Here is a 52,745-nt window from a genome sequence, read left to right as displayed (position 1 = left end):
TGGGCTCGCATTCGAGAGCCTGCATGTTCGACTCCAGCCACCCGCACTTGCTGTTGTTTCTCTGGGCAAGAAACTTTACGATAATTGCCTCTACCCAGTGATCGATTTCGAGTAATGGGTAGTACCAAATTTAAGTCATAAGTAGAGTAGACAACCGGAAACAGACATTGCCGTCGGCTGCAGCGTGGGTCAGGTGTATGTCGGAAGGCGTACACCGATGCATAGCGCTCAAGTCCGCTTTCCCGCAATGCAGGATAAAGATAAACAAACTCTATTGTTGCCTCCCTGATGAGGTCCGATTGCCATCGTATATCAAATTATCGTCTTCATTATAATAATTCTATGTATGCTGATATCTAGTTTTGATGGCTGCCCTGTCATCTGATTGTTTTTATCGTTCTGAATACTTTCAGTTCTTCTAACTTGCAACACTACCGTACCATTGTCTGTAAACTTGTAACATTAGATAGCCTATTTAGTGAGATTTTGTGCATTTGCAGTTTGTGTATTATTTCGTTGTTGTTGTTCGTTATTTGTGCATTTGCAGTTTGTGTATTATTTCTTTGTTTTGTATATTGACAGCTTTGTCTGATGCAAATAAATATTATTATTTGTGTAGCCTATTGCCCAAATTTGAGCTACCCGAAAGATTCCACTGGATAGCTGAGCTGTACTCCTCAGACATGGCATATCCACTAGCAGTGTGAGTCGAATTTTCACCGTCGACAAGAACAATAGTTACACGCCTTGGGCACTGGCAGCAGTGACCGAGTGGTTAGCGCGTTGGGCTCGCAGTCGAGAGCCTGCATGTTCGACTCCAGCCACCCACACTTGCTGTTGTTTCTCTGGGCAAGAAACTTTACGATAATTGCCTCTACCCAGTGATCGATTTCGAGTAATTAGTCCAGTCGTTGAAGGGTTTTACCTTGACTTAATTGGTGTAAAGCTGAAATTTTGCACATTGGTTCTGTTCATTGTGTACAATGACCAAAAAAAAATCCCCGTGAAAAATTTTTGGTGAAAAAAAGTTATCCGCTATTTTCGAAATTTTGCCATTTTTTTCAAAATGGCGGATGTACAAATACTGAAATATTCAATTTTTATGAAATTATTGTTAGTGTTGGTGCTCATTTAAAAGTAAATTTCATACTGCAATTATTTCACATTGACAAAGTTTTGGTCCACCGTGATTGCCGGAGGAAGTTTACGGATACACGGAAAAGGGTTCAGGGAAAATGCCTGCAAAGAAATTATGATCTGTGACAAGGAAATTCAAGCTTCTGAAGCCTCCAGTATACTGCGTCAAAAGGGTGCTGATGGGATTAATGCTGCCAGTACTAATAGAGGGGACAACACTGTTGCGACAGCTGGTCGATATGTAGGCCTACACATAGACTGTCGTAGGCCTAAACGTTACACCAACCCAATCGATATACAGCTTAAGAAGAACAGAGAGGAAAGTGGATCCTGCGTCACGAGGAAACGAAGTGTTCGAATTCTTGATGGCAATTTCGGCAGTAAGACTCATTGTTTGTTTTGTGGGACTCGAGTTCTCACGGACAGACCTGGCTTTAGTTTTGTTAAAACAGATGTTTTTGCAAGGACTATATTAGAGTGTTGTGAGAGACGTTCTGACGATTGGTTATTCGCCACGAAAGGTCGTATTGAATATTACGGTGGCGATTTGCATGCTGCACTGTTTATACCATCATTCTTGTAGTGTTAATTTTATATATGGATTTAACGTAACCTTGTAATGCGGCAGAGTATTGAGGCAAAACGTCGAAAATCTGGGCGACCGAAGGATGAGGAACAGGACCAGGCATCTCTAAAGATGTATTCACATCTTGAACAGAATGATGAAGAACAGTTAACGATATCGGTGTCCGACGTTTTTTTCGTAAACAGTTTTTCGTAAAACAATTGTTCGTAAGCAATTGTTCGTAAAATCAATTCTTCGTAAAGCAATTCTTCGTAAAGCAATTCTTCGGGCATGCAATTGACCGTAATACTAATTGTTCGTAAACAAATGTTCATAAAAGGTAGGCTACAGCTTTAAAAAAAAGCAAAGAATTGCAAAACACAGACAATTGTTGTATTCCAATAAATAACAAAAAATGCGCTTTTTCGTTGTGCTTATTTCTTTGTGTCGTCGTAACTTGGTTATTCAGGAAAATTTGCATTACGCACCTTCATCGGAAATTGCAAGACAAACCTTGCTGTTGCGAAAAATTGTTCACGAACAATTCACCTATCACCTGTTTGCGAACAATACACCTATACGAAGAATTGATGTATACGAAGAATTGCTTTACGAAGAATTGATTTTACGAACAATTGCTTTACGAACAACTGTTTACGAACAATTCACCTATAACCACGATATCAGACCTCAGATCTAAAATGAAGGAGTTTTTAGCAAATGATGATTGCCTTCCTTATGAATCAAAATATCTGAAGACCCAATCGATGAATCTATTTATATAACTAAAGGTCAGGGCCTTCATGACATTGTCACTATGAGAGAGAAGACATCCGAATTTCTCCGATCTCATTACCTAAAAACAAGGCATGAGGATCTTCTTCTTCTTGCTTATGAGGCAGCAATTCATGCAACATATTCCAATTGTTGTAACCAGGGTAATGTCGTCATATCAGGGTCTATGAGATCCACATGTTCTGCAGATCGAAACACTAGACAGTGATTAATGATGTGCTGTGCTGTTTGACAGTCACCACAAACACAGGCTGGTGAGTCACACTATCCCCAGGTAAACATAGTGTGCTTGAAGCGACCAACACCAGTACGGAGGCGATTCAGAGTCACCCATTCTTTTCTTGGCAGGTCTGAGCCAGGTGGTACCGTAGTGTCTGGTGTGACTTGGAACTGGTTGGCCGTGAGATGGTTTCCCAGCGGTCTCTTCATGACTTCATCAGGTCAAAGTAACCTTCATGAAGCGCCACAATGTGCATGAGGATGATGAAGAGTCACAAAAGAGAGAAATAGTTATAACTGCGGCAAGGCTCATCAAAAATGATGTTCCATCTGTTAATGATCACTGTCCAAGCACAGACGCACTCAATAATAATAGTAGGCCTAATCGTGTTTTATGTGCGCCCATTGCGATACATAACATACAGTAACACTGCGATCGCAGATGCGATACAACAGACGACAGGAAGCAGCGAAGTGACATATAGTCTTCGAGTCAGCTGCTCCCCTTATTTTGGCTTGCCATTAAGTGTTTTTGCCGAGACACAGTCGCGTGCTCTGGAGCGGTGTCGAACCCACGTCCTTTCGAACGTCGTGCAGACGTTCTCACCACTCGGCTACGCAACCGACACTCAATCTCGGTCCTGCTCTAATGTACTTGCCTGAAACTTTGCGAACACTGTTGGGTTCTTTATTTGTAAGAAAAGACACAAAGCAAAAGGTTGCAAGTATTGGCCAAGCTGTCGTTCTCACCACTCGACCGACCAGATCGTCAGACCACGAGCGGTGATTGCACCATTGCAAATTGGTCTTGCTGTTCAAGGACATCATTTGTACAGGTCGAGATTTCTTGTTGATACTTTACAGTTTACACAATATGGGATATTGTTCTTCTTACGCAGAAGTCCTGAGGTTTGAAAAGAATGCAGCTGATTGTGTACAATGTGTAGCGTCAGAATCCATTGTTCTAGAGAACATAGACCTACTCGAAAGTACAATGTTATTTGCAGCTGACAATGTTGATCATAATATTATCACCCTGGATGGGAAGGGGACTTTCCACGAGATGGGAATGATTGCTGCCTTGACACCGGCTCAGAAAGCGAACCGTATGATTCTAAGGCACAACATATCACAACTCAACATCACAGAGAAGACTAGGATTGAAATCATGCAACTCCGCTTTGCCAATGAAGCGCAGAAGACATCACTGGCTGGTTATGTACCTTTTTCTCAAGATCAAACCCTGAGGAATATTGTGAATGGTGTTGTGGCCGAGGATAACGTTAATGTAGCCTACATGAACATGAACAAAAAAATGATCGACCTATTCGATCAGTAAAACACTTCGGGGTAACCTAAAGGCTGCGAAGTGATCAATGCCCGCAGGAAATGCTGATGCTCCGATTGTGAAGGCTACTGTTCTTAGTGCAGTGTCACACTCGACAACGTTGATTGGAGAAGACACAGATCTGTTGGTCCTGCTTCTTCATTATGCGCAACAAGTGAACAGAGATCTATATTTCCATTTCGACAAGGAAAATGCTGACAAAGTGTATCATATAAACGAACTGAAAATGGTGATGGGTGAAGAATTATGTTCCCAGTTACTTTTTCTACATGCCTACTCCTACACTGGATGTGACACAACATCAAGAATTTTTGGTGTGGGTAAGAAAATCTGTCTTTCACAAGCTGGTGAAGGTGATGCTATTATGAAAGACTGTGCCAATTACCTCCTTCTTCCAAAGCAGACAGCAGCATCCATTGTGAACAAAGATTGTCAAGCGATGGCTGTGATTTTTGGGGGCACGCGGACGGATTCCCTCTCGTCATTGCACTACAGAGTAGGCCACTAAGAAAAAAAGTAGTCTCCTCCCAATCATTTGTGACACCAGAACGCCTACCACCTACTGAGTCATCAACAAAATTTCACTGTCTAAGAGTTTACTACCAAATAATGGTCTGGCTAGGACAGGAGAGTGACATGGAAACTTGCGGGTGGGGTTGGAAACTGGAAGGCAGTCAGTTTGTGACAACAGAGTCGGACATGAATGCGGACCCAGATTCCCTCTTATAGATTATCCACTGCAACTGCACAACTGCCTATAGCACTGCCAGGTGTAGGCAGAACAATCTATCCTGTACCTCAGCATGTGGACAGTGCAACTTGATGCCTGTGACAATACGTACAATCAGTCACTAGTGGATGAAGATGATGACCAGGACTTATTAAACAACTGAATGTAAATAACTTAATAAGTGGTCTGCGATTCTTGTACTGTCAGTCTTTCACTATTGGTTTTGTTTCATATAAGTCTTTCCATTAAACTAATTAGTTAATTTCATTTTGAATTGTTTTAATGAATTCCTTACCACCTTAAATCTAGGGATAGACGCCAGAATTAGAGCTCTAGCATGAATATTAAGTAAATTATTGTCATTATACTGTTTTGGCGGCCATATTGAAAATGACAACTTTCCGGTGCTCTGATTCTCCTAGATTTTTAATATATTATTCTTGATGATAAATACTAGAAAAAAACGTTGGAAAACCCTTTGTAGGAATTTTTTGGGGTCAAACCATATCGCTCACCTAGAACCGAACTATGTTATGTCCAATTTTTGCAAAAATCACTTTTTCAACTTTTCTTGGGTTTTGGACATAGCTCTATCTGATGGCATGCTCAGATTTCTCTTATGTCAATTATTTTAGCTTTTAGCCTATGTTAAGTCCGGCAGAAATTTCAAAATTTTCAAACAGAACTATGCTATGTCCTTCCCTGGACTTAACATAATGTCAACCTATTAACTGTGTCTGGACATAACATAGTATGTTGGACTTAAACTAGTTGCTACTTTTGACTGATTGAAAATGCTGGACATAATACATGTTGTGAAAAGGTGATCTTCTGGTTGATGTATTGATGATAAATTCTCAGCACATTTTTGACATTGTGTCACTCAGGGATGACACAGGCTGTGTAAGGCTGGTTGCTATGGGTCATTTAAAACCAATCCTACCACAGTGACAATCACTGATTTTAGCCAAGTTGTTGACTTCAAAAAATTTGTGAATGATTCACCACAATACTCACATATCATTCGAGGCTCAACTTTTGATTCTGGGGTCCACGTCTTTTAGGCGCAGACAGTTAAGCGCCGGTCAAATAGGTGCGCACACTGTGGCATCAGGATATTTAGGTGCACAGCACTGTGGCGTCCACTCATTTAGGTGCTATTCCTAGTAAAGTCTGCAGATTGTATCAGCTCAGGTTTGGCAAAACCTAGTCGGAGTTTTGACGAAAAACTAAGTTATTCTTCACTCAAGCCTACCACCCGCTTGAATATAGCCTATGGTATATTTTTTACTAAAGCATTGCCAGATACAGCAGCTTCACTCACTCAAGCCATGACTAACCACAAATAAATGCACGCGCATTAACAAAACAACATTTTTTTTTTTTCAATATAACATTTTGTGTGAAAAGCATTGCCCTACCTGCCAAGCTGATACAATCTGCAGACTTTTCTAAGAATAGCATGTAAATGAACGGGTGCCACAGTGCTTCGCACCTAAATATCCTGACGCCAGTGTTGCCGCCCATTTGACCAACGGTCCAACGCCTAACTGTCTGCGCCTAAAAGACTTGCTCACTGATTCTGACGGTGAAAAAATACTGTGGACCAAGATTATGCAATTAAAGTTTTGCTAGGTAAATCCAGTCAAGCTATACTTCAAGTGCAAATATTCAGAGTCGTCTTTCAGTGAGATAGACTTCATAAAATCAAGTCGACAGAGCAGCAGACGACTTGCAACTGAATTTTCATTGCCGTTAGTTATGGAACTACCCAAATGTTACAAATCACAGCTGGCAGTAAAAAAGGACAAAAAAGCCGATTGGATGAAATTATGCAAAAAAATCTCATTCCTCCACACCACCACCACTTTTATGCAGACATTCCAGAAGTAGCTGAACAGTGAACACCAATGCTAGTTTTGCTTTTGTTTCAGCTGGACTCATCTTGACTACAGTACTCAAAAGAACTGTTGAAAATTCTGAGATACTAAGTATCAATTTTGCTGATATTTAGGTTGCAGAGTTATTATCTTTCCTTGTAATTTCATTATGTTGTTTGTTCGTTCTGTAGATACTGTTAGAAATTAGCATAGAGATTTTATTTAACCATTCCTTGAATTCTAGTTTCATGAATGCATCACTGGTTTGTGACAATGATTAAGGTTGTCAGATCAACTAATTTAGTAAACACAGTATTGTTTAATAACTTACAGTGTTATGATTGGGATGTTTTTTAATGTCCAGATGTTAATTTAGTTGAGCTGTTGGAGATTATTTCAAAGTCTGATGAAAGTTGGTGATTAGGCAGCTAAATTTGATATTCAGAAATCTCAGTTATGGTTCTATCTAACAAACGTGATTGCGGCATTGAGCAATAAATCTTTCAGCTATTTACTAGCTAGGTTTTTTGTGGAGGCCTTGTACCAAAAGTCCAAATAAGACCTGGCACATTTTATAGCACTATTACAGAAGATGTGTAAGAGTATGGCAAAGAAACAATTGAACATAATATCACACAAGTGAAAAGATTGTGTAGTACCAAAACAGGAAATCATGGTTCTACACTGTAAAAAAGTTTACAACTGCTACCTGGATGCTTCCATCTCAATTTATAGCTCCATCTAAAATTGTTTCAATGTAAAAACAGTGGTTATAATACTTCATTCGATTTTATAAATATGCTATGTCCATTATTTTATGAAATTACCAGTTAGAATTTTCAAAACCAAACAATGTTAAGTCCGTCCGATACTTAAATAAAACACTATATTGCTCACCCTAGTGGTTAAAAAGTATCATAAATGATGCCCAACAACCAGCAAGATATTACTAGTCACACTGGTATAAAATATTGCATATATATCGGGAGATAATTTACAAAAACCCAATTCAAAATCTATTTTCCTGTTTTTCTCAAAACTTGAAAAACGGACATAACATAGTTCGGTTCTAGGTGAGCGATATATTGACCTGATTATAAGTGAACAAATTTATCGTTTTTGAAACTATTATACATTAGCGTAGGCTATTATATAATATTTTGTTAATATCACTTCGTTTAAAGTCAAATATAGTTGTTATTGCGTACCTACTTGCTAATTAATTGTGACAATGATAATATCATATTTTAAACAAGCCGTAGTATGACGAATTGACGATACTTTGGAAAAATATTCAAATTTTGTTTATCCGCCAATTTAAGAAAAAAAATGGCGGATTTTCAAAAAAGGCGGATAACATTTTTTTACCAAAAGATTTTCACGGGGATTTTTTTTTGGTCAATGTACATAATCAACAGAAACAATGTGCAAAGTTTCAGCTTTACACCAATTAAGTCAAGGTTCGGCCCTTTTTTTCGCTTCAACGACTGGACTAAATGGGTAGTACCAAATTTAAGTAGAGTAGACAACTGGAAACAGACCTTGCAGCGTGGGTCAGGTGTACGTCGGAAGGCGTACACCGATGCATAGCGCTCAAGTCCGCTTTCCCGCAATGCAGGATAATAATAATAAAACACTCCACGGCATAATTATTGAAGTAAAGTTTTAAAAATTTTCGCATTTTTTGTATAATGCCCATAATATACTCTAGCCACTTGTAGCGTTTAGTTTCGTCATTAAGCCGGACCTGGGGTCAAAATGCCCCCTTGAATCATTATATGAAGCTCCGTTATGTATAAAAACGATTTTTTAGAACAAATGTATTGGATCTGCAATTATCAATGGGCTGAGAGTAATAGGTAAGCAATTTTAATTTGATGACGTCAGAGTGACGTCATTTAAATATAAATAATATTTTATCAAATGTGAGTTGTCTCTTTCTTATACACATAGAGAAAAAAGTTAAAAATGAGCCTAAAAACTTCTGCAAAAGGAAAAATACAGTTTCGCCACTAGCGGCGCAAGGTGTGGCTTCAAAAACGGCCATAACTTTTTTTGCCAAGGGTCTCTGGTTGGAGGAGAGTGAAAATCTTAATCTAGAGGAGTTAAGCTTTCCAACGATACCTAATTTGTTAAGGTCGCAATTTATTCCAGGTCAATACGTTTTACGCTTAGACTAGTAGCCAAATGGCGGTCAGTGATGAGTGCGAGCGAACTGCAAATCCACATGTGAGGGAATTGCTTCATTTGAGGAGATCTGATTAACAAATTTATGAAAAAGAAAAATTGGGACAAACTAAAAAAAAATTGAAAAAATCAAAAAAATGAGTAAATCACAAAGAAATAAAAAATTAAAAAACCCAAAAACTTGCAAAAGAGTTTGACATGTTTACATTTTAAGGTTCTCATACTTTTACAATAAATTATTGTTTTATCCAGATCTATTTTATATTGATTCAGCGCTTGTAGACGTTGCTGATTACCAACTTAATAGTTTGGCTAATTTGTCAAGTGAAGCAAATCGAAAAAATAATCCAATCTGCACTATGCATAACATATAACCTATTTCAAAATAAATCGTGGCATGGATAGTTGGATACTTAGGCTACAACTTATGTGGGTGCAAATGTAGAATAAATTTTATTTGTGATGCAGCCACAATGGTGCAAGGAATGAACTAGCCTTTTAGTTGAAGCTGTTCTTAGCATCTCATTAACAGCTGTATACAACTTCAATTATTATATTTAGTGCAAGTAATTTTATGATTTCGTTAAAACTGACCCTTTTTTTCTGAAAAAAGTTAAGGCATGGCTACCTATAGATAGCCTACTGCCTGCCTCACATTTTTATTACTTTGTCACATCACATTTTTATTTTGTTACACAAATCTAACAAATCGGCTTACGAAAAACAAATTTGTCTGTTTTTTTGCTGTAGCTTAACTTTTGCTGCATATGTCTATATAATTATCGAAAAAAATGTAAAAAGTTCTTCCCGGGACTGGAGTTCTTCATACGTAACATTCTACTTGTATTTTACTCGCTGGCGAAACGTGTCCTCTTTTTAGGCAATGAAAATATGGTAGGCCTAAACTTAGATGTTTCAAGTAGCTGTTGGGTGATGTCGGATTGTGGGCCTAGCCGACTAGGCCCAGGCTACCTACAAAAGTTTGCGTTGATGTTGATACCAAGCTGTTTCAGAATACGTAGCCGACATTCAGGGGCGCCGAAACGATTTTTGACTGGGGGCAAAATTACAAAAAACGGGCACTTTTGTTTACTAAAGGGCCAATTTTTTTCAAGTTTTAAGTTAAGATATAGCGATAATGCTAATCCTTCAGCTCACTATGTAGGCTATTGAGTAATGATAGCCTACAAGTGTCCGGCACACAAAGAAGGGCATCATGCTATGTTATAATGATGTAACCTACTGTTAAGTCTTAATGCAGCCGGCGGCCATGGCCGCTAAATAGTGCTTGAATGACCGCCGGTGCTACTTCCTCAGTCGGCCAAGTTTTGCCGCCGGTCTAGCCAATTATTTAATTTCGCAATAGAATGATCGTGGATTAAATGTCGAAAATATGTAGCCTAGTATCAAAAAGTGACGCAAAATTAGGTCAGCGCGTCATAATCGCCACTGTTGCATTGTGCGGGAATATTTGTTATTGATGGAATATATCCATCTGCGATCACCAGCGCTGTAGCCTAAGTCTTGTTTGTAATTCCCGACGCTTATTTTAACAAAATCTTAATCCGAAGTGCTAATTTATATCGGCTGGCAATATTGTCGTTTTTATGTCGATTCGATGTTGTCGGACATTGAATCTATGTTAAAAAGGAGAACTAGGTTAGTTGACATTCGAGGGGAAAACATTTTTTGATCATAAGTTATTTTGCAAAAATTATGCTTCTTTTAGTAATGTCCTTCACATCATTGAAATACTTATTTTATTACCTTGCCGTCATCGTCAACACAATATGTCGAAAGTTGTTTTTCGTTGCTAAAAAGAATTCTAGGGGAGTGGCGAACTTCTTTAAAATAAGCCACATTGGAGACACTCGTGCGAGTGTCGTTAGATGGTCCTGCAGTAGGCCTACTGGATTACAATCCCGATAAAGGAGTTACTGCGTGGTGCAACGATTCTATTGTAGGACGTCGCCCAGGCCCAGACTTCAACAACGCTAAGTGATCATTTTAGCATTGTTGCAAGTTTAATTTTAATTACTTGTGCTATCGTTATTTTTATTTTGTATTTTGGCCTCCAAGCACGCAGATTTGGCCGCCGAGAAGGAGCTCCCGATAGGCCACAATGGCTGCCGAAAAAAACGAGTTTTAAGGCCTGTAGGCTACTGTGTTGCAGTTGCAACATTTTGTGCTGTAAATATTATTTTGAGGCAAAAATGAAAGATTATAAATAGGCTAAAAGCGAATAGCAGAAATTGTTATATTGCAAAATGTGCAGTAGCTTACATAACTTTAAAAAGGCACCATTGCCCCCCCTGCCCCTCCATCTGCAGAAAAATTGAGGGCAGGGGGGCATCCACCCCCCTGCCCCCCCCCCGCTTCCGGCGCCCCTGCCTACATTACAAAATATGAACGCTCGTTCAGTTTCGCGTTAAAATAATTTCTGCGTTGACAGGTAGCCTAGGCTATAGGCCTACCGATTGATTGAATTTTTATCCTCGGACTGAGAAAGCTTCTTTGAGAGCTTAATCATGGAAGTTTCGCGTACCGTACCGTAGCCTACTTGTAGCCTAATGTAGAGGCTTTGAACAATTACGCTGGCCCAATCACCGAGTTGAATAGGCTAGAGTTGAAGTGAATGGTTGTGTGTGAATTGATTCATCCACTAAATGCCGCTGAAAGAAAAGCAGTCTTTAAAAGGGATTGCTTTAGAGCACATCCCGAGAGTCGAACCACCAGAGCAATTTGATTTTGCAGTTTCTTCATTCGTAAAGTCGGGCGCTTAACCAACTGAGCTTACGTAGCCTTCCCTATTATGCCATCTTACCAGCTGTAAACAGTTTGTAAGTAGGGCCTATAGGCTATTGCTCATCTCAAGACGCACAGCTTATAGCCTACATTTAGGCCCTATAATCACATTAGTTTCAGCAGTCTTGTCTTTGATGCAAGTAGGCTATGATCAGTGTTGGGCGCGATAACTCATTTTTCAGTTAAGCGATAACGATAATCGATAAACGAAAAATGCCTAAAGCGATAACGATAAACGATTAAATCAAAAAAAAGTTAAGCGATAACGATAAGCGATACAATTATCGCCGATAATGTCCGATAACAATAATATTTTTTTCTTAATTAGAGCTGTCCCACTCCCATCCCATGCAGCACGAACTGTTTTCATCAACATGACAAAAAATCGAACATAATATACTGTAAAAGGACAAAACTTTTTGTAAGTTATGCATGAATAGAATCGCAACAGCGGCAGTGGGTATCGAATCTTCAACCTCTTGATCCAGAATCAAACCACTGAGGTAACCGCCATGCTTATAATTATACCTTCTTACATTTTAACTGTAGTATTCACTCGCGAGTGCCGATTGCAGCAAAACAACAAGAGAACTGTTGCATGTAATTTGCAACTCTAAAAATTATTGTGTTGTCAAGGCCGTCGCTGCGGGGAGTGGGGCGTCCCCCCTCCTCTGACAACGACCTGTGCACACACACTTCAGGCACTGAAGAAGAACTGGTTTTAACTTTAGTTTCAGAAACTAGGTGGCTAGTAAAAATATTACTTTTCATGGTCTTTCCACTTGTGTGTTGATCCGAAATAAAATTTATCGGCGATAATCAAATATTGCCTTTGGCGATAACGATAAACGATAACTGAAAAAATAATTGAGCGATATAACGATAAGCGATAAAAATTTACCGTCGATAATTATCGCGGTAAATTATCGCCGATAATGCCCATCACTGGCTATGATGATACCGGTATAGGCTACTACTTATAAATAAAAATATGGCAATGCACATCATTTTTGTCCACTTTCACTCGCAGCATCCCATGTGGCTGAATAAACCGAATATGCTTGACAACACCGAATAGGTGGAATAGACGTTGAGCAACTCATTTCAAGGACAACTCTCCATTCCGCGGCAACGCTTCTATGGAACAATTTGCAGACAGCAATAATTTAAAAATCGGAAACTTTACTTTGTCAATCTTGGTGACCCAGCCTAGGTCAGTGGTTCAAAGCCTCTACAAGTGTGCAAAACTGCCAGGTTTAGTCTCTCATAAAAGCTTCCCCAGTACGGTACGAAGATAAATCCTGTTGTGTATCCTGTTGAGAAGGAGCGATCTTCCTGGCGTCAGCACTACCTGACTACTTACTATAAAATAACAAGCATTGTGTTTTGCTAACCATACTGGTGTAGCCTCTACACTAGCCATCAAGGCTTGTCAAAAAACATGTGTTTTTGTAAAAGTCGAGAAACATATGTTTTGGGATTAAGATCATCTTATTCAATTAAGAAAAATTTGATTGGCAACACTAATCGGTACTATTGTCGCCTTCCGCTTATGGATGGGTTGGGGTCACCAGCTTAGCCTTTTGCTAAGCGTCACACGGTCTACGAAACAACTGTGATGGAAGTCGCTTCGGCGACGCGACCGTGTAACTGTATAACAATAACTGCGTAGCCTACTTATTACCGTATTCACTGTTCACTGCGTCCAGTAGTTTATTCCACGTTACTGTACATCCAAAGGTTGAGGGTTGTATCTCCAATATATAATCATTACTTTGATACAAGATCCGAAATAAATCGATTAGGCATTTAAACATATATCCAGTGCTTGACTGTAATAAGCGACCGTTAAGCAGACGTCCAAAACGAACTAACTTTCTTTTTCAAGTATCAGAAATAAAAATGGCTTCTTACAAGAGAGGAGCGCATCTCTCATAACGAAGAAACAAACACTGCGCTCTCACTAAATCTAACGTCACATTCCAGAACTGTGGAAGAGCGGACCAATCACGTGCTACTACGAGCTTGTCTCCCAGTGATGCACAAAACACATTATTATTTGGGTTCCATGGAGGGGAGTACCGCGACATAGCTCCCCCTCTAAGTGGGTACGAAGTTATGCGAACACACGACAAGAATACAAAACGAAATGACAAAATTATTGGTAGTTCTGGGTGAATCGGCTGATGGTTGTTGTTACGGCATGAAGCAGGCGGAGAAGAATGATCGTTGTTCTTCTAGCATGACGGTCATTCCGAGTAGCAATCCGGATGTGATAAAAATCCCGCGGAACGGCCGCAGTATCGCGTGAGCGATCGACATGCAGAGTATCCCTGCTCGCGATGACATAATGTCCGTAATTGTCCAATCAGTCCTTAGATTTCTTCTGATCTTTCAAAGTTGTGTCACCCAGTCTACAGCAGTGTTGGAGGTGAATATCTACAAAGTATATACAAGGCAGTAAGAGTCCTTCATAAGGAAGGTGTCTAAAGTAAGTCAAAAATTTTGAATCACACTCATACTCAAAGATGTTCAAGACTCACCAGAGAAACGAAGGGACACGAACACAGAATCCCTAGACTCAAGGTAAGGTAAAAAAAAAAGAAGGAACTGTGTACAGCAGAAAGGTACGGTAAAGGCAAGGGTTCATCACTTCCGGAAACGAGTAGGTAACCTGACTTCTCTGCCGGTACGTGTCACGTAGTGTGAAGCGGTCGATGAGACTGGGAGCTCATCGGAAACCCTAGGATCATCCTGGGAACGAACGTACTGCATAGAAGAAGTCGAAGAAGTTAAGAACGTATCGTCTCGAAACGGCAGTGACGTTTCGGCATGACTTGAAAAATCCTCATCAGGGGAAGTGTCCATATAAGCAGGTTTTAATCTGTCAATGGTAACTGTATCAGTGCGACCAGCGATGTCAACGGTAAAGTACTTCTCACAACGATCGATTACACGGTAAGGCCCGTCGTAAGGTGGACGTAAGGGTCCCTTCACTGCATCATGTCGTATAAAAACGTGTGAGCATGTGTCAAGGTCAGCGTCCATATAAACAGAGCGTTTGCCATGACGCGGGCGTATGTAAGGAAAATTGTTGACAAAATCACGTAACTGACGCACGTAGTGGGAATTGACAGGACCTACAACGGGGTCTGCAAAAAAATCACCTGGTAAACGAAGGGTGGTGCCAAGTGTGGCTTCAGCAGAAGAAAAACCAAGATCTTCCTTTATCACTGCACGAGTGCCCAGGAGTGCCAATCCGAGGTGGGAGAACCAGTTGTTTGGGTTGGATTGAGCTCTGATGGCAGTTTTGAGTGTGCGATGCACCCTTTCAACTAATCCGTTGCAAGCAGGGTGGTAAGCAGTAGTTGTACGATGATCACACCCAAGGTATTGGCATAGCTCTTTCCACAGGAGAGAGGTGAATTGTCGACCACGGTCAGTGACCATGGTGACAGGGGCGCCAAAGCGTGATACCCAACCCCAGAGAAAGGCATCAGCACATGCACGTGCAGTAATGCTGGTCAATAACGGTGAGGAGATACGAATATCCGCTGGACTCAGGTAGTTCTCCAACGATATCAACATGGACATTCGCAAAACGTTTGTCAGGAGTAGGAAAATGAGTTAGAGGCGCCGAGACGTGCCGTTGAATTTTGGCGCGTTGACAAGAGACACATGTCTTAACCCAAGCTTTAATGTCAGCCTTCATGTCAGGCCAAACGTAGCGTTGAGCAATAAGGCGTTGTGTTGATTTGATTCCTCCGTGGTTGAGGTTGTGCAGTTTGTCAAAAACTGTTTGGCGATACGTCGTCGGCAACAGGACTCTAAAGCGTCCAGTTGAGGTATCCCCCTCGATGGAGATGCCGTGTTCAGGTAGGAGTCGTTTTTCCAACGTAAGAGAGGTAGGACTCATACGAAAGTCAGCTAAGGAGGTGTCATCGTGTTGAGCAATGGCCAGGTCACAAAAGTCGAAGTTGATACCATCTTCATAAATGGCATTGATTGCAGCGCGACTGAGACAATCTGCGACCAAGTTTTCACTACCCTTTAAGTAGCGAACATCAGTGGAGAACTCACTGACGTAGGCCAAGTAACGTAACTGTCGTGCTGTGGCTTTCGCCATCGTTGCGCTGAAAGCTGCAGCTAGCGGACGGTGATCTGTAAAGATTGTGAAATCACGTGACTCAAGGAAGTAGGAGAAATGTCGGACGGCGAGGTACATGGCTGTAAGCTCCTTGTCAAAGACGCTATACTTCTGTTGAGCTGTATTAAAGAAACGAGAAAAAAACATGAGCGGCTTGGCTTCGCCATCGATGAGTTGTTGAACAACAGCGCCAGCGGCAGTATCTGACGCGTCTGTGACTAGTTGGATGGGAGCACCATGAACGGGGTGAGAGAGTAACGTGACTTTCGCGAGGCTCTGTTTCGCAGTCTCAAAAGCATGCTTCATGATGTCAGTCCATATCAGAGGTTTCTTTGACGACTTACCAGGCGGTAAGGAAGTGTACAGAGGTTGAAGGATTTCCGCACAGTGTGGTATGAACATGCGGTAGAAGTTGAGCATACCCAGGAAACATCGTAATTGTCTTACGGTGGTGGGTAGAGGAAAGTTCAGGATAGCTGAGACTTTGCCAGGAAGCGGCCGTATGCCGCTCGAGTCGAGCTGGTGTCCTAGGAACTTCAGTTCGGGTACCGCAAAGGAACATTTTTCCTTGTTGAGGATGAGACCGTAGTGGTCAAGACGTTTGAACACCTGAGATAGGTGGCGTTTGTGCTCCTCTAAGTCTCGAGAATGGACGAGGACGTCGTCAATGTAACAATAGACATAGGGAAGACCCCGCAGCACTTCATCCATGAAGCGCTGAAACGTCTGTGCGGCACCCGAGAGACCCATAGCTGTACGTTTGAAGTTGTAACTCCCCATTGGAGTCACAAGGGTCGTCTTGTGACGTTCCTGTTTTGCTATGGGTATCTGGTGGTAGCTCTTCACGAGATCCAGGCTGGAGAAGATAGTGGATCCAGAGAGGTGGTCTACAAAGTCGTGAAGATAGGGTATGCGGTAGGAGTCTTTCGTGGTTTGTTTGTTGAGCAAGCGAAAATCACCCGTGATTCTGTACCGCCCATTTGGCTTGGGTACAAGGTGTACTGGTGTACCGTATGGAGAGTTCGCCGGTTCTATAATGTCCAAGTCAAGGAGCGTCTGCAGTTCCTTGCGGAGACCCTCCAGCTTTTCTGGAGATAGTCGTCGTGCCCGTTGGCACACAGGTGGACCATTGGTAGGAATATAGTGTTCCGTTGTGTGGCGAACTGGACGGTTGAAGTTCTCCAGCTCAAAAACAGAAGGAAACTCTTCCTCTAGGAAAGCTAGTTCGGCAGGAATCTGTGCCGTGCTCGCAGAAGGTGAACAGGCATCAGAATAGAGTTGAACTTCAGAAGCATCAGTAGGTGAAGTAGACAAATCCGTATCAGGAGCAAAGTCAGTACTCGATACACAGGGATCGGCTGGGGTCGTCTGTAGGAGACGGCCGTTAACAACGTCAGGTGTTAAACAAAAATGGCGTAAGAAATCCAGTCCAAGAATGAGAAAATCTACGTCTGCAACGCGAAACGTCCACTCAAATGTGCGGTCAAAACCAAGCGACAAAGTCAATGGTCTTTCGCCAAAAATGTTAACCGCAGTGTGATTAGCTGCGCGTAGACTGGATTGCGGTTCGGAAACGTCGGTATAACAACGCGGCAACAACGAAAAGGTCGATCCTGTATCAACACAAAAGTTAATGTCAGTAAGAGTGTCAAGAATCATGAAAAGAGCGGAATGTGTCGTAGGTCCTGCGGAGCCGAGGCTGCCCACTCGTCCATCCCTCGGCGTTATTCGTTTTTTGGCTTGCCTCTTGGGACCCAAGAGCAAGGTTTTTCACAGCGATGTGCCTTATTACCATATGTGAGGTGGTAATAGCATAAAACACGCCTTGAGTCATCGGACCTCGGTTTGGGTTTGAAGTCGGTGGAGTCCGTAATTTTCGGAGTAGAGGTACTCGGCTCCGAGCGCCTAAAATTCGCAGGCGAGCTCAGTGTAGACATCGAGGTTGTACATGAACGAGAGTCAGAAGAAGCAGTAATGGAGGTTTGGAGCTCCTCCAGGCGGTCCGCGAGTGAAGAAATGCGGTTTTCCAAGTGGAAGTTAATTTCTGGCTGTTTATTGGTATCTTGCGTGGGAGCAGAATTAGATGGCTCTCCCGCAGCAATGATGTCATCTGCTCGTTCGGCGAGCGTTTGAAGATCGTCACCCTTACAGATGGTTAAAAGTTGTCGCACTCCAGGAGGGAGACGGTCAAGAAAAACTATGCGAAGGAGAGGAAAAAAATTCTCAGGAACACGACCGTTTATAGCAACTAACTGACGTAAACGCTTTAAGAGCTCGGTCGGCTTAAGGCCTCGATCTTTGTTACCATGTAAGAACTCGTGAAGTCTCTCCGTAGAGGACTTCATATTCTCGGCAGTGATCAAAGTTTTAAAATTTTCATACGGTAAATCACAATGTACACAATTATCCAAAATTTCTGTCATATCAGCCAATTGCTTAGGATCAAATTTTTGTACGATGCAATCGAACTTATCACGTGAGCTCATCTCAGGGTGCTGCATGAACGCAGATTCACACAATGATAACCATAATTGCACATTGCTATGAGTAAACACAGGTAATTTAAGTTTTTTTGATACTGGTACGTTTGCCGACAAGTTCATAATATTTTGTGCAGCAGTGTGAAAAGCCTCTGTGGCGTTATTATTTGCCTTAGTATTAATGCTACGCACTACGAAATACAGTAAGGTAGTTAAAAATGACGTCACAATAGCCAAAAGTGACACTACAATAACAATAAACTCCATGTTGGTTGAATTAGGCCAAGTTAAGTTACATAAAAAATTGTTGCAACGTTCCAAATCCAATCACGTCGGGGTCACCAACTTAGCCTTTTGCTAAGCGTCACACGGTCTACGAAACAACTGTGATGGAAGTCGCTTCGGCGACGCGACCGTGTAACTGTATAACAATAACTGCGTAGCCTACTTATTACCGTATTCACTGTTCACTGCGTCCAGTAGTTTATTCCACGTTACTGTACATCCAAAGGTTGAGGGTTGTATCTCCAATATATAATCATTACTTTGATACAAGATCCGAAATAAATCGATTAGGCATTTAAACATATATCCAGTGCTTGACTGTAATAAGCGACCGTTAAGCAGACGTCCAAAACGAACTAACTTTCTTTTTCAAGTATCAGAAATAAAAATGGCTTCTTACAAGAGAGGAGCGCATCTCTCATAACGAAGAAACAAACACTGCGCTCTCACTAAATCTAACGTCACATTCCAGAACTGTGGAAGAGCGGACCAATCACGTGCTACTACGAGCTTGTCTCCCAGTGATGCACAAAACACATTATTATTTGGGTTCCATGGAGGGGAGTACCGCGACACTATCATAGAATCTGATAACTGGCAAATAAAGTTATTTCTCTTGAAGTTGAATCAGTTCAGTAGTTTTGATTTCTGACTATCACCGCTAAAACAATACATGTCAACATAGCAAAGGTCTAGAAAAAGGTAGAAGCGACAAAACGCGAACGTAAAAACGTGCTTGTGACCGAAATAAGTTATTAAGTTGAGAAAAATTTGGCATGAATGCAACCCTTCAGAAAAATTTAAGATAAAAAAGAAAAATGGATAATGCCAACAATCTTTGAGAACAAAAATGCAGTCATATTAGACACGAGAAAAACTTATTGCCATTACTCATTGATTAGCCTTACTTATAATTATTAAGTAGTGTGCATTACGTATATATAAACTGTAGTTGTCCAAGTTGCGCTTGAATGTACCATTGTACCAGTATTTATTGTTTCACAACATCAATTTCTGAAATGATTGTAGAATGACTGTAATTGAAGATTTATTTGATAAAGTTTTTTAGATATAAATTTGTTGTTGCCTCTTGATGTTAAATTATTTTGAGGTAAAATATTGATAGTTTGCGCTTACCTAATACATAGTTTGTGCTTACCTACACAGTCTTCGAAATTAGCCTCGGCAATCGGCAAATGCCGAGGTGATTGCCGACGCGGATGCATGAATGGCGCATTGACGTCGGCAATAAAAATGCCGAGGCCATACAAGCGCTTGCAAGGTTAGAGTTAGACATTCCTCCCAGGGATATCTAAAGAAGGGGATACGAAGGCTTTTATTGCGTCTGAAAATAGAAGGGCTTTTGTTTATCGTAAATAATCTGTGTTTATCGCAAAATGACAATTGGCACCGATAGTAGTTTAATAAATCTTGTTATGATAACTTGCATTGCGCTATTAGCATCAGGCCTGGATAATTACAGCATGCTCATGGTTACTTGTTAATTCAACTACCCATATACTTGCTTTACATCTAGCATACCGTACCGCATCAGGCTTTGTTAAAAAAACAGCTTACTGGTAACTTTTCAACTGTCTTTGTAAACAAGTATATATTCTTTAAATATACTTGACGTAACATTTGCTAACTGTCGTATGTAGCTCATTGTACCAGCTGCACTACAAAACTTTCTATGATTTTAAAAAGAAACACATGTTTAAAGCACTACAAACTACCGCCCTGGTAGTGTCATGAGAATAAGGCAATCACTTCGAGCCTTCATATCCCCTTCTCTAGATATCCCTGATTCCTCCCAGTCGTTATGTCAAAGCCATAGATTTGTTCTGTAGTCAACACGCTGAAGGAGGGATGCAACCTAGTTCGTACCCTGAACAGTTCGGACCCTCAGTTTGTACCCTAAAAAGATCGAGAAAAAAAATTAAAAAAAGCGGAAGTCACTGATCGCAGTTTCCGCAAACATTTTAAAATTTTCCCCCTGAAAAGATCGAGAGAAAGGTAGCACTAAGCCGAAGTCGCTGATCGCAGTTTCCGCTAACCCTAACCATAGACTAATCTATGCTCTAACCCTAACCCTCGCTGATCGCAGTTTCCGCAAACATTTTCCCGTAGTTTCCGCTAACCTTTACCCTAATTCTAACCATAGATTAATCCATGCTCTAACCGTAACCCTCGCTGGTCGCAATTTCCGCAAACATTTTCCAGCAGTTTCCGCTAACCTTTACCCTAGCCCTAACTATAGAGCAATCTATGCTCTAACTAAGCCTCGTTGATCGCAGTTTCCGCAAACATTTTCCGCAGTTTCCGCTAACCGCAGTTTCGGCTTATCCTAACCATCGAGTAATCTATGCTCTCTAACCTTAACCCTCGCTGATCGCAGTTTCTGCAAATATTTTTCCTCAGTTTCCGCTAACCGCGGTTTCCGCTAACCTAACCTTTGAGTTTGTTTGCGGAAACTCCGATCAGCGACTTTGGCTTTGTGCTATTAAACTGCGATCAGCGACTTAGGCTTCTTTAATTTTTTCTCTCGATCTTTTCAGGGTACGAACTGAGGGTCCGAACTGTTCAGGGTACGAACTAGGTTGCACCCCTGAAGGAGCTCTGCGAAAGAGGGGTGTGGATGGGTATCAAAGCACGAAAGCCGCAAAACGTGGACGCTTCATTGCGTACGGTGTAGACAGTGTAGATTTACAGTCTAGCGAGGAGTTTCTTGATGTGTCTGATTCCAGTGATGATGCGACAACCTCATCCTCCGATATCGTATCTGATGATTCCGATTCTGACAGCTAGTTCTTTAACAGACTTTGTGTTCGCAGTATCCCAATTGTGCCGAAATTATGTTAGTGTAAACAAAAATCGAGGCAATTTTCTCTCAGGGAGCTATCAATTTGTTACCGATACCTGGTTGAGCAATTAACGTTATTTTATGATAATTCAACTGCAGTAGATGTCAAATTAATGTAAAACAAACGTTAATTTCTTAATGGGCATTGTTGTTACGGATTGTATTCCGCCGGGAAAATTAAATATCGATTTGTGCTGACTCCAACGTTGAATCAACCCAAAATTAACTTACCTCTTCTCCCTGTGAGTTATTTAACGTGAATTGCCGTAAACAGCGTGCGTACTGCGGTGCTTGCTTTAATGCTACTTTTGTTATTATTACATCACAACAAATCAAACAGTGCGGTTGTGATAGACTACTCTAGTATAGTTTTCACTTCTCGTTTTATATGTTTTGGTACAAAGTTTTCGTAATAAACGCTCACAGCAATTGCTAAGGCAATTTCAATTTTTGCCGTTTGGCCTCAGCAACGTTTTTGCCCAAGTAAAAATATGCTAATTTCGAAGACTGCCTACATCATTTTCACAAGTCCAGATCAATACAAAGCTTCATGCATATCATTGGGGCACAATGAATCCAAAAATGAATAGATTTGCGTTTAAGTTTATAAAGATTTTACCCCCAGGAAATGCATGAAGTCTTTGAATGTAGAAAATTGCAAAAAAGTTATTTTTTGGAAAAATGGCGGATATTACCACAATCACAGCCGAGCTCCAGTTGCTTTTTGCTATCTCTTACTTTTTTAGGGGTGCAACCTAAATCGTACCATGAACAATTCGTACCGTCAGTTCGTACCTTCAAAATATCAAGAGAAAAAATTAAAAAAAGCCGAAGTTGCTGATCGCAGTTTTCGCAAACATTTCAAAAGGGTTAGGGTATCGGAGTATTGGTTAGGTACGATCAAGAGAAAAAAATAGAACATTGCTGATCACAGTTTCCGTTTTTCCGCAGTTTCCGCAAACATTTTAAAAGAGTTAGAGTGTTTCCGCAAACAAACTAAAAAGATCAAGAAAAAAAATAGAACAAAGCCGAAGTCGCTGATCGCAGTTTCCGCAAACATTTTAAAAGGGTTTGTTTGTTTGCGGAAAATTTTAAAATGTTTGCGAAAACTCCTATAAGCGACTTCGGCTTTTTTTAAATTTTTTCTCTCGATCTTTTTAAGGTACGAATGGACGGTACGAATTGTTCATGGTACGAATTAGGTTGCATCCCTTTTTTAGACCAGTAAAGATTAATGTTCTACATTTAGTGTTCATACTTTTTATCAGATTAAAAATTTTTTCAGCCAACCTGCTTATCAGATGTGGCCTATTTTTATTGTGCTTGACTTGAATGAAACGTCACCATGTCTGGTGGATTGGAAGACTTTGACTTGGCTGGATTAAGAGTAAGTATAAATAGCCCATAATATGTTACATCGATGGGTAGGAATTCTGTTTTCTATATCTTAAATTTTAATGAACATATATCACATTTTACTGTGTTGTGTATGATAAGTGTCTACGGTAACTGTTTATTTCAATTGTAGGACCCTGCTGGAATATTTGAGTTAGTAGAAGTTGTAGGTAATGGAACATATGGCCAAGTTTACAAAGGCAGACATGTCAGGACAGGACAACTTGCTGCCATCAAAGTTATGGACGTTACTGAGGTATATATGTATTTAAAAAAAAATTAAATTAAAGTCGAAAATAGAGATGTACCGATATATTGGTATCGATGATAATGGCCATTTTTTTAGTATCGGTATCGGCAAAATTTGGCCGATACTGTGGCCGATACTAAACATGTAAAAAAAGGGCATTTGCTGCGGATTTTCTGCAGAAGCAAAGATATAGATATTTTGAAGTAGTAACTAACGTCACATTGATGTAGAAAAATAATAACCTGTTCAAATTTTGGGGCTGGTATACAAGTCCCCCCCCTCGTTGGTAACTCATGACAAAGACAGGACTCGACCAAACATATAGGGTGAAACTACTTTACCTTTGCTTTACTGTTCACACACTTCAATCCACATGTTTTGGTCAATTCCTCTTTGTCATGAGTTACCAAGAGGGGGGGGGGGACTTGTATACCAGCTCCCAAATTTTTGATACCTCACACTCCCATAACTTCATGCACGCACCTTTTGGCATTGTTTGCTTGCAGTGATTCTTTCACTCAAACAAAACGTTTTGTTTCAGCAGTTTTGAGTTGTTCGATTCTTAAGTTGTGAAGGAGACTCAATTTGTCCAATATTTATCATTTGTGTTTCTTTTTTACTCTCAGCAGAGGATAAAACCAGGCCAAGACTACCCAGGCAGCAAAAATGTATAATTTTGCATTGTTTTTACGTCGCTAAACATTAAAAAAAAACCTGTAACTTGGTTGTTTTTAGTAAGCTGGTTCTATTAGTTTGTGATTTAATTTCCACCTTTTGTTGTAATAAACTCACCAAGCTTAAACAATGTCATGGCAGAGTAAGTAGGCTCAAAATGAAAGCAATGGGACTACGAATCCTCAATAAACTAATCAATAAATGGTCTTGTTGCGCCTAAGATGACAACCTCATTGCGAAGAAAGAAGCGTTCTTCCCGGCTATCAGCACAAGGCTGAGCACTCACTGGTACAGCGAGCTGTTGCGATTCGCTAACCATAATGGTGTAGCTTCCACACTAGCCATTTAGACTATCCAATCAACTATAATATATGTTTCTCGGCAGCCGTTTTGTAACAAGAATTGACATCGACAAGAATTAAAATGGCTAGTGTGGAAGCTACACCGTTGTGGTTAGCGAATCGCAACTGCTCGCTGTACTAGTGACTGCTCAACCTTGTGCTGATAGCCGGGAAGAATGCTCCTTTCTTCACAATGAGGTTGTCATCTTAGGCGCAACAAGACTATTTTGATTAGATTAGTGAGGATTCGTAGTCCCATTGCTTTCATTTTGAGCCTACTTATTCTGCCATGACATTGTTTAAGCTTGATGAGTTTATTACAACGAAAGGTGGAAATTAAATCACAAACTGATAGAACCAGCTTACTAAGAACAACCAAGTTACACGGGTTTTTTAACCGTTTAGCAACGTAAAAACGATGCAAAATTATACATTTTTGCTACCTGGGTAGTGGCCTGGCAAAAGCTTTTCAACCAAACGTCAAGCGCCCTTAGGTTGCACAATGCACATTACTTGTCGAATAGTATTTGTACTACTACACAAATGACTTGGTTTACATTTTATTTTCCATTATGATAGCTTATTTGGAGAGTTTGCGCAAACACTTTATTAATTTTTCAGAAACCCCAATTATGATGTAATGTTTCTTCCCTTATACCCCAGTCCTCAATCACGGTGGCCTTTCATTACTAAAACCTACTATGATACAACACAACAATGCGGTAGAGATTGGATTCTTGAATCTTTAATAAATTATGCCAATTGAAAGCTTTTTTAATAGTTTTATGCAAACGAGGTAAAAACTTAGCATTTGATATAATTCCTTGCAAATACCAAAATTGCTTTATTTTGTAACACCAAAGTATCAGCCAAAATATCGGTATCAGTATCGGTATCGGCCTAAAAAAGTGATATTGGTATCGGCCAAAATATTGGTATCAGTACATCTCTAGTCGAAAAGATTATTTTAGGTTACACATGTCCTAAAAGTCTTATCAGGCAATGTTTTTGTTTGAATAAAAGTGGTTTTAGTTGTTTCATTTCTACAAATGTTGATTTACTTCACTTTTGCTCTTTTCAATATTAAATAAATTCTACACATTTAAAGCTCTAGTTGATTCTACTTTGTACTAGAAGTCATAGGCGCCGGGTTTTGAAAATTGCCGGGGGGGGGCAAACTTTTTAGCCAACCGCTTGCTTACATTCAAAATGCTGATGTTTGTCAGCATTGATGTTTGTTTGCGTCTATCTGCCATTGTATATCGCCAAGCTTTATAATGTAGGCTCACGCCTCGAAATTCACGGCGGACATGTTCGCCGTCACAGCATGTGATGTCTGCGGGAAGTATCATCTAGATCGGTCATATTTGTCCTCCGAGAAATAACACAGGAACTAGCGATACAAATCGTCATTGCATAGCATGAACAATTGTTGCGATAATATATTTTCCCGCGCATACTAGCGCGTATCTACAAAATGTGAATACTGTATCCCTTAGCTTCCATTCAGGGAGGAAAACTTTCGATTTTTATGTTGCTTCAACGATTGATGACGTTGAATCAGCGTAACAAAGGTGAATTCTTCGCTAAGAATCGATAGGAGTACAGGTACTTCTGCACTAATCACGCGCAATTTAGTTCAAGTTTTACCTCACAATGTCTGGCTTTGATCTCCGAGTAATATTGATACGGCAAGGTTGGTTACTAAATTAGATTATACGAGTAGGCTATTATTTACAGCAAGATGCAACAAAATTTGTTAAGTTTTGGTATTAAAATAAGAAAGAAAAGTACCAAGGAAAATTCACTTTCACTCGCATGACACGCAAAAATAAACAAAAAAAAACTGTGAAACTTTGCACAGCAAAAAATAGTAGCATTGGTGTAGAAATTTTCCGACTCCTGCCCAGAGCATTGTGACGCAAGAAGCCACACGAGCTCGTTTGGTGGAAGTTAATCAGTTATGTGACGTATTGACCAGCTACACGGCGCTTTGACTCTTCAAGCGCAAGTCGTTGGTCTGATGAAAGCCTTTCAAAGTGACTTTACTGATTTTTTAAAAAGCCTTCTAAAACCGTAGTTATAGTTCTGAAATGGCGAAGAATTATTATCAAGATAAAGTGATTAAGCATGACGATCGACGGCTAAAACTGGTGTGTCCGCCGAGATAGCTGCTCAGACCGGACACGTTTGTGCGCCGTCAACAAAAAGGAATTTTGAGGCCTGTAGGCTACTTCGAATTATATGCTGGTCACTTTGAACTTTAGCTCTTAATTTGCGTAGATACTAAACTGAGCAAACAACACCTCGTTATTGACACTCCCAAGAAAAAACAAAGCGAAAGAAATCAAGAAAAACGTTTTTCAATCATTGTTACTATGCTTCAACGCGGAATGGCCCGTTTCGGTGAGTCCGATTCGGTGAGTTCCCTATGCGGTGAGAGCCTTTTTTGGTGAGAGACCTTTTCGGTGATTTTTTTTAAAATTATCGGGTACCGTAGCCTAATTATCATTGACGTTTTCGGGTTAGGGGTTGGGGTTAGGTTCTTATTTCAACGTTTAGCGACGTTAAAATGATGTAAAAGCGGCAATCATAATTAGGCTACGGTACCGGATAATTTTCAAAAAAAAATTCAAAAAATCACCGAATAGGGAACTCTCCGAAAAAGTCTCTCACCGAATCGGACTCACCGAATAATAGCAGACCCGCTTCAACGGCACCATGCTGGCGTTTATCAGCTACCGTACTTCTGTTTCTTTTGTTATCTTAGGAGCAGCGCTCTTGTTGCATTAAGTAGATCTTTTAATTGAGATCGATCCGCAATGAAGGTCAAACTAACGCAAATCTGAACTTAGAAACATTTGATTTAGGATTTTTTTAAATAATTTACGGGGGGCGCCGCCCCCCCGGAGTCGGCACCTATGCTAGAAGTAGTTTGATAGCTCTATGTGCAATGTGCATCATATTGATGGCAGACAATTCCCTGCCTATAACCCAAGATTATTTATCTTCAACTTTCGGTGAATCATTTATCATCAAATTTACTTTAGGGACCCTTGAAGATTTAGTTTTGGTTTATAGATAGACACTTCAGGATGTAGTTTCACAGCAACATGAAGATTGTAATATGTACATGTATTCTGGGTCCACGTCTTTTAGGTGCAGACAGTTAGGTGTCTGCCAAATAGTGCACACACTGTAGCGTCAAAATATTTAGGTGCAGCACACAGTGGCAACTGGTCATTTAGGTGCTATTCAGTGTGTCAAATTTCACTCATAATCATTTATCAGATATGCGGCAGAAATGGTCATTTAGGTGCTATTCAGTGTGTCAAATTACACTCATAATCATTTATCAGAAGTGCGGCATGTCCACTGGTGGATTTCAGGGGGTGGAGATGGTGCTCACATGACCCTTTGGGATAGGCCTTCTTTTTCATTGTATACACTAGTATACAGACACTATGCAGTATGTTCAAAGTGTGATAGGTAATTTTTGTTTAATGTATTAGTTTGCAAATTGCATTCCATATTTAAACTTTGGTAGAGAGTTTGCTGTACTTTTGTTGTACTACAGACATACGAGATGTGGTACTTTAACTTTCGCAGGTATTTAAGCTTTAACAGAGATATCCAATTTATAGTTTAATTAAACTAATGACATTGCCATATCATCACCTAGACTTGATTATAATCCAATATTAAATTTTTCAATGTCATTTTTTTTTCTTACTGAAGTAGCATTGTGGCACATATTATTAAAAGATGATCTAAAATGAGGATTTCAATTTTGTTAACAATCACACATGACACACAGGAAGAAGAGGAAGAAATCAAATTAGAAATTAACATGTTAAAGAAATACTCTGATCATCGCAACATAGCAACTTATTATGGGGCATTCATCAAAAAAACCCTTCCTGGCCATGATGACCAACTTTGGGTAAGGTTTAATTTCATTGCTTTTGTTTCTTTAATTTCATTGCCTGTCTACATTTTTGAACAGATATATTTTATGTTTCACATGTTGAATGCTTCATTAGTTGAATGACAACCTTTATTTTTGAAGTTTAAGTGTTTTGTCCTATTTATTTTGAAAGTACTGTTAGTAATTATTAGTATCCCACATTAAAATGTCTTAAGGTTTGTAGGTGGCTAGGGTTTCTGTGCACATAAATCTGTTCTATGAGATTCTTCCATCGTGCATGTAGCAATATAGCCTGTTCAGTTGTGATTGCTTCAGTGTGAAGAGCGGGTACAGATGAGATGCTTTCTACATTACAGCTTGTCATGGAGTTTTGTGGAGCTGGATCAGTTACCGATCTCGTCAAAGCTACAAAAGGAAACACATTAAAAGAAGATTGGATTGCTTATATTTGTCGTGAAATATTGAAGGTATGTTTTTTCATTACATGATTTTTGTTGCGATTCCTAAATTCCTTTTGTTTTTCTTGTTGAGAATTCCATTTGAAATCTTACACATAACTATAGAATGTAAATGGCTTGTAGAAAGAATACTTTGGTAATCATGAGAATCAAATGATTTTTTTTTTATAAAAATATTGCCAAGAGTAATGAAAATCTTTCTGTTCAAATTACCTCTTCAATGAAGCCACTTTTATCACAGCCACCAACCCAACACACCACTGCAATACATTGCAAAGCAATACAGCTGCACACTGCAACAATGAATTGGTACCATCTTCTCAGCTCAATCGCTATTCGTGCTTTAAATGTCATTTCAGGGCTTACAACATTTGCACAAACACAAAGTGATCCATCGCGATATCAAAGGCCAGAACGTCTTGCTCACTGAGAATGCTGATGTGAAGTTGGTCGATTTCGGCGTCAGCGCCCAGCTTGACAAAACTATAGGAAGACGCAACACCTTTATCGGGACCCCGTATTGGATGGCACCAGAAGTGATCGCATGTGAACAAAATACAGCTGCTACCTATGATTTTCGGGTAAATTTATGTCTCATAAATTTTGTTTTAAGCAACAGTTTACTGTTGTGTGTTTTACGACGACTTTATAGCGTACACCATTGTAACTATCACGCTATACGCAAATGACTAATCATTATGAGAAGATTCTACTTCACGTCGTCGGCTGAAAATTTTCTGTGGAGGTTTAGGTGCATTCATATCACTTGACGCATATTAGGTAGGCGCCAATATTGTGTTGATTTTATGGCTATTACAAGAAAAGTTTGCTTTATTGGATGCATGTTGGTTGCGAACGAGAGCGCGTTATAAGCCGCTTGCTAAATGTTCATCAATCGTAATGAAAACGGAAGAATGAGTTTATTTGAATACAACATAGGCCTTTCCGTTAGAGCCGTTGGGCATTAACAGTGAAGGACACAGGATTTTCTTCGTACACAAGATTAAGAATGTCAGTGTCATAAAAGGGATAACGCTTTTTTTCGAAGAAATAAAACCACATTAAAGTGGATTTCCTGTTAGCTTTTTTTATTTATGTGATGAAACTCAAACCACTTTTATACGAACTGCTTGAAGTTGAACGTTTGTATATACCGTTTTTATTTTGTTTATGATTTGTGGAATGCGCCTAAATGTTGTGCTAGAGTAGCGACGCGACAATTTAGGAATACAACATTAGTTAGTGTAGTCACCGACACCCCTTTACTGAGGTGGATTGGGTCTTGTTGAACTAAATAATGTTGGTTTGAAGCACAATTCTGGAAGCGTCACAAAAGTTGTTAGTTCCCAAGAAGAAATTTTTTTCCACCTACCTGGTTTAGTAGAAACTCATCTTTTTTTAATGTGGCATTAAATAATAAACATTTGAAAACAACCTGGTTCCTAGTGACATTTCTCGTGACTTGAACGATTTACTTTCATTACGTTGTTCATAATGTTCAACACATTTTCATGTTTCTTTCAAATTAGAGCGACATTTGGTCACTTGGGATCACAGCAATCGAGATGGGTGAAGGAACACCACGTAAGTCATTGTTTGTTATTCACTTTAGCTAGGCCTGCATGGAATTTCTATCATACTCGCTAATTACTTTTGTAATTTTGTTTCAACTTTAGCGTTGTGTGATATGCACCCCATGAGAGCGCTGTTTCTCATCCCACGGAATCCTCCTCCAAGGTTGAGAGAAAAGAAGTGGACCTCAAGGTTTGTGAAAGTCTGCAAGGCCATACTCTGATATTATAATAATTATTGCCTTCACTTAAGGTTACGTTTCATGCAAGTAATTCATTGAAGATTTGTTTGTATATATATATACGGAATATGAAAGTTTTTTTGTACTTTATTCTGACAGCTCGGCAAACTTCTAGACGCTTTAAATGACTCTCGCAGGCCCGGGCACTGAGATTGGAAGTTAGTTTGAAACCCATTGGTTAGCCCCGCTGAATAAATGCTGTCTTTAAAACTGTGACCTTAACTGAGAACAACTACATCTATCAGGGAAAAAAGTATCATGTACGGTCCGGCTTTTACCAGTTGTTGTAGATGTGTCACTACGTTGATAACGAAGATAATGAACGCGCCTTTATGGACTGAAAAGAATGTATAAAGAATGAATGCAAATATATACATTGTATATCCTTTTCCAGGCTGGAAATGGGAAGGAGTGACAGAAGGGTTGTATGTCGCTTGTGGCTGTGGCCTGGCAATCATTTAGATACAAAACTAGCAATTTTAATTTTTAGATTTCAAAGCTTTGTGGATCAAACACTTGTCAAGAACTACCACCAACGATCGAACACAGACGCTCTCTTGAAGCACCCCTTCATCATTGACCAGCCCACTGAACGCCAGGTCAAGATTCAGCTAAAAGACCACATTGACAGAACTAAAAGAAAAAAGAGTGAGTAAACTGTCCAGTTTCATCTTAAATATCCATCTCCTACAAAACTTTAGCTAATGACTGACCTACATCGCTAGTGCAATTTGTCTAGATTTTCGACATATTTTCTATTTGAGAATATCAGTGGACTGCTGCACTAAGTTTGATTTTTATGTAACAGAATAGACGATTTTTCTTCACTGCCAGGACCACAGGCAGTGAGTCATATGTATGTATGTCCACTTTTAATCTGATGATGTCCTCGTTACCGAGGATGAGCGGATCCACCTTGACTTGCTGCAATCACCTCTGATCCACCTTGACACTCTGCCTCCATATCGATTTGTCCAAAGCGTCTTCTCTTGTCAAGGCGACCTTGCTGCTTTCCTCCTCAACTTGCCTTTTCGACGTTCTGTTGGGTCTTTCTTGCTTCCTTTGACCATTCATTAGCAACTCCAGCGCTCTTCTCAAAACATCACCAATCATCATCTTTCCTCAAAATACGCCCATACCACTTAACTCCATTCGCTTTCACAAACTTATCAAAATTCTCATTCAACCCACGCAAGTTCATAAGTTCTTTTGTATTCTCCTTGTCCATCAGCTTCACACCACACATAGCCCTCACTATTGCTCTCTCAGTCCTTCTTAAAATCGCTAACTCATTTTTCCGTAAGCACCATGTCTCTCTTCCGTACAGCATTGCAGATCTCACGCAACTGGTATAGATTTTTCCTATATTATTCTCAACGAATATCTTCTACCACATTACAACTCTCGACAGTCGACACTCACTGAATTTTACCCACCCAAACCTTACTCTTGCAGTCACTGCCGCTTTACAACCACCACTGGCATTCAACATATCTTCTAGGTAACAAAAGACGTCCACCGATTCCAGTTCATCATTCAGCTTTTCAACATGACCAACCATTCTTCCTTCAATCTTCTTGCATCTTTCACATTCAAAACAATTTTTGGATCTGCATGTTATCTTCTTCATTTTTGCACATTTTTCATACGTACCTACTTCCTACATTCATACACATTAGGGTGTGTCGTGTGCCCCCAAAAATTTAAAAAATGGTTGAAAACAAAATTATTTTTTTTTGTGGGTGAGGCTTGACTAAAAAAGCAAAATTACAAAATTTCAAAAAATTTGGTCAAGGTTTAGGTGCTCCACATCCCAATTGCCTGTATCCCCTTGTTGGCTTGACAACAGGGTAGATTAAAAAAAATTTTTTTTTAATTAAAAAAAAGGGGGGTCTAGACCACTGACAAATTGGCTAAAAACAATAACAAAACTGGTTTCAGGGAGTTGTACCACATATTGGCCGTTCTACCCCCCATTTTATGGGGGAATACCCCCAAAATTCTCAAATTGGATGTAACTTTGGAACTGCTGGTGCTAGGAACATGAGTTTGGTATCAAATGATGCAGAATCATAATGTTTCTATCTGCTCTATGAGGATTTTTTGCCTTAATTTCATTAGAAAAAAAGTTATGACAAAAAGCGTATATTTGACAATGTTTTGGACAAAACGGTAGCGCAGGCACAAGGTAATGGGTAAATGCACATGCTGTACTGCATATGTTGATGCAGGTCACAGATGACTTGGATACTTTTGCTTATTGCATTTGCAATAAATATACAGCATGGTATGCATAATATACGGTACACACTACACATGATGTAGAGAATACAAGGGTTAATCGAGAGCATGTAGGCAGTGGTCTAACGGTACAGTAGTGTGACTGGAAATACAATATAGTGCTCGTGTCATGTACACACACAGTTGCAAGTAACAACTTTACTGCACGACCTGGGGGTTACTAACTGGACTGTTCAAAGTGTAGGTGCATAAAACAAATACTGTAATTAGTAGACATAATTGGTGATGGGTAGACTGTGATCTGCCATGAAATCATTGTCAAGGAAATACCAGCACACAGATTGATATACTCCATACTGCTGCATGTGCTAGACTACCTGTACTACATTGAGACTTTAGCAACCAGCACAAAAAGGTGAACATGTCAATCTAGTGGGAATTCCTTCTTGCTGTTGAATTCTTTCATAAGTTGACGAGATCGCACCTTCTGACGAATCAGTCCATCCCTTCTTTCAAAACCTACAGCATATAAGCTTGCTTTAACAGTCACTAGCTTAACGTGACACTCCACTGCTTGGTTGTGGCAAGGATAATCCAGCCGCAGAGGTTCGTCGATGACATTGTCAAGCTGTTGATCTGCTAGCGATCTCATGATAGGTGGCTCAGACTTATGAACTGTGCCAAGCTTCACAAGTTGGTGGTATGATTTTGCTTTATAGTATTAAGCTGTGGCACAAGAAATCTGCATATTGCAGGTGGCACGGCTGGTGAAATTTCCTTTCTCAGCTTTCGATTTTCATCTTCTGCTTTTTGTGAGGAGCCAACATGATTCTTGCTTTGCTTTTCCTGTGCTTGTGCACCTAAGGAATAGATTTGTTGGCCTGCTGCTTTTCTAACTTGGCAGTCTTCATCACATAGCATTCCAACAATGACATTTTCAGAGTGAGCGAATAATGCATTGCATTCCAAAACCTTCTTGGAAATCTTTTACTTCTTGGTTTGGGAAAATTTCTTTGCAACATGGTGAAGAAGTTCTTTGACCCATCAGATAATGAATTGTGGTGTTTTATTTCAAACCAAGATGGGAAGCAAACCTTGATGCAGTACTCAGACAAGTTCATGAAACTTTTGGAAGGGTTGATTGCATGAGTGTATTTACGAAGTAGCCTACAAGCAAGTGTTAGCCACCTTGAATTGACATAATTTCCCGACTGACAAAAACTGCAAATCTTCATCAACATTCAACATGCCCAAGCACAATGCAGGCATAATCCATATATTACACTGGTAAACAAAAAAAGAATTATTTTTTGCTCCATGAACTTTGAAGACTGATTTAGAGGTATTTTGCGGTGCTGAATCCGAATCTAACCTCAGATCACGTCAGTTTTGTGAGATATGATAACAACAAATGGTTACTTTTGTCAAAAGTGGAAGATTTGGCATTGCGTTCACCACCAACATATGCAGTGCTATAACGAATGGTTAGTAGTGTTAGACAGACCAAAACAGCCTAAGTAAGGTTACTGTACAAGCATTGCCACAGGCCTACTTAATCCTTTGTGGTTTCATGCAAACCTTTGACGGGGGGGGGGGGGGGTCAGTTATACTTTTAGCCTCCCTTTTAGATTGTTATTACTGCATGGTTAATAATGTTGCTTAGAAAACAAATTGGTATCAAAATTATATTTGATGTATTTCAGCTACTTATGCACGACATGGCCTGGATTTCTGCATATAGCAAAATATGTATGTGCAATAAACGCAACGTCAAATCTTCCACTTTTGACAAAAGTAACAATTTGCTGTCATCATATCTCACATACCTGACGTGATAGGATAAATCTGAGGGCAGATTTGGATTCAGCACCCCAAAATTACTCTAAATCAGTTTTCAAAGTTCATAGAGCAAAAATCGTGTAGACCAGTGTTATGTTAAAACAAGGTATTTATGGAGTATGGGGGTCGAAATTCCTGTATTTTTAACTGCAATGTGGAGCACCTAAACATTAATATTTTTTGCTGAAACTTCATATTATTGTTATTTCAGTGAAACCTCACCATTGAAAAAAAATAATACAAAAAATATGAACATTGGGGCACACGACGCACCCTAATACACATATTAGAATTTGACATCACTCTTCCTCCACATACACCACAAAGATCGATTTTCCTCTAGAATGGCCCGTTTCGGGGAATTCAATTCGGAGACAGTCTTTTTCGGAGAAAACCGATTCGGTGATTTTTTTAAATCCAGCGACGGCTTCTGTTTATTTAGAGAATTTGTTGGGATCATTTGGATTTTCTTTCCGGATTTTTCTGATTTCTTGGATTTTTCTTGCGGTTTTTGTGTTTCCTTCCCGTGCTCATGCAAACGAGAAAGTTATTGTTTCAGTGAGATTGATGTAAATTATCTGATACTTGTTGTGTTGGTATAGGGCTAGGCTATAGCGATATCTGGTAACGATAGCATATTTAGTAACTTTAGTTGAGACATTTTTACTGAGACTTCATTTGATTAACCACTATTGTTAATCACGAAACCCCGTTTGACTTTTTGCTGAGACTTTAGTTGATTAACCTCTATAATAAGCTAATTTCTTTGAGTAAATAGATGCCGTTGTAAGGTTTAGGAAATCTCCGAATGAAGCTTTCGCTTATCGTGGTTTCCTCCTTCTGTTCCTCTTGTTATCATCTTTGTCTTTTTGTCATAAATGCGCATTCTTTTGTATTGAGATGGCTCCTTCCACTTAAATTTGTGTCTCAGATTTTCCATTGCGATACTCAACAAAACCAAATCATCGTCATATAATATCACCCAAGAATTCTTCTCTTGCGCGTTCAGTGATCACACCAACCATGATGGAAAAAATCAGATCATATGTTATGATTAGAGCAACCAATTTTTTGACCTAAAAACTTGAAATTTTGACTTTATAATTTACAAATTTTGACCTAATTTTGACCAATAACTTTCTGTGTTTGCAATCAAAATATAAAATACAAAGCATATTAGAAATCAAACCGTTAGGTAAGGATATCTTCTTTTTCTAATAAAATATAAGAAAAATGTGGAAGACTCAATGACACCACAGCTAACAAACAGGTAATGATAGTCACTCGAAAAACTGCAAAAGATAAATATAAAGTGTCTTTAAATATCCCCAAATTACAAAGAGGGTTCTGCAGTATTATACTTCAACATCAAGTAATGTTTCACATTATCGCCTCCGAAGTTCCTGTTTCTCGCCAAATTTTTTCTTAAAATACAAAAGCTTCTCTCTACTGATACAGAAGTTGCTTGGGAGTTCCTCAGCAGGCTATATGAATGTGGTAAAATATCATCTCGTTCCATTTTCACAATGCTTTTGATGTCATACCTTGAGATTCTTGCTTGAATATATTTTCCAATTTGGCAGCCATCAACACCAAAGTTAAGGGACCTCATTTTCTGGTAAGCTTCTTGAATGGTGTAACGGCTGTCTTCCATCTTCTGAATTATATCAAACAGTGCATTGTATTGCTCCTCTATTTCTACAAGGTGAGTAGCTGAATTGGGAGCTTTTACAGCATCTTGAGCACGCCGCAGCAAGACACCACCATCATGGAAGCCTTCCACAATATCTCTTACTTCTGGTAGACTTCTTGAATAATAGAAAGCAGCTTTCAACCAAGTGTCCCATGTAATTACAATTGGCTGTGGAGGTTGGCCAATGGAAGTAAAACTAGCTCTTGACCTGTTTTTAATGGTCACTACTTTAACCCTGGCAACCAACTCATCAACAGCAGGGAAGTTGGCTAATATTCAATCGTCAGTAGTGCGCGAAACAAGATTATTACCTCAGAAGTTGTAACAAATGGATTATTACATTAGAAAAACAACAGAATTTGCAACAAAAAATCAGTATCTGTGTAACTTTAATAAAATATCAATAGAGAGAAGAAAAACTACGTTAAAAGAAAATTTTGACCTAACCGTGAAATTTGACTTTTTTTTTACTTAATAACTTTGAAACCTCTCTTCGTGTCAGCCTGAAATTTAGTTTATGGACGTTTTATAAACTTTGAACAAGGCAGAAAAATTTTGACTTTATTGACTTTTGGTTGCCCTAGTTATGATGCTATAATTTGATCTTATCCAATTGATCATATGATATTTACATCTTCTTCAATTTGTTGTCGTTCTTTTCTCAGTTGGTGAAACTGAGTACGAATACAGCGGTTCGGAAGATGAAAAGGAAGAAGTCCATGAAGAAGGAGAGCCAAGTTCGATTGCTCTTGCTCCAGGAGAATCTACTTTACGTAGAAATTTTCTTCGACTGCAGCAAGAAAACAAAGAGCGGTTAGTGTGTTCTCTTCCAGATTTATTACTGTATTTTAATCATCAATGTTCTTGTGCAAATGTTCTATTTTAAGCTGCATTTTTAGAAAGACTGGTCTTTACCGATTCAGCAAACCCATTTTCACCCTATATATATCATGTCAGATGTATTTTGGACCGCTGTGAATAATTTTGTGTGATAAATGTTGAATAAGAATGGAATCTATGTGATCTTACTATTTTTTCAAACAAGTAAAACGTGTAGCAACGACCTGGGCTGCAAAACAAAATAATATATTTAAATATTCTGTCTTGCCTGTGCTTGTTATGTTCATTGCAGGGGTCTTTGCTTCAGTCGCTTGTCCTTTGAAGAGAAAATGATGACCTTGGTCGATGAGCGGTGGTCTTAATCTTGGAGTGATCATGATTGGAAAACGAATCAAAAAGTCAAATCTTTTAAAATAAATTTCAGGTCTGCTAAGAAAGAGCGACAAGAGGAAGAGAAGGAGCGGAGGAGAGAAGAGGCTCAGAAGAAGAAGAACGATCCAAAGCAGGTGAGCAATGCAACTCCGCAATCTATCCAATAATTTTGACAAACAGCAACCAACAGCCAAAAACACGAAGCTTGAATTTGCTTTGGAGTCACCTGAACTTGTCTATTTGTAATCTAGTAATTTGTTGATGCTTTTATTTGTATTGGGTGATTCGTCTGTTGGAGCCAGTTAGGCATCTAGTCTTTAGTTTTTTATTATTTCCCCTCCACCTGAAACGAAAAAACGAAGCATGACTTTACATAAGTCTTAGTGAAGCATCACTGGTTTGTGTGGTAGTGGAGAATCCATACAGTTGTTAATGTAAAATCTTGTTACTACGGTAATGCCATTGAATAAAAGTATCGTTTGTCACTCAAGAATTGTAGTTGCTCACAAGTTAGCTCAGCTTTTAATGTCTGCTCAATAAACAGTGTCTTTGTAGGATAAATAAATGAATTATATGATACTGAAAGTGTGCAAAATTTATTGACAACGTGTGAGCTTGTGTTTGCTTAATCATACTGTTTGTTGCAGAGGGAGCAACTGAGAGTGGAACAAGCTAGAAAGGAAGAGAGGGCCAAGGAGCAACGCAGGAGACTCGAACTGGATCGAAAGAAACAGGTTCAATTATATATATCTTAGAAAATCACCATCACCGCTCAGCTCACATATTACCACTCTTTCTTGATAGCACTGCGTTGTAATCCACGAGAAATTTAACCAACATTACTAAAACATCTTATTGTATTAAAATAAATTGCACTATCACTTTCAGGGTGTGATTTTCCAAACTTTTGCAACTAAATCTAAGATTGGGAAATTACAACCCTATGGTTGCTTTTGTCCCTTTTTTAATCAAGCTTGTATTTTCGTTTCAAGCAGTATCCTTCATATATGTTTGTTTGGACTGTGTTGTTTATTCATCCTAGTTTCTGACGTAGTACGTCGTTCCCAAATAAAGATGTTTGCATGATTTTCGTTTAAATTTTCCACGAACAAACCAACAATAGGGTGGCCAAAAAAATTGAAATTTTTTATTTTTGTTTGCACACCCTCTCATTTGAGGAGGATTCATGAAAAAAGGACACTGTGAAAATTTGAAGTGAATCCGACAAGAGGAAGTGCTCTCCCACCGACCTCTAAATTTGCTTTCTTTGGCATAATTCGTCAAAATTTCTTGAATATGTGACGTAATTCTTTTTTGACTTATCTACATTGCAGTTGCAGCATTTTTGTGTTAACCATTGTTTTACTCGGAATTTATGATACAATAAGTGTTTCCACATGCAGAAAAACATAAATAATATACAAAATAGATCACATTAACATGCGTTTGGTATGAAATTAAATGCACTGACCTTTAGCTAAAACCGCATAAAAGTACGTTCACCAGTCACGATCACAACGCTTCAGGTGCAAACACATTGCCCAGAAAAAGCAAGAGAAATGTTTGTAAAGAGTCAAGCCATTGATTTTATTTAATGGAGCTGTTGGCATGTTGGCTTTTACTTGCACTTGTTGGAAGCAGCTTTCTGTGGTGCTCGACCACCTGATAGAGAAGCTGGCGCTGTTGTTCATTTTTCGTAAGGACTTCATTGAAGTCAGTAGCTAATTTGACTGCCCAGTGCCCGCTCTACACAATCATTGACGACTTTGAGATCATGGCATGCAAGAAATAGCAGCCTTCGATTAAATGCCTGCTGCACGACAGTGATAGCTCCAGTGTGGATTCCAGTATTGCGTGATGTCGTATCAAAACAAAGTGCAGCTAAATGCTCTGCTACAACTCGTGTATGAATTCCACTACTTTTTGGCCCATTAGTGATCCCGTTCCAACAGGCAGCTTCGGAATGCCAAGCAGTATCTCAACATGCATACCAGAAACTACAATGGCCAAAGAGTCGCACTTTGTGCCATTGGCATTAGTCAAATGTTTACCATGAAAATGAGCTACAAGTGGAACTGTTGGTTTAAATTTTTGCCGCACTGCAGCTGCCAGGCTTTCACGTGAGGTGTTTCGAGCATTCATAACAGAGGAATGTGACATTGTCAATTCATTTATATCAATTCCAGCTGCAGCAAGAGCAGGAGTGACGATCATCATTGCTTGACGACATCTTGACTTGACAACGCTATAGTTCTGTTCAGTGCTGCATTAAACAGTGGATTATCGATAATGCAGTGTTTTGGTAATGGCTGCTCATACTGGGTTTTCTTTTGTTTTGGTGTTATTTGGATTTACGGTGCAAACAGCGGGTCACTGGAAGAATCTTCATCATCTGCTGATCATTTTCAGATGAGAAAGCAGTAGCACTTGATGGTACTGGATCAATGCGACTTCTGTTGGGTCTCTGTTCATCATCTTTGCGCTTTGTATACTTTGCAGCAGCTTGCCGATGCACTGGGTCCTCTGTTTTCATCAGTATCTGTCATGCACCACATTGGTCTATCAAAAACTGGCAGTCTTCTGGTATTGTTGTGCGGCACTCCTAGTTAGCAATTGCAATATCAAATAATGCACTTAAGCTCTGGGTGAAGTCAGCTTCTGAGGTCATCTGGGAAGCTGGATTTCGCCTCCCTTTGTGCTTTGATTCTCCTATATGCTCTTGATGGATGCGTTTTAGTTTGGTAACAACGTGAGTCTTTGCAGTGGTAGCGATATTAGCTTTCACTCACAAGAACTGTGCTGTAAGCAAGTGGCAGTGTAACCTTATTGATCTTTATCTCGTAGAACCACACCCCATACAGGCAGCTGACATAGCCCCTCAAGGGAGTCAACACTAGAGAGTGGGTGTCCATTTGTTGACTCTCTTGAGGGCCACGTCAGCTGCCTGTATGGGGTGTGGTTCTTCACCGTCTCTACTACGAGATGAAGGTCAATATGATTACACTGCCACTTGCGTGCAGTGCAGTTGCAGATAAAGTAATAACTACTACCATCTATGCCACTTTTTAGTTTGCAGCACCTTCATCAATATCTGCCCCTACAAATGACCTAGCAATGTTACAGCTCACAGAGGATTATAAAGAGGTGGACAATGCAATTTCTCAAGTGGCAGAAAAAAGTTGAGGTTGCGCTTGTGGTACATCAGTGAGGATCTTGCTGCACTGCCTTTATTCAGTGATAATAACACAGATGATGAAAAGAAGGCAATCGTTAATGCGCTTAAGACCCATTTCCCGAAGATGTTCGTCGTGTTGCCCCAAACAAAATTGTCAAGTTTTAACGTCTCTCTTTGGCACAGTTTGTAACACAGCGTTCACTTAACCTTTTCGAGTCACTGCTTCTGTCGACACATGGCATGATCGTGATGATTATAAAGAAGCATGCAAAGTTTGGCGTCATCTCATAGCCGTCAATGATTGTGCAGAGCGGGCACTGGGCAGTCAAATTAGCTACTGACTTCAATAAAGTCCTTACAAAAATAAAAAATGAACAACAGCCCCACTGCGCCAGCTCCTCTATCAAGTGGTCAAGCACCACAGAAAGCTGCTTCCAACAAGTGCAATAAAGTCAACCAATGGCTTGACTCTTTACAGTGTCATTTTTTCATGAATCCTCCTCAAATGAGAGGGTGTGCAAACAAAAATAAAAAATTTCAATTTTTTTTGGCCACCCTAACCAACAAGTTTCGAAAAGCTGCAGCATCCCAGGTTAAAGGATGTTGTGTTTCGTTCATTGCGTCGTTGTTACGAGATCCCGAAATTTTGAATTAGAACAGCGGATTGAATGTCTATTCAAAGACTAAAACATATAATACAGCATTAAGAGTTAAGACACACCCATTCTCCTCACTAATCTACCATCTCGTGTCGTTGTAGGAAGCGCTTGTTGCCCAGAAGAGACATGCTGAAGAAGAGGCGAGAAGGAAACAGAACGAGCAGGTGAAGTTAAGACATTTTGTATGTACATTGTAAGGCAAACCGGGGCGTGTTGTCACAAGGGGCGTGTTGTCACAGCAATTTTTTTTGTACTTGCACTTACTGCTTCGAGTCTATATTTGTAGCACGTGCTTTGTTAAGAGTCATCTTCATTTTGAGGTTAGCAAAGTCAAGAAAAGACAGCAGGTTTAGCTTAAATTAAATTATTATCAAAAACTTGGTCATCGATGTAAATTTCACTAACTTTTCAAAATTGTGTGACGCTTTCGTAAGAGCAGTTTGACCGCAAGTATGAAATCAATTTTATAGCTTATTATGTTAGGTGTTTAGCTGACACTTTAGAAGTTAAGAGCGTGCCTTTTCTAGCCGCCATTAAAACTTTTGTCTAACTGCGTACGTCGGGGCGAGTTATCACAGCTGTGATGATGGTCACAGCTTATGAGAAGCAGAAGCAAAATTTGGCATAAACTACCGAACCCTTGGTCGATATGTGAAAGCAAGGAAACAAGACCCAAAGCAGTTGTTGAATTAATTTCAACTTGTTTACTGTATAAATGTGTAAATTCCACGTAGTAAAATTTGATTTTGTAAGGCCAACCGGGGCGTGTTGTCACAGATTTGGGGTTTTTCGATTTGTGCTTTTGCTATATACAATGTAAATGATTTGGTTATATCATTCGTACACTGTCCACTTACACTTCCTTTTGCCACTAGTTATACTTTTTAATCGCAAAAGAATTTCAAGAAAATCAAATTTAAAAAAAAAAAAATTGTGACAACACGCCCCATGCTTTGTGACAACACGCCCCGTGCTGGGGCGTGTTGTCACAATTTTTTTTTTTACAAAAATTTGATTTTCTTAAAATCCTTTTGCTGTTAAAAAGTTTAACTAGTGGCAAAAGGAAGTGTCAGTGGACAGTGTACGAATGATATAACTAAATCACTTGCATTGTATATAGCAAAAGCACAAATCGAAAAACCCCAAACCTGTGACAACACGCCCCGGTTTGCCTTACAGTCTAAATTTTTAGTCTGGCATTTTCTACGCTATCATCGGCACATTTTATTTTTCATCATCCATCTGTCCCTCATTTCAAAGATGAGATATTTCACGTTTGACACATTTTTCATATTTACTTATTCCTCCCACGTTTAAGGTTTTGTAAGTTTTTGGCATGATACATTAGTGGAATGAAGCATTGCATCAAATTGGTGGACTACGTCTGTTTCACACTTGGCACATCTTGTAGCTAAATTAACACCGCTGCACATGAACTAACTATGGACTTGTCACCATAGCAACTGAACCAGCTGCGCGCCAACGCCCAGCAGCAGCAACAGCGAGAGAAGCCTCAATGGGCGAAGAAGATCGAAGAAAGAAGCATGAAGAATCGTCCGGGGTCGCCACAACACGGCAAGCAAGTGGGTTCGGTGAGAAGTGGTTTTCAGTCTCATCACGCAATTTTAACTCCTAGTAACGTCAAACAAACAGCTGTGTACAAGGAAGTCAGCCGTAGCAACACCTTCAGTTACTAAGTTATTTTTATCGTTTGCTAAACCCAAGATTTTTATAGTTTGTCATATGACAACGAATCGAATAGGTGGCGTTTTCTTTTTAGTACATCACAACACAGCACGTTGTTTGTAATTAAATAGAGCGAGATTTGCGTTCGATTTAACAATCATCTTTAACACGCGCGTCTCACCTCGTACGAAGGAAGAGACATTTGATGCGCGTTGGCAATCATTGCCCAAGTCATTATTGTTCAACGTGGACACGCATAGTTTTCAGTTCAAACTGTTTTTGTCGTATCCAAGTCCAGGCTTACGCTCAAGATTTAGATGAAGTGGACGGAAAGGCAAAGAAGCCAATCTTTGTGTCCACCTTTAGGCTTGCCTTTAAGTATGTTGCTAAAGACCCAACCCCATGCTCTTGAGCGGTGTTGAACCATGGTTTACCACTCGGCAATACAGCTGGCTCCAAACTGGTAAAATCTATGAACTGTTTCAACAACGCTGCTTGCTGTACTTTCGCTATTTAATGCAAGTCTTCTTTGCACCCCATGCAATGTCAACATCTGCAGACGTTGAATGAATGTAAAATGACGGATTTTGCTCTCTGGGACGTTCATCCTTGATGTTGTTAAGTAACCACACCTTGTATACTTTGCCTGTAACAGAATGCCTCACCAAGCCACAGTCCGAGTGAGAGTCGTCGCCGTTATGACCCCCCAATCCATCCTTCGTCCTCTGCGCATGTCATGCCTGCAGGTTGGTTTCTTTTCAATGATAATTCCCAACGAGTGTGTTCTTAAAGCGGAATTAAAAGTTTGTTGTTTATAAGCTTTCTACTAACATTTTGGATTGAAAACTTTCATTCACGGGAAATGGTTCACTTTCAATGGAGCGGAAAGTGACATCTTCCACCGTGAAGGTGAAACGTTTGACATGAGCCTGGTCTCATACAGCCATGTTGCTCTTCAGGAGGCGTCTCTAAAGGCAACGAAGTCCGTTCCCGTCAATCTGACGTCGACTCGGTATCCGCACAACTTCAAGCTATGGCTACATCTTCCGGGTGAGCAATTTCTAGGCAATGTTCACGAATAAATCAATTTATCGTGGGCCTCTGTATGGGACATTTTAAACAGTTGAGATAGATCAGCTCATCAGAATCAGTTGGCGACTCATTTGTGACCAATTAAAAGCTTTATGCGCTTAATTTTATCCAGTCAGTAAAATCAGTCCGTTTTCCTTTGATACCACGTCTAGATGTTAAATTATGTGACACAGATTTGTGAAATTATGTAATATAGACTTATTTTTTGTTTTATTTTTTTACTGTTCAAGTCTTCGCTCATTAACGTATGCTTTCTCGTCTTGCGACAAATCGCTTTTCAAAAATGAAACATAGAACGAAAAACAACGTATGTTGCCGACAGGACACCGCCCATCAATCCACGCGTCACTGCGTATTCCTCGTCATCCGACAGTGATAGTGATGACTCGTTTGTTGACGCCAAGACTCTGGATGGACAATCGTAAGATACATCTGTCAATCATAAGTTATGCTCCATGTTTCTCTTAAACATTTACACAATTTGTGATGCTGTGCTAGTGCGTTGAAATACAACAAACAGCTACTACTCCCATCTTCCTTCGGCCGTAGCAAGGTTCATTTTCGGAGCTATGATAACATAAGAGGAAATTTTTCTCTACACCAGTGCGTGTGTGTGTATACAGCATTTTGAACATTGTCGCTCTCTAATGTGTTTTATTGCGCTAGACTACCAGCTGTTCATGCAACTTTTTTTCATTGCAACTAAATAAATTGCACTTGCTTTTCATTTCTATCTTAATTGTTCACATTGCAACTTTACGTCATATGTGCCAGGTCGAACCAAGGCACACTTGTGATGAAGCGGAACCCTCAAGGTGACTCGTATTTGGGGGTGAGTGGGGAAGCTTTTGTGTTTGTCTGTCAATAGGGTAAGAGTAACTTTTGGGTTCACCTCCTTACCAACGTTTTACCCCCCTGCCAATAAGATGTGCAACATTCCAATTAGGAGAAAAGGAGATGAGAAATATAGAAAATGATCAGACTTTCCCAACCAGCAAACGCTACAGCTTTGTATTGTTTCAACATTGCTAGACGTTGAAAATGTAAAAACGGCGACTTTTGTTCGCTGAATTGATGAAGCTAGCATTGTCTTTTTTACGCTAAAGCAATAAATGAGGACCTTTTCACATTGAAAGTATCTTGTATTATTTTTTTACGATTAATCAGCTTCTGTGACAAACTTAACCAAAAGTAGTAAGATTGAACCTTCAAAAAAAATGAAAAATTATTTTTCTAGTGCTAACATGACAATAAAGACGAAAATTAAAGTTTTATAAGCATATGTAGAATCAATTCTAACCTACGGATGTGAATGCTGGACAATAAGTAAAGATATGAAGAAAAGACTAGAGGCTGCTGAGATGTGGTTTCTCAGAAGGATGTTGAGGATATTTTGGACTGAAAAGAAGAGTAATGACGAAGTTATGAAATTGGCAAATGCAGAAAGGAGATTAAAAGCAACAGTTAGAAGGCGTCAGATGCAATTTGTAGGTCATATTCACAGACATGGAGATTTGGAAAAATTAGCTCTATTGGGGATGATACAGGGAAAAAGAAGCAGAGGTCGACAAAGATTAACTTATTTAAACAGCTTGAATCAATGGGCCACAAACACAACAGTTAAAACGAACGATTTTATACGAATGGCTAATGACAGAGAAGTTTGGAAGACCATGATCGCCAACGTCTGTATCAGATCAGGCACATAATCATCATCAATTAGATTCAAACCTTTAAAAGGTTTCAACAGTCATCGCTATTTTGTGTTTAACTTAAAAATGCAACGAAGACTTTTTTTCTCGATTGTCATTTCCGCAATCTGATCTTAATCTTCATTTCCAGAAACACAAACACAGCTTCAACGATAACGACTCAGTTGCCAGCTGGGATCGTCGGGCCGGATCGTCATCCGTTCTCCCGGATTTAGTGGCTTCATCCCGGCGGAACCAGCAGGATTTTTCCGATACCGATGTAAGAAATAACACTGGCGCCAGTGCAGTGGCCACAACATGACGCGTTACATGCAGTTGGTGCAGGTCGTCAAAAATGACCGACGTTTCCTTCAGCGATGTGTTACTTATCAGCTGACTTAACGTGACATGCGTTGTGGCCGCTATGCTTGTCATGTAATGCAACGGTGACACCATCATAGACTGTTTTTTTGAATTTTTGCTTTTGTTTCATGTGATGTCATCCGTTTCCTTCCAGAGCATCATCGCTGGCTCCATCTCATCGGTACGAGACGACAGGAAGGGTCCGGTGGTTAATGTGCACCCCCGGACTGGAGACGCTCCTCCGGTAGTTGCCGCTGACATGCCTGAGATTCGAAAGTACAAAAAGCGCTTCAACTCCGAGATCCTATGCGCCTCACTTTGGGGTGAGCTCAAATCAACAAGGCAATGCTTTCCCAACTTTTGGCATGGTTTGGGCTTTCTTTAGTTCATTCGCAAAAAGTGCAAACTTTTTTCTGCTTCAGATGACTTGAGGTGATATTTTCAGCACTGATCACTTCAGTCGGTGGCAGAGGATTCAGAGTTATTTAAGAATTACGTTGTTTAATTTTCGAAAGGTAGTGTTTATCACTTCAGTTTGATTTAAGGTTTTGAAATTCGAGCCATTTTACCAGAAACTTCAACACAATAAAAATGCAAGAAATTCTTGCATGTTCACAATTATTTCCATCCATCACTATGTTGCATGACGTCATATGTTGCCTGACGTCAGACGAGAATCTTCTAGATTTTTGACCTTGCCAGGACTTCAGTCGTAGATGTATCTCGAAGTAATCACAATCATGCCGTTAACAATCTAATTTACGTGGTGCGTTGCTTTCTGCTCCTCATCTTGCTCTATCTGCTTCCAGGGGTTAACCTCCTCATCGGAGCAGACAACGGAATGATGCTCTTAGACAGGAGTGGCCAGGGGAAGGTGTACCCCCTCATCAGCAGGAGGAGGTTTCAACAACTTGATGTCCTCGAGGGTTTAAATTTAGTTGTCACTATATCAGGTATGATAAACCAGCATCGGATCGGTGAGTTTTAAAATAAGGCTGTACAATGGTACATACTTTAAATAATCTGGAAACTATATATTTTTTGCGGTGAAAAATGCATTTTTTGAACTTAATGCTGACGTTTCCTATCCTTGAAGAGCTTTCGAATCATAAATTCAAGATCCGTCACCGACCTTTGCAGTAGAGGAGTTACACTTAGTCACTTATTTAGTTTAACCCTCGAATTGAAAGATCATCTTCTGCAGCTTGATCCTAGCAGTGTTGTGTGCTGCAAAGGACATGACGCTTGTAGAGGTTTGAAGCATCTACTTGCAGTCAATGGGAGTTTGCAAGGTTTTTCTTGAGGTTGTCGCTCAATAGTACATCGTTGTTATCGGCCTTAAACGAGTTTTGTTTTTTATTTTATTAGAATGATATTTTTTTGGAATAAGAAATTATCACATGAAACGTTGCTTTGCATCAAAATTACATTAAGTGACCGATTTCCGATCAAATGTTTTTATCTTAGGAAAGAAAAACAAGTTGCGTGTCTACTACTTGAGTTGGCTTCGCAACAAAATCCTGAGGAACGATCCGGAGGTTGAGAAGAAGATCGGATATGCTCCGGTGGGAGACCTTGAGGGATGCACGCAATACAAAGTCGTCAAGTAAGTAGATGAACATTTAGCTGAACTGACTGGTTCAAGCGAACTGTCAATATTTGCTGGAAATTGACATAAAATTAACCTGCAACTCCACACAGGTACGAACGGATCAAGTTCTTGATCATAGCCCTCCGGAACAATATAGAAGTGTACGCTTGGGCGCCGAGGCCCTACCACAAGTTCATGGCTTTTAAGTCGTTCAGCGACCTCCCCCACAGGCCTATGATAGTCGACCTTACCGTCGAGGAAGGTTCAAGGCTCAAGGTATGACGCTCATCCGTGATGAGGTCATTGTGACGTGAGACGATACAGTTTCTTCACCTGCTGCAAATTATAACGACAATTTCTTAGACAACACTTTCGCATTTGTACCATTCTTCATTGCATAAATATTGAACGTGCTTGCAGTGAACTACAAAAAGTGCGGAACTTTCTTTATCAAGCGCACAAGCACAAAGGATTACAGCCTGCCGCATTTTCAATCAGTCATAGCTTGCAAACTGTTGAGATATCTTTGTTAATCAAGCTTTGTGTACGACCAGAGGCTTTGCAATTACGAAACATTGCTTTCATTTTTGTTGCCGAATTCCGATTTCTAATGCTGTTATTGTAGTAAGTTGTTAAAAAAATTGGAGAATGACACTAACAAAATATCATACGATGAAAATATCAAGGATTGCTTACTTTAAACAAGACGCAAGCGTTTCATGATGACGCAATACTATGTAGCATGCGTTGATTTTACAACACTTACAGATGTAGCGTAGGATATGATTTTGTGACGAAAGACGTCTATTTTTCCAGCTGCTCTATGGTTCTGCTTATGGATTTCACGCCATTGACGTAGATTCAGGCCAGAACTACGACTTGTACATTCCAAGTCACGTAAGTGATTGTGTTGTTGTTGCCGTTTGCATTACGTTAAAATTCTTTAGGATGGACGAAAAGTCTTGATTGTAAAGCCTTTCAAACCAGGCTTGTTTTTAGATCAAAACCATTGTGAAAATATTCAGCTTATCCTCTGGGCTCAACTGCTCATAGTAAGAAAATAAATAGCTTTTCTGTTTACCTAATTTCATAAATTGTTGTTATACGCCCGAACCATGCTTTTATAACACACCCCTTACTCTATTATAATACCCTCATCGCAGATTGAACCACCCTTGACCGCTCATGCAATCATCATCTTGCCCAACAGCGACGGTATGGAGCTGCTGCTCTGCTACGAGGACGAAGGTGTCTATGTGAATACCTACGCCAGCATCAGCAAGGACATCGTCTTGCAGTGGGGGGAACCCCCTACGTCGGTCGCTTACATCAGATCTGGTTAGTGTTGTTAAGAGCATGACAAGTGTTACGCTTCATTGACGGTTACTGCCATCTTTGGAGAAAATTGTGCTTGGTGTATAATGTTCTGTTGCATCTCAGCAAGAGACTGACAGAAAACTGCGACAGACTCAATCTCTAAATTTTTGCTTGGTTGAAGTTTTACCTATCGGTCTTTAATACCCCCTGTCTTGTTCTAATTTATTAAATACCTTCAAATCCGACACAAAAGTTAAAAATATATTATTTTTTGCAAGCTACTGCAAAGCTATTAAAATGCTATATCTGGTCGACCCTATTATACAATTCCGAAACTTGGACAATGTCACAAAAAATGGAGAAACGGATCGATGCCTTCGAGCTCTGGACATACAGGCAAATGTTAAACATTTTATGGAAACAAAAGATCACTAACGATGAAGTACTGTCCAAATTCAATTCAAGCAAAATGCTCTTACAAACAGTCAAAAGAAGAAAATTGAAGTATTTCGGACACACAATAAGGCAAAATTCATTACAAAGATCATTAATAGAAGGGAAGATAAACGGTAAAAGAAGTAAAGGCAGACCAAGAATGATTTGGACAACAAACATCACAAAATGGACAAAATTAACTTATGAATGTGCAGTACGCACAGCTCATGGTCGAGAACAATGGCGCATTGTATCCAACCCTCCATACGAGGAAGGAACAAAATGATGATGATGACTGCAAAGCTTTGAGCAAGACATTTCATCACACAAGCGAACAAGCGTTACTTAAATGGAAATTTTTAAGTCTTAGAATTGTTACAACTAAAAAAAAAACGTTTATAATCCTCGGTTAATGTGATGCAAACCTGTTGCATATTCCCAGGTCAAACCATGGGTTGGGGAGAGAAAGCGATCGAGATCCGGTCGGTCGAAACCGGTCACTTGGACGGCGTCTTCATGCACAAGCGAGCCCAGAAGCTCAAGTTCTTATGCGAAAGAAACGACAAGGTCTTCTTCGCTTCCGTCCACAGCTCAACCTCAAGCCAAGTCTACTTCATGGCTTTGAATCGCAACTTACAAATGAATTGGTAGACAATCACGATCGCGCAGTCGCCGCTACTGATGAGATGAAATTTTAGTTTTGCATTTCAAACTAAGCTTTCCTGTGTCGTACTACCTGTTTGCTCAGTATTTTGTGCCGTTTCCCCAGACAACAAAATCCCTCATTTTTACATTGTAAAAATGACGGATTTGGCTTTCTGAGTACTTTGTAGGTATGCCTGTCTGTCTTCTCTGCCTGTTTTCTAGGTATGCCGGAAAGAAAACTTTGACCAGATCTTTGAACCATTCCCAGACAGCGAAATTTGCAGCGTTTGCAAACGTTGAATCAAATGTAATAATGTCGGATTTTGCTGTCTGAGTTAGCATCGTGCTTCGCACAAAAAGTATTTTACGATTTACTGTACATTAAAAGATGGGTGTACGTCATGCTTTTACCGATAACCAAAATTCCACCATTTTACGTTAATTTAATGTCTTTTTCAGTAATTCTGAATTGAAAAAGACTCTGTCTTGAAATGTTTGTCGCGTGTATCACAGTCGATACCGTGTTTTTTTATGAGATCACAAAATCATGTGTAGGTTTCGGTAAAGCAAAAAGTATGCTGCTTGCTGTGTCTTGAAAATGAACGGGCATTTTTTATCACGTTAGAACAATGTAAAAAAACGCTTTTTTTCTGCTATTTCAGTGTTTATGTTCTGAATTACTGTCCTTTGTATCACCTTGCTGAGTTTTCCTCGTAACCAATAGCTTGCTATTATTAACGTTTGATCAACGTGAAATCAAGTTTTGTTAGTTCGACAGAACGAAATTTCCCGTCTAGAGTGGTTTTGTGTTAGATGAATTGAATCTGGCCACTGTGCCCCCTGTTTGCAGTGGTGCCCCCTTACTGCCTGTTTTTGCAAACATTCGTTTTGGTCACCCTGCACTATCATGACGTCGATTGACGATGCTTTGTTATGGACACGTAAAAGTGAGACTGGACGTTTGTGATTGGTAAACATCTACCCAATATTCGGAAAATTACGTTGTTTTGCGTAGTTGCACGTTATACTGATGCACAAACTATTAAATTTTTCTGAAACTTTTGCAATAAACTGTTACATTTCCAGATTTGTTTTGTAAAGTTAAGTGCAGTAAGATTATCTTGCATCGATTCAAGCTTTTAGCCTGACGATGTGTTAGAATCAAAGAAACTATTTTTAAACTTCTTGATTAGTTCATTGATCTGAATCAATCATGAGAACAATTGGGGAGAAATGAGGCTTGCTGATGGACCTACATCAACAGGATGTTTTTTCTGGAGTGTGGTATTGTAGAAACAACAGGGGGTGAGGATAGCGGCATTGAAAGTTCGTTTGTTGCCTATAGTGGAGGTCCACAAGTCGTATAGTCTACTTGTTGGCGCGGACCAAAAGAAATTGTTCTAAATCTTTGCGACATGATTATTTCGAAAGCATATAATTTTGCAATACCGTAGCCTCATTTAATATCAATTTGAACACTACTATTGACAGTATAGACTTTGTTTGTTAATTTTTTCCCAATGAGGTTTATGGGCTTTGTATTTAAAAGAGAACTAATTGATTCTAGATTTAGCCTACTGTAAATTGAACGACGACAACCCAAAGTTGTTCTTCTGTTTGCAGTCTTAACCGTTCGTCCTGTGAGAGGGTAGTGGGGGCTTGATACTTTTCAAAGTAATATTATTAAAGAACTACCCGGACAACAAATCAATGTAAAAAGTGGTTGGTTTGTTGTCTGAGTAGGCCTACGCTACGCAATCAATACCTCTGAAATTTTATGACTTTTCTTAAAGATTATTCAAGTGTTTATTCCGCTTTAAGTGACGTTGATATTGTCTACTCGATAGTGTTAAAGATGTAAGATGATTTTGATGACATATTCCGATATCTTAATTTGCTACTGAAAACAGATAAGTTTTTGTTTTCAAATTACACGAATGAAGGAAAGTCGGGTGATATGGGACAACTGATAACTACCTTACTAAAACCAGGGTTGAGAAAAACCCGGGTTTTTTTAAAAAAGCCCAACCCGCCCGGTTTTTTTAAAAAAACCCGGGTTTTTTTGGGTTTTTTAAAAAAAGAGTAGATTCATGCTTATTTCACCTCAAAACTACTTTTTACGAATGAAGTGCCTTTCACTCACAGTACATGCTTGCATAACTCAATAAAATAATCCACTAGGGCTGTTGTTGCTTGAATGTTGCATCATCCATTAATTTCAAGATCAAGTTGGATGTTGCATCATCCACTGATTTCTATACCAAGTTGATGCTACCGTGGTAGAAATCACATTATTGCATCATTTGCTTTAGATTTGAAGGCAAGGAGCATTTATGCCATCATGTTTAAATATTTTTTATCATTTATATATATACATTATATATAGTAATGGATGAGCAATTGCGTGGCCAATGGCCATTTAGGCGAATGCTCTGAAAGAGCCATGCGTTAGAATCCAGAATCTGTAATTGGTAAATAGCCTCCTAAATTGCATTACACATCATATATACAGACTACAGTAGAGTAGTACTTTCACCAGTACTTTCAATTTAAACATGAGGCTGGTTGAACTTTATTTTAATAAATCTCAAACAAAATTTTCGATGTGATCAAGTCAACCGCTTCTTGCTGACGGCGTGCCAGGGTTAGGTCTCGGTGTCTCAGAAGACATTCACTTTACTTTCACCAGTTTAACTATAAGGCCTTCTTGCATAAATGAGTTTTAGTGTAGTATACACAAAGTGACATTACTTGATTTTTGTGTACTGTACAATATCCACTGCGTTTTCAGTTTATTCTTGGAAA

The 52,745-nt window shown here is 39.6% G+C and overlaps 1 protein-coding gene across 2 annotated transcripts; it reads left to right on the top strand.

Annotated features, from left to right (window-relative positions):
* The first annotated feature begins 22,697 nt into the window (after nucleotides 1-22,697).
* Nucleotides 22,698-51,019, top strand: LOC145787820 (misshapen-like kinase 1). Of its 2 annotated transcripts, none has more exons than XM_082599664.1 (25): nucleotides 22,698-22,828; nucleotides 22,970-23,092; nucleotides 27,920-28,045; nucleotides 28,387-28,497; nucleotides 28,848-29,069; nucleotides 30,018-30,072; nucleotides 30,165-30,252; nucleotides 30,792-30,949; nucleotides 36,740-36,887; nucleotides 37,339-37,420; nucleotides 37,934-38,020; nucleotides 41,222-41,284; nucleotides 42,581-42,703; nucleotides 43,462-43,552; nucleotides 43,766-43,856; nucleotides 44,221-44,319; nucleotides 44,673-44,730; nucleotides 45,741-45,869; nucleotides 46,107-46,275; nucleotides 46,762-46,905; nucleotides 47,420-47,558; nucleotides 47,654-47,819; nucleotides 48,360-48,440; nucleotides 48,707-48,881; nucleotides 49,738-51,019. In XM_082599664.1, the coding sequence occupies exons 1-25, from the start codon at nucleotides 22,787-22,789 to the stop codon at nucleotides 49,944-49,946; spliced, it is 2,979 nt and encodes a 992-aa protein (XP_082455790.1). In that variant the 5' UTR covers nucleotides 22,698-22,786; the 3' UTR covers nucleotides 49,947-51,019. The 2 variants fall into 2 exon arrangements, with proteins under 2 accessions (XP_082455790.1, XP_082455783.1); XM_082599657.1 differs by having other exon boundaries at nucleotides 42,581-42,712.
* The last annotated feature ends 1,726 nt before the right edge of the window (nucleotides 51,020-52,745 follow it).

This window comes from Aplidium turbinatum, chromosome 2, assembly GCF_918807975.1.
Source record: "Aplidium turbinatum chromosome 2, kaAplTurb1.1, whole genome shotgun sequence".
NCBI lineage: Eukaryota > Metazoa > Chordata > Ascidiacea > Aplousobranchia > Polyclinidae > Aplidium > Aplidium turbinatum.
This window is presented reverse-complemented; position numbering and strand designations above follow the sequence as displayed.

What these genes read in the sequence shown, in the direction of transcription:
- LOC145787820 (XM_082599657.1), top strand. Translation starts at nt 22,787, where the DNA reads ATGTCTGGTGGATTGGAAGACTTTGACTTGGCTGGATTAAGA. An exon ending in ACGCAATACAAAGTCGTCAA is followed by an intron (nt 47,559 to 47,653) that starts GTAAGTAGATGA and finishes AACTCCACACAG; the next exon opens with GTACGAACGGATCAAGTTCT. An exon ending in GGTCGCTTACATCAGATCTG is followed by an intron (nt 48,882 to 49,737) that starts GTTAGTGTTGTT and finishes GCATATTCCCAG; the next exon opens with GTCAAACCATGGGTTGGGGA.